This window comes from Pagrus major, chromosome 16 (assembly GCF_040436345.1).
Source record: "Pagrus major chromosome 16, Pma_NU_1.0".
NCBI classification, from domain to species: domain Eukaryota; kingdom Metazoa; phylum Chordata; class Actinopteri; order Spariformes; family Sparidae; genus Pagrus; species Pagrus major.
Window position 1 is genome coordinate 22427659 of NC_133230.1, and position 72089 is coordinate 22499747.

The following is a 72089-nucleotide window of genomic DNA, read 5'->3' on the forward strand; positions in this document are numbered from 1 at the left end:
GCCTGCTGCCAGCTGCTGCTCTGGCCCTCTGGAAAAGAGGCTGGCAATTAGACCTTGCACTTAAAACAAGGTGAGTCAGGACCTTTTAATGGTGCACTATTTCTACGTTCCCACACATGTGGCCGCTTAGATTTTTCGCTGTGCCAGAGAACTCTGGGTACTGAGGCGTGGAGGTTAGTACGTCCAAATAACTGAGGCAGTGGGTGGCTCGGCAATGGTGCAGAGTTGTTCTGCAGAAATTGCTTTTCTTGTGAAACTGTATTTGATTTACCCTCCACTGGAAGCCATTAGTTAATAGTTTTCTTTCAACATCTTTAAACCAACTGCAGATTGAACGCCTCCCAATTTCATAACAGAGGTCTACGTTAATCTAACACGTGTTTAAAATGAATACCATAAAGGGTGAGTTCTGCTGTAATATGCTAAAGCTAACATTATGAATAAGAGCTACAAGGCTACTGCTGCTGCATGCTCTCTCTGTTTTGGCTCCCCGGTGCTTTCTATCTGAAGGGGGTGAGGTTCACTTTCTAATATTATCCTGCCTCTCATCTCAGACCTTGATAAGATGGAGGGGGAAGGCTGCCTGTGTTTGGACTGCTGCACCTTGTTTCCTTGGACCTTACCCAGCTGACCTTGAGTCGATACGGTGATGAGCATAAACCAGTGAACGCACTGACATGCACGCTCTCCCGCTCTCCCGCTCTCCCGCTCTCCCTCTCTTACATGCGGAGAAACATACACAAACATACACACAGCATGAAGAGGTCGTATGAACACGAGCATGCAGAGAAATTATTTACTGCTGCACAAATAGAACAAGCGTAGGCTGAAATAAGAGGGCTAATATCCCTGCTATTTTCTGCTGTGTTTAAAGAAAATGATTTGCTGCACACACGCCTATTTTCATCCATCTTTAATTTTGCTTTCTGGTGTATAAATGAGACTCTTTTTATAACAGTGTGTGCTGAATATTTTTAAATACAGATGCCTTCAACCTCTCGGGAATAGGCTTCTAAGGAGTGGCATTGAGCGAGAGAAAGAAAGCTGATGTTGACTTCGTGAAATCTACATGTCTGCCAGATCCTTCCTCATGCTGTGAAATTTTATTCCCCCGGACCAGACTGGAGAGGATCACAGTCGTCCATACGCTGTGACAGACGTAAAGGCCGCTGGACTTAGACTCTGGTTGGCTGCAGCAGTCAGACTGCCATCTGAGGAGGGGCTATACGCTCATGATAAATGACAGCTTTCAACCTGGCCAATCTAAATAGATTATCTTGGCTGCATCCTCCCCCGACCAGGTGCCGATGCGTAGAACGGACCAACTTTGTAAAAAACATACAGTCACCTGCTGTATTCATGGCAGGGAGGGAGAGATGAAAATTGGATTCAGCTGTATGTGATTTAGTAATCTTGTGACTGAACCTCCTATAGGGGACGGTGACTATACATTACATTTTAAACAAAAAAAATATCAGGATTGTTTGTTTCTGCCAGGTCAAAAAAAATCCTCAATATGCAGGTGACGAACGTCTACTTGCATTAATGCGAGTGCTCATGGATGCATACCATGCACATGTGTGCGTCTGCAAAGAGCTCTCTGTCTTTTGTTCTCCGGGAGATAAAGAGCATCCACTGCTCAGTAACAAACACATAAATATGCATTAATCAGTTCTGGTTGGGCGAATCTGAAGAACTGTCAAGCGTCAAATGTAAAGGTCATGCTTTGCTTGCTGTAAGGGGGAAAATCCTGGAGACCATGGTTAGGGCACTATTTGAATAAACTATTCAAGGATTTACAAGAAGTAACCTTCAGGGGTAAGCACGCCCCCTTCCCTCACCAGGGAATAGCTACCATTATGAATGCATTCTATCACCAACTCCACCAAACTAGATCGGACTATAGATGTCACACAGATCATGATAGATAGTCAGCTGGTGGGCACCAGTATGGTTTTCAATGAGAGTAGATTTTCTGCCATTAGATTAATGTGTCAGGTTATAACTCAATTCAGCCCTCCTCTCTTCTCTAGCGCTTTTTACATCATTTGCACACTGTTTATTTATTAGATGTATTACTGCAGTGGATAATATTGTGTATGGAAAAAGTGTGCACAATGGAATACCCTTTGAATTTTGAACAAAGTGCCCCCACTCCACCCCCCCAACCCCTCTCCACATAGCATGACAGCCGAGCAGAACGTGGCAGGTGGAGGTCTTTCAGGCAGAGCGAGGGGTGACCTTGCCACTTCCTCTGTAGAATTGGTTTGGTTGGTAACACAGCGCCAGGCCCCCCGAAAAATGTGCTACAGCTCTATAGACAGGCCTGGTGAACAGAGGGCCAGTCCCAGCCCCAGACTCATGCCCAGCCCCATGGCAGCAGATGCCACATGGCGGCCCCAGAGCCTTCAGCCGGCGAGGAGACGTAGGCGAGCGCCAGCCGGGTCACCGGAGCCCATGTCCATGTCATGCACAGAGAAGGCCTTCTCAGCAGGCAGGCAGGCAGCCTGCCGTCCTCTCCTGTCCCCCTTTCTTGGAGGCAGAGTGTAACAGCTCGTTTGCACGTGCTTTGTGTAGATTAAAGCAAGAGGCTGTCAGGAATAATTAAAAGTAATAGAGCTTAGCGCTTTTTGGATTAGTGTCCTAGACAGTGATACTATTGTCTGGGTAAGTGTGTTTATTTATGTTTCCTCTGTGTGTGTGTGTGTGTGTGTGTGTCTGTGCATCCATACGTGTGTATGTATAGTATGTGTATGTGCTGCTTTTCACAAAACATATCAACATGATCCATAATGTTGTGAACTAATGATAATGTGCCTTGTCCTAACCTTGTGTATGTGTGTGTGTGTTTGTCGGAAAACAAGACAACAAAAGTCCTCTCATCCCATTAAGTCTGTTCCTCAATCACCCAAATGGTTGCTTGGGCAAAGTTAATTGCGACTGTGCAGTAACCCACGTAAAATGCATAACAAAGACGGAATAATTAATATACAGAGGACATGTAAAAAACATGATGCATAATTGACAAGGTTCTGCTCGGTCATTTCAACCATCAATCTCTCCTCCCACAACAACCTTATAAATAACTTTGCTTTTTGTTTACTCTCTCTGAGTTGGTGTGGTTGTTTTGTTGGTTTCTTGAGCATTACAAAAGAAGGATTCTAAGATTTATGATGTTTTTTTTGTTTTTTTTTAACGCATTCATGTTCTATGGCACCACATATGTTTCAATTGTCCATTTTATTCTTAGTAGTCGTCCATCCCTGTATTAAGCAACCTTTATGTAATTTGTCAGCTACCTTTAAACTGATTTTCAGAGATTTCTGATTTAGCTACTAACTATAGACAATGGGCTGTCAGTGCAGAAGGTTTAGATTAAGTTTCTGCTCATCAAAAGATGTTAAGATGAGGATTAATTTTAGTTGTTTCAACAAAATATGAACAAACTTAGGTAAAATTTGACACACAGGACAGAAAGGCAATGAGAAAGCACAGTATAAAAAATTGAATATGTCTTTCTATGTGTCTTACATCTATCATTATCACACTAGCCACTATATGTAGGGTTATGGACTAACTAGACAACAAACTGAAGAAAAATAAGTTTAAAGGTGCATAGTGTAAGAATTTGATATCTTTCAGATTCATCCTAAAAACAAATAGGTGGCAGCATTTCAGTTACCGCTAACTGTAGCTGCCGTTAGCTAGTTAGCTCAAATAGCCATGCAGCTAGCGGTCAGGACATGAAGCTCGAAGCCCCAAGGAAGTGTGAACGTTTACACCACTAGCAGGAGCTTTGGGCGAACAATCAAAGGTCGGTCCATTCTACTCTGGATTTATGTTGTACTTTTCTGGGCAGAACTAGTTGGAATTTCCAAAAAAGAAAAAAACAACATTTGTAATTTAAAACTAATTATTTTAAATAAACCAAATGGGGGGATATGAAGGAAATTGTGAGACCAAAAGGTCATTTAGCAGAAACACTCGGAATAATGTGCTCGTATGTGGAAACAAATACGCAGCACATTGTGAATCAGCTGATTTTTATCTCGAAAATGCACCTGTGACTGCTTCACTTAGCAAGAACAGTTATTAGGAGCTTCCACTGAACACAGTCAATTTAGACATTACTCAGAAAACTTCCCTCGTTGAGAGTCTTTTCTTGGATGTTTAAAATACCATTTTCCCATAATAGGATATTTAATGGCAACATATTTTTTGAACCAGAGAAAGGTGATGTATTCCAATCCAGACTGGAGCATGGCTGTTTTGCTTGAATATAAAATGTGCTCTCCCCCATTATAAAAGCATACAGGAGGATGAAAATGCTCACCATAATGAAATTAGAGGGGACGAAATTACTATTTGGATTTGGTACAGTAATAGCATGATGAATTATGGCACATTTTCTTCAGGGGACATTGCTTGAGGAAATGTTATAAGATGCCCATGGGAAGCAGCAGTCATCAATCACACATGGTGTGGTTGGGGGTGTTGTGGTGGCCCTGAGGACTTGGGTCTGCACAGCAGCCCGTAATCTAAATGGTGACACCGGGCTCCAAGGCCTCCGTGGGGCTGCCCGCTCTGTCGCCTGCAAAGAAAACAGATCAGGGGAGAGGGATCAAGGTTTGTTTTCTCCCTTTTCTAGGTCATTATTTATTATGTGAAATATCAACGTCCTTGGCTGCTGCATGGGATCTTCTTCCCCCCAATTGACAGATCTCATTATAAGATAAACGTGACAAAGATAGCTCATAATGCTTCAGAGAAATGTAACACCATTAGCGGGTCATTGTCATCGTTCTAATGTGTCCTTTTAAGCCGCTTAGTGAACTGGTGCTGAAGTGTGATACAGGGATTAACCTATCAGAGAGTTGCTGCGGAGGAGTTGAGCCGCCATTGATGGAAATTTTTGGACGTGTGGTGATATCTTCCCAGGCGCTACGCAGAGTCATGGTGGAGCCTGATTCCTAAACACACAGAGGTTTCTGGGATACGGGGGAGGATGTCTGGAGGGTATAGGCATGCACAGGGCTGGGGCTGGCGTCTGCTTGGTGCGTGAATTCCTTAATGTTGCAGTGGAGGAAATACTTGGATGCATTTTTTATTTTTTTTTCCTGTGAATTTATTTTTACACATTAACCCGCTGCAGGTTGCTTACAGTGATGCCGCAACAATTATCTTCATTACAGAAACACAGCAAGCACTGGTAGTCGCACTGCAAACAACATAAATCTTAATCTATTGGCAAACTACATCTCATTTCTAGGACAACCCTCGATTAAAGAATGTGCTTTTAATGAGTTGACAGAACTGATATACCGAGGTTGAACGTCTGCCTCGGCGGATTAATGAGTGAATTTCACATTTGAGTTGTGGAAATGACTTCGAAATGTGAATGACAGCAAATGCTTCCAGGGTTAAATGGTTATTTATGAGGCCATTGTTTAATTCCACCGTACAGTAGAACCATCTGCAGTCATGAGGACACATCGTTATCGTTCAGCCATTCATTGCACTTTTGGTGACTGTTAGCTGACACAATTTCACTGATCAGTTTCACGACCTCATCAATCATTCTATTAGGCTCTCAGCATCACATTAACATCGTATTAAAGCGAGCGAGCAACACAAAAGATGCGTTAATGATGATGCAACACACACTGGCTGGCGTATTGTCTGCGGCGCACACACGTGTACACACACTTGACAGAGATGCTCAGAAGTCTATTCCCGATCTGTTCTTCTAGATACATAGAAAAAAACGTCTAAACACTAAGGTGACAAAGTGATCAGAAATGAGAAAACTGAGTGGAATGATGTTTTCTGTGCGTGGCGTGACATCTTCCAGCCAAGTTTAATGGAGGTAAGACATTTCAGCCAAGCATCACTATTGAATTTTCTCATTTCATGGCTCAGCAGGAATTATCAAAGCTTTTTTGATTACATTTTCATATGACCTTGATCTCAAAGGGCAGAGCAATCAATACAATAGCCATTAGCATCCTGGTAATTGTTAGTGAAATAGTAATCATTTTCTCGGGCCCCAGAATCTCTTTTAGCTCCTTATTTATTTATTGGGCATATGGAGGGAGAACGGGGCTGCTAGCCGAGATGGATGTGATGAATAGAGCCCCGAGATGCAAATTAAAATGTTTGTAATTAAACCCACTGATCATAATGGCTTTCTTGCTGCAGTCCTGCTGGTTGTGGCTGCAACAGGGATTGAGTTTAGTGTTAGCGTTTTTAAAGTTTTAAGACACATATGCAGCTTTTCACCTCTCGAATCATGCCATTTTCTGTTTTTGTTTAACTCTGTGCCCTGTTAGCATTGCACGGTTGGCATCGCACGCTGCAGCCATCTTGTTTACATCCGACATCAGATGACATGTAAACCGACAATGCACCAAATCACAACGCAGTAGTCAGGAGTAGTCAGGGTAATGGGACTATTTATTCAGCTTTGTTAGGAGAAGAGGTCATGTGATCAGGGGATAGTAATTATAGCATACGCTTAATTACATTAGCAACCTCCTGTCTTTTCATATTATCTCTGACGCAAAAAAACACAGAGAGAGATTTGATTATGTTAATAAGCAGCGTTTTATACATGGTAATGGAGGCCTAGTTCAAAGCCATTAGTGCTATGAGGAATATCCATTTGAGTGTCGGAGCTCTCGAACGCAGCTCGGCTCAAAGTGCACATTGTTTAATGGTATTGATCAACGGTCTAGCGAGCTCCGGGGCTTTTGCTCATTACTGTGTCTTATTCATGCTTTCTTGGGTAATGATGCCCACACAGCAATTACTGCCACAACCATTTAGATGATCTAAGAGAGAAATCACAATCATAAAAAGATGGAGGAGTAACAAAAGAAAAAAGAATAGTGTGTCATTTATCCGAGGGGGAGGACAAAAGCTGCTTACTGAAAGGAAACGTTAAGATTTCAAGTACATGGACTTCAGAAAAATCTCCACTAAGTTCGATCAAACTGTCATACATGAATCCAGTGTAAAATCTTGATTTGAGAGGAACCTTCATGTAGGGTTAGATACGCTCATGTTTCCAATCCCAATACTAGCTAAAAGTAACTAAGATTAAGCAGATTTACAATGCTTGTAACTGCATGTCCAGCAAGCCACAAATGGATTAATAGAATTAAGAATGTTTGGTTGCCTTAAGCGAAAATTATGCTTTCGACAGCCGTGTAGCTGCAAGCGATCGTTTGACGTGCATTTTGTCATCTGCCCGTTTCTGTGTAGCCTATGCAGAAATCAAATGCAGCAGAAAACAGAAGGTGCTTCCTGTTTGTGCCTGCATCCTTTATATACTATGTGCGATCCTTTAGGCTTGTTTGTGCCTGATTACATGGACAAGGAGAAAAAACACCTTGCAAAACCTAATTAAAACTATTACTCTGTTTATCTGTAATGTCTGAATTAATTTGACAACACCGTCTATTCGGCTATTTTCCGGTCATTGGCGCTCTTTAAAACCAATCAAAGCAAATACAAAGCGAGGTCAGTTTCTGGAGTCAACCTTGCTCCTCTCACATAGTCTCTGCCTGTCTGTCTTGTTTTCCCTTTCCGTCTCTCTTTCTCTCCCTCTCCCCCCTCTCCCTCCCCGCCCTTTTCCCATCTCTCCCTATCAATGAGGCGGCAGACATCCCAGACCTGCTCAGTCAACTGCTTCAAGATTTATTCTTTGTAACAAATCTGCAACAGCTGGAGAGCCGGGGAATGCATGTAAACTTTGTGTGTGTAATTTGGTGACAAGTCAGGCTTAATCAAGCTCCCAGTGGCTGGATGAGAGGAGTGCAGGGGAGCGGCATATGGGGAGCTGAGTGGTGAACAGGCAGTGGGCAGGGAGGGAGACACAAAGCTCTGTTCATGTGCATTAACATGCAGTACAGTAGCAGTGGCAGGCACACAGACAGCCAGCAGTCAGCCTGCTCCATCCTTAGCCTACATAGACATGCAGACAGGTTCTGCACTGGCTGTGTTTATTTTCTTAAGAGCATATAGAGCTGAACATTTCTGTTACACTTTACAAGTATATGGACATGTTTATTCAGTGATGGGATTTATTTGTGTGGGAATTTAATGCGCATATTTAGAAGCTCAAAATCCCTGTCACTAGATAGATGGGCAGAGATTGAGCTGAACAAATTTGTCAAATAGTGATACAGAAAAGCCTTTCCACATTTTTCTGCTCATCAATACACAATCTTAATCATTTATAAAGGAGATAAACCACTGCTGTTGTGTTTAAAGGAACACAGTGGTAGTGTACAAAAGTAATCTGCTCAGCTCCCGGCTCACATCCTATTGTACTGAGCACAACCTGAGTTTACTGTGCACCATTTACTGTAATATTATCCTTGGATGTCACTGAAAGGTTGGTTGAGCATTGGAGGCAACAACGAGGCTCAGCAGCTTCTTTTATTTTCCTTTTCAGCAGTGGAAGTGTGCGGCATATTCACAGTGGTGATCAGCTCGGCCCAAACCGATAAAACAAAAAAATAAAAAACTAAAGAAACAATAAATTGGAAACTTTCAAATGAGGAAGAAAAGGCCTGTTCACCTGCATTAACTGACTCTTGTCAAGCCACTCCAACCTCCTGCTTATACAAGCAGAAACTCCTGCATGCTCCTCCTAATGCAGGAGATGCCAATTAGCCAATCAATTGACTAACAATTAGCTTATATCAGTGCTTTAACTATCATCTGATAGAAAACATCTATAAGTTGACAACTTAAAACATCAATACATTTCTTCCACCAGAAAACATTATTTTAAACTACTCAATATAGCCCTTTTCTTCTGAAACTCCCCAACCTCCCCTTCATCCATACCACACTTGGCACATTCCCCCAGGAACTTGACCATAAAAGGATTCTGAACAGGCAAGGACAGATTTGGCAGTTCCTGGGTCCAAATCAGAGGAAGGCCATGTGCAGCCTGGAGCAGAGGTGAGGAAACAAAGATGTAAAAAACACTTAATTTTGTCAGAGGTTTCTTTTCACTAAGATGTGATTTTGTGACTGTTTCACAGCTTCATGTTCTTCAATCACTAAACACCTCAGCCACCTGCCGGCTAGACGGTAGAATTAAAGTGACTGAGTGTTGTGTGACGTGTGTTTATACTTAGAAGTCCCGGGGCATCCCCGTGACAGTCAACTTTAATCACATGACCATACCATTGACCATAATCACACAGCGGCCACTTTCCTCTAACACCATGCTCAGGGCGGGAAGCAAGTCGTGTAAACATGGGGAGTCTGACCAACTGTTTTCATTTCACTGCTTCCAGGTTGATCAGCAGCTGAAAAGATAATGGAGAGTGAAAATCCAGACAGACATCGGGCCATGTTTCAAGGTAAATCAGCATACTTGATGACCCATGTTGGACAACAGTTAACGTTAGCATTCAGCCACTTCCTAGTTGGCATTCAAACTTGATGTCAGAGGGAAATGGTCACCATGTGAACAGGGTCAATTGTCATCTAAAAATTATGTTTATATGCAGTACAACTAATTTGCTTTAGCTTAAAGTAAACATACCAAGGAAGAGTTTATATAAAAACATATTTATTGCTGATACAAAATGTTCATAATCAAAGTAGTTTAAGCTTTAAGCTGAAGAAAAATCCATAGCCCCCATGCAGAAATGATGAGCCTGATTTTGTCTACCTCTGTCACAGGTCACAGACTCATTGTTTAACAAAATATTACAAATTAAATTAGTAGTATATCAACACATTTGATAGGAGATGTTGAACAGCACCATAATGTGACCATCGACATACATGAAAGCCATTGGAGACATCCTTGCTGCTGGTCTGTTATACGAGTGTCACATTAACACACACACACCCACACATACACTCTCCCTTTCACACTCACTCAAACACACACACACACACACACACACACACATGCGGGGCTTAATGTTAATGACAGGGTCTGTAGCTGGACTGAACTGTACAGCTTGTGCCAGCTGCCCTGCGCAGCTGCAACACATGACCGAGAAAAGAAAGGAGGAATTAGAAGAGATAGATAAATATGGGAAAGACAAGTGCAAGGATAAATTTAATGGATTAGAGAAAGTGCGAAAAGACAACAACAGCACAAGAATGAAAGCACAGAGAGAGTGGGCAACTGAAATGTTGTGATTAGAGGGAAGGTAATGGACAGGGTCGAGGGCCGTCAACATAATGTGGCAAGGTCAGAGAGGTATAGCAGAGAGAGAAAGAATAACAGGGAGTAAATAATGGTTCCTCCTATACTGCCGAGACCTTGGTCCTTAAACTTAAAGGTCCTTATTAAATCCACACACAGGATTTCTGCACTGCATCTCATCCGCCAACTTGTTTACTCCACATGTGTAGGTGAAAGGAGCAATTGTGCGGCTCCCATGGTTCAAGGCGTTTTGTTAGGCACTGCATTCGCTCTACCCTTGGAATAATTTTTTTCAATAGAAGAACCTTTGGCTGTTTTCCGTACAGTATGTACAAAATGGTGGTAGCCATGGTTACGCAATTAAATGAATTGAGACCTTTGGCAGAAGTTGATTGTTACAAAGGAAGACTGTGTATTACATTCTCCACTAACTTCAGAGCAGCCACCACAGAAGTGATGCAGAAAGTGTGAAACCTTGATACATATGTATGAGCTTTAATGTTTATTGAATTCAAACAAGGCTTAAATAGGAGAAGAGGGAGGATGGCACAAAGAGAGGTGGATTATGTGGATGTGGCGTGTGAGCTCGGGCGAATGTGCGCGTGTTTTTTGTCATGATGCATTATAGTTTCTCCTCAGGAACACATGGCAAGGTATTTACCAAGCCATCTGCTAAAATCGCCTGGCTGAATTGAGCTGACGTCCAGTTGCTAAGGAAATGGATGCTTTTCAAAGGGGCCAGCCAGTGTTGCACACCTGTCAGTGTAAAAGGACCCAGTCTCTCTCTCGCTGTCTGCTTCTTTCTTCATCTCTGTATGCTCGTGTGTCTGAAGCTCATCAGTCACATGTTAGGAGTGTTCTTGCCTCAAAGAAAATCTCTATTATTCAGTGTTCTGTGATTTGCTGCTCTTTTGTGTATTTTGGCCTGTATTGTATGTTTTAACCGTCAGTAGGGCTGACTTTATGTCGTTCACTTCTTCTTGAAAGCACAATAAAGCTGCTAATGATGATTAAAGCAGAGTCAGTGAGCTGATGTGGATCAGCCCTGTGAGAAGCATCACAAATACTGGCCAGAAGTAAACGTGAAAAAGGAGCACGGTGCACTTCAGCACAGTTGGGCACGTCAACGAGCAGGTGGTTATGATTGCTTTAGTGTCACAATCCTACGGCCCGCGGCTAGACACTTTTCCCAGAAGAAGTTAATGCAGTTGGAGAAGTGTGTCCAGGGCTCGTGATGGGTCTCAGAGAAAGAGGCTGCGGGGCAGGGCATGACCTTCGGAGAGAAGCTTTGTCATGTCGGCCTGAGCGCCACGTCCCCGTCTGGATGACACCTATAAAGGTCACTGCAGGGGCAGACTTCTGGTCATAAATCAACAAGGTAACTTGGGACGTGGTGTCCTTTTGGTCCCAATTCCACTGTCCTGCTTGGGCCTTGCCCTAGATTCAGGAGGAGAAATGATATCATGCGAGATGGAGCGTTCCAACATAAATGAAAGCTTGAAATATGTTTTCCCCTGAAAGCTTGGAGAGATGTGATTTTGTGCTAAGAGCTTTATGAGTTATAGGCACAACTGCTGTGAATGCTGCTGGAGTGGGGTAGTTGGACGTTTTCTTGGATTAACGTGCACATATTTTACAAAATGGTAGGACTGCTAAAAGGTATGAATCTCTTTTGTCCTTACCTTTTAAACTCACAGTATGTTATTTCTGCTGCTAGGGGTCTCTCAATCAAACCAAACAAAAGACGTAAGTAGCGTGGGATCATGGGAGTTGTTGTCATTGGAACAGCCAGCACTGCTGATGAAAAACTAGCTATATGACTCAGGCAGAAATGTTCATGGACGAGGTAATGTTTTAAAGTTTTATTCATGTTAAGTTCAGTCACGTTCGCCGACTTCCTTCCTCACTCTCTCTTAAGTCATGCCGACAGCCAACTTGAGTGAAATTACAGATGCGTCTAGGGTTTATACACTGTTGGAACGCTAACGTAAGCTCACAACTCAAAGAAATATACAACAAAGGCCTGGTTGTTTTTAGACATTTTAATGCAGCAATGTTACACACATCTTTAAATCAACCTCACGGATCAGAGAATTAGATAAAGGGAAGGAAGGACGATGAAAGAGGGAATTCATACGAATATATGGTGTATCTAATTAAACTTCACCTACTGTGCTCCAAAATTAAAATTTAAAGCTGCTACCTGTACTGACCGTTGTGTTCAAAGAAAAAAACAAAAACCCACAGTGATAAGCAAGTTCACGTCCTTGTAACCTAGCTACATAAGGTGAATATGTGAGTGCAAGATCAGAGCTTTTGCTTTGCCTTTGTACTTAACATCGGCCTTTGTATTCTACACTCTCTACACTATATTATTACTTTACCATAACAGCACCATCAGCCTTCCATTAGTGAAATATTAATATGCATCTCAGAAAGATAATTGCCCTCACTGCTCTCATCGCCCAGACACGATGTGAACTTAGAAACAATCCCTCCTGTCTGTTCGCTGCAGAACAAAAGGGCCTTGGATGGAGGAGGAACATCTTCATTTCCCTCACAGAATACATTAGGGCCTGTAAGTGGGCTCGGTTATTGCGATGCCTGCGTTTGCGTCGGGCACCTGGGATTCTCCAGACCTGTTTGATGTGGCCCTTTTCAAGCACTCTGATCATCCTGCTAAATTGCGGCTAATGGACAGGGCCTGCCACTCGGAGAGGCCCAGACAACAGGGGGACAATTTAGTGACACGCACACACCTGTCCTTTGTAGTTGAGCGAGACATTGTGTGCACAGGCGCATTAGTCTCTGCGGCGCACATACAGGCACTTTGTGAGCCGCAGTGTAGCCAGAGCTGCCATTTAGGCCTGAATAACCCCAGGTGCCATTACCTTGGGTACCTGAGTATCCCCCCTACACACACACAACTGCACTCTCTGACCAAACAATAGTCAGTGGGGGCGGAGGGTGCTTGTACATATGATTGTGTGTGTTATATATTGTGTGTACACAGTGGACTGTCTTTTTCACTATAGGATGTGCATAGCTGCACCTGTCCCTTCAATGGAATCCCATCAATGGAGAATAATAGGTGGGGGGAGGTGGCAGTAAGCCAAGGCGTTGCGGAGACAGACCGTGTTTTCCGCTGTGTAATAATTGGTTCATGCCAAAAATGTTGGTGATTTTGTTCCTTTGTAAAAAAACTGTTCAGTATTCCCCGGTTTTTACTATTTTCCCGCTTTTCTTTTGCTCTTTCTTTTTTAGTATCTGGAATTCTGGTTGAAGTGAAAACCCACTGTGTCACCCATTCGTTTGTAGACCACTGTTTTTAAGCCTTCCATTTGGCATTACGGATATTGCCATCTGGGTTTTTTGAAGCTGAAGTTTGTACGAGACGATGGCGCACGGGAGGATATCCTGATTGGATCTCTTGACACATTATTCATAAGGTAGCCATGCCCTAAAGCATACCCTGGTATGCTATTGTCTATTTTAATCTAAATAGGATCATCATTTACAAAACAAACATCATGCTGTATTTAATAAAACCTTAAAACTAGACCATGAACTCGTTAGGAAACTGTTTACTGAGGTAATAAAGCAAGTAAGAAATGGGTTCATTTTCTCATAAGCTTACATACAATCAGACTTCTTTTTGCAACCAGTCAAAGAAAGAATGCAGGTTTAAGGCACTTCCGCATTGGCTTCACTTTTCAGGCCTGGAGTCTCTGTCCATATTTCAGTGAACGGTTGAAACCTTAATGTATACAATTATTCAAATTGGTTTTTAATGCTTTTCTTTTTTGTTTCTTATTGAGATTGTTGTTCAACATGGTGCTTATCTTAATTAAAAGAACTACTTTCTAATTTAAGTGTTAGGTGGATACTGGGACATGTCAAATTGGCTTACTTTTGGCTTGTTTTTTTATTCGGTATGAAATGTTTACAGCGTGCTGCAGCCGTGACATTTCTGCTAATTAGTGAAACCTTTAACTGAGCAGAATCTCCACTTTGTTCCAATCTTTCTCAAATTAAGCAGAAGTAGTCATAATTATTATTCCTCACCAACTACCAAACAATAAAAACGGAAAAAAAATCCCAAGGCCTAAGGAAATCAACAGTGCTCATACAAACACACCGCAGGCTACTTTTCTGAAGTGTGCTGGAACAAATAACTGAGCAGGTAACTGAGCAGAACCTTTGAGAAATGTCCGAGGCTTGGCTCCAAACCAAGCCCATATTGAATGGCACCTAACAGTTTTAAATCAAGTCTGTGTGCCCAGCATCTGATGTGGGAGGGACTGGGAAAGGCTTTCTGTGAGCGCACCGGGAGATTTTTATATTTGAGCTTAGTATGTGCGTGTGTGTGCGTGTTTGTGTTTGTGTGGACAATGACAGTATCTGTTGTGCCAGAGGAACTGATGAGCAGGTGGTCTGAGTGGGATTCAGCATACTCTCTCTCCCTCCTATTCACACTAGCACTCATCCCTCTCTGCTTCTGTATTTGTGCGTGTGTATGTGTCTGTCTCTCGGGCGGTCTCACTCTCCTTTTCGCTGTTTTTCTTGTTTTATTTCATTTTTGTTTGTTACATGTGAATCATCGTTTAGTGCACTGCCTGCGCCGAGCAGAAACTAATGCGGCTTTACTTTTGAAAAAAAATGCTACCATTACAAAGCAGCGGGTCTCTTTTAGGATGGGGAATAAATGTTGAAAAACTGACCCTCTGTGGAAGTGACATGCAATATGGGAGTTTTGACACCTGTGCTTGAATGTATGTTTGATGTTGCGATGAATAAATCATTACAGGAACTCTCCTCTTCTATTACAGAGGCAGTGCAGTGTTACATGACTCAGAAGACTCTGGACAATGCCCTTCGCCTACACACACACCGACCCACACACACACGCATGCATACTTTACATACCATCACTAACCAGATGTCTGTCTATTGATTGCTCCAGTGACATGGTTCAGTGACGTCCCATTTAGCTGATGTGAATACAGGACACTTGCCGTCCGCGCACACACACGTCCACACGCATAGACACACGCACACTTGAGCAGCTCAGGATAACACGCTGCACGGTGTGCCTTCCACCATTCACAACAGGTCCGATATGACCCATATGTTCCTGTTTGGACAGTGACCCAGTGTTGAGTATCAGCTCCATTCAGAGGATCAGGTTATGAGATGAGGTGTCCCATGTCTTCCTTCCTTGCTTTCTGGTACTCTTTCTACAAATTCAGCAAATATTATTTTAAAAATGACCTTGTATTTCTAGTGGTGAAGTGGAAAATAGGGCCGTGTAACAGATTTGTAAGGACTGGAATGCAGTTGTCAACAGTAACTAAGTTCAATAATTCAAGTATTGTCCTGTGCCTCAATTTTTATTTACTTTATTTTTTATTGTTCATTTTTACAGGATCAGTGCACAATTGAAAGTAATTGCAGTTAGCTAGCAGCTAATATGCATCTGTTGTCGCTGGGCAAGCAACCAAGAAAACACTACCTGAAAAACACCTAACCACACATTACACTATATGGAACAACACAATACTTAAAAGTCCACTGGTACAAAAAAGTAGATTTAGTATGACTGACAACATATGCAAGGCAATCATTGTTGACGACTGATTGACTGACTGATTTTTGTGGCGATTTGAGGCAAAACTTGGGCCTGGTTTTAAACACTGCAACACTTCCTGAGTCTCTAATGTTTGTTGGTATGGCGTCCCACTTCCTCACAACTGTAGTCCAAAAAGCAGATTGACCACATGCAAGAGGAGGGGGGATGAGAATATGAATCATTTCAAAAAAGTTTTAAAAATTAAATTATATCTTTTAGAATATTACAGTGATGATGATCCCTTGGCTGTCGATTACTTTTAGGATTTGTTTACAGAGTGAGTACACAGGCTTCAGAAATTTTTAGCAACTTTGCACGTATACTCCACTCCATTTATTTGAAGTCTTTAGTCATATCATAATTTTACACAAAAAATATAGTTATTCAACTAATCCAGACAATATTCAATGGATGAATAGATAATGAAAACAACTGTTAAAAATAAATCAAAAGCTCAGTTTTACTCTTGTTTTCATATTCTATATCTCATGACCAGTTGTCAGTTTTCTTCATCTGTGTTAATAATCCTGGCCATAAACGCTTTGCAGAAATATGAATTCACCCGATACATATGTGACACATTCCAGCCATGCAGTGTCGGTGCTGATGACTGAGCAAAGACGTGAGCTGAGTAACATCGACAGTTGATGCCTGATGTGTCATGAATTATAAATAATGGAGGTGAGCTTTCTGCTGACCCGTGACAAACATTCCTACATTTCAAGTGTCGGGGTCTCATTGTGTCTTCAGCAGCACTATATGTGATGTCAGCGTCTTCACAGCAGCAAACCGCATTTCGTTTCTCTCTGTGTCGCTGCGACTTGCGTCAGCCTAAGGCAAGAAAAAAGCCAGCCAGTTTTGAATATGCAAATATTTTTTAGGAATTAGGGGCTTGATATGAATAATGATGTGAAATGATGAACTCGTTTTTACTGGAGAGGAAGAGACATGTTAACTGTGGTCCACTGTCCTTTCTCATTAGCCACAGTACATCAAGCCTGCAGTAGCTGTGTGTGTTATGTGTGTGTGTGTTTGGATGTGTAGTACAAACCTTCAGTCTTCTTTTGTGGCTCTTTAATTAAGGAGTATTTTTCTGCATTTGGTGTCAGCTCTTTATCAGTTATGGAACCACAACTGAAACCTCCAAACCAAGGGGAGAGACGGGTGTAGGGAGGAAGATAAACAGTGAGGCTGCAGACTGGACTCTGGATGTACAAATACATCTGAAACATAATAATTAATCTGACATGAAAATCTGCTGCAGCGGCGCCGTCTCATCTTTTATGCCTTTACGCTCTCAGCAGATATTTAATTGAAAGCTTCAGTCAGATGATCTTTGTAAATGATACTTTATAACGGGGCTAGAAAGTGTGGGAGAATTTACGATTCATGTTTTGATGCATGGCTGTAATCTGTTGATAATTTCCATCAGGGCTGGGGTGCTTGTTAATATTTATTGGCTGTTATGTTAAGTCGTAAACCATGGATCAATAAAGAGTGCACTTAAGGAAATTAGATAAAGGATTTATTTTTATTGGTATTGATTATGAAGCAGAGAGGAGGGAGAGAGAAAAGAAAGGGAGGCAGAAAAGCTGATAGAGGGATTGACTAATTTGTCCGATTATTTAGCTATTTAGTTTTTCTTTTATGGCCTTCGATCGGTTCCAGCAATCCAATTTAATGCAACCAAACAGAGGAAGTACAGAGAAGTTTTCCACTGCCACTGCCATTTAAAAAAAAAAAAACAACCTAATTTATTTAATGCAACAGCTCAGTGTTTCCTACACTGACTTATAATTTAATTTATACTGTGGCCCTTTACTTGTAATAAGAAGAGGATGTTCTTTTTTAACAATGTTTGCATTTCTTAATGTTGTGCACAATATATATCAGGCCAATATATGAATATATATTATTGGCTGTTAATGAATTTATAGCTGATTAATAGAGCCGATAAAACAAAGCCAAATATTACTACACACTCTACACACTCCGATACAGTAGGTGGTGCTACGCACAATTAAGGTTGATTTGTATTCTCCTGATAAATACAGAGAAGAGGAAGAACAAGCTCAGCACCATGGGTACTGAAACCCGGTATTAAACAGACCCTTGGGTTAAATTCCTAAATATCATAGTATTGATAAGCTCCACTGTTAACGTTACTTTTTAACATTTTGATATAAATCACATTGTTGGAGCCTCTACTTTATTGAGCTCCTCCACACACACACACACACACACACACACACACACACACACACACACACACACACACACACAGATGACAACAGTGCTCGTTACTGTAAGTACAATAAAACCTATGCGAGTAAAAAGCCCATACTCTGACGGTACACCTGTTCAACGAGCATGGACACGTAGAAAACAATATTTCATCCACCGCTGCTGTGTTCTATACAAGCACCGTGCACGAGCTTGGCCATAGGGAGATGTTACAGACAGGCTACCGCTATGCTCCCTCTATGAGTGGTGAATCACATCAGCATAGGGAGGAGGCCTGATAGTAACTGATGTCTGTGGTTCTAATTCTCTGAAAAATGTATATTTTCTATTGTTATTGTTTGTATTTTACATTTTAGATTAGTTTCCAGTGAGATATTATTGAGTTTATAGTGATTTTGCTGTTGTAAACATCACTGTTATGTATATTTAGAACATTCAATTCTATTTTTGATGAAGGTTCTCAGTCATCCAGGCCATGGTAATTCTAAGTGCTGTATGGTAGGCTACTGGACGTGTTTCAGTTTCTTGAAGACGTGGCACCTCTCATCCAAGAGGCTTCTTCAGTTCTAATTAACCGGAGGGGAGTTGCAGGCTTTTAAACTCTGTGTGGGAGTGTCCTTACGGAGTCGTTAAGGACATGTGTGAGCTCTGAGTTTCAGAGTCAGTTCTATCCTAATCTGAATTTATTCTTTTTTAAAATAATAGTCTTGACATCAAACTTGAGTTAGGGAACATTAAATCAACCATCTTTGCTCGCAACTTGTAAATATTTCTTACCATCAGGTGTGCACAGACTACATGTTACGGACTTCTTTTTTTAATACAAAAATATGAAATCCTGTCATCTTATCAGTGTCAAACATGAAAAACAGGTAATTATCAGTATTGGCTCGCTGAATTCATATTGTGCCTCCCTGGTCACGACTAGTATGTGTATGTGAATTTATGAAGCACCGCCACGACAATGCTAACTTAATGCTTTTTAGTGTTTGTTAGTGTGCTCATCCTTGTGCAGCTCATGCACATGTGCACATCCCAGTGTGTGTGTGTGTGTGTGTGTGTGTGTGTGTGTCTGTATTCGTGATTATTGTGTGAATTGAGCTGTGTGTGGGTGTTGTCCATTGACCAGTACATAGCAAGCCATGCCTTGGCAGGTGTGGGATGCTACGTGGGCTAACTGAAGTCCCTCCGCCAGCCTGTTAGCCAGCCAGTCATCCACTCACTCAGCCAGCCAGCCAGCAAGGCAGGCAGGCACAGAGAGAGGCAGTACACAGCTGTCTGAGCAGGCCTCCATTATCCAGCACTATCTATTGATCCACCCTGTGGGATTTTTCCTCTTTGGCATGGGATCATCTGTGAACACACACCAGCACGCTAACACGCAACATCTCGTACAGACGTTAACGGAAGCATGCACACCTTCACACATGTATACACAGATGCAACACATACAAAGAACGGAACACACACATTTGTACCAGGCTGAGATCGATAGCCAGGAGGGGGATCTGGAACCTTTTTTAAAATTGTTCTTATATATTTATTTTCTTTATTTTATTGTCTCCTCCTCTGACATTGGGGGACGACCCCCCTTCACTCTGTTGGGTGCTGCTGCTATGCTGTTGTGTTTTCTCTAATTATAGAGCATGGCAATGGGCAAGGACCCATAAAGAATATCTCTGACGCTATAATTACTTTGGCTGCTTGCAAAATGAATCAGATAGTGTCAATAGGATTAACAAATGGTTTGGATTTTAATTTTGCCTCCACCATAGGGCTGGTTGCCTCTGTTTGTGTGATATTTCATTATTTCTCGCTTTTTTAAATCGAGTTAATTTTGCTGAAAAAACACGAGGATGATGCATGAAACTAACTTTGATCTCTGCTCTTTGATCGTAGTTCTGTTGCTTCCTTGATGGAAATCAAAAAAATCCTCTTTTTTTTTTTTCAATTTGATATGATTCTAGTAGCACATTCAAAACACAAAGATTATGTTATTACACAAACAACAAAAAATGCAAACAATGTGTTTGCATTTTTATCCTCCCACGTGTGATCTCATGGACAGCCCCGGCAGTAATGATCAAACGAAGACGCATCTTAATCAGCGCGTGTACACAAACAAAGCAACAGTTACAGTACAAGCAAGTGTAAACTCCAGATGATCGTATGATTAATGTATTCGTCCTGTGTGCGCACTCTTCAGTATTATTGCCAATAAATAATGCATGAGCCCCAGCTTTTGTTGATGGTAAGATGCAATGCATGGTCCTGAGTATTCTGCTTTCATGCCAAGAAATGCCTCTCAATACAACTCCATCCTCTCCTCCCTTATATACTGTATCTTGTTGTCATTTCTCTACCACTCTGCTCTCAGTGCTGGCAGCCAGGCTAAACAAGGCTTTGAGATTGGCGGGGGGGGGGGAGTTAATGAATAATAACAGTCGTTAATCTCTGATGGAAAACATCTTTTCATATGAAAATCTCCAGGTTGATCTCCCAATCCCACCACATTGTCAATCTGGAATATGGAGGCCCTAGAGGGAAAGGCACTGTAATCTGCTCTTAATCTGTGTCCACCCCCCTCCCTCCCCTCACCTCGCACAATATCCTCAACAGCAGCTGTTAAGCGCGCTCCGCTTGTTTTCATCACTATGGATTGTCTTTGAATATCACTCTAATATTTAAAGTGTCTCTTTCCTGAGATTGTCTCTGGAGATGATAGGACAACCATTTAGGGCTATTGTACAGAAGGAATGTGTACTTGGCCAGCCTGTATCTAATTTGGAAATTATAGTGATTACGAGCTAAATATAAAAACCCAGGATTTTGAGGCTGTAAGAGGCCTGCAGCGAAGGCTTACTGTATTGTTTGCCAGATGCACACACGCACACACACACACTCATACACACGGACGCAGAGAATTGCACAAACACGAACACGTGCGCACAATGGAAGAAACAGCCGTCTGATGCGCTAAGTGCTGTTGTGTTCCGCTGAGTGCGTGTCAGCCTCCATCTTCGCTGCCCTCTCTCCTCGCTCTTGTTCTTTCTCGGCCTGTCTGTCTGTCCGTCTGTCTGTCTGCGCAGAGGAAAACATTTGGAGCAGCACCGCTAAAAGCCTGCGAGCGGGGATGCAGGGAGCCTCCTCGGGCTCTTAGTCCACTCTGGACTTTAAATGGAGCCACACACATGATGGCTAACAGATGTTTGCCAGATTACACGCAACGTGGGCCCAACCTCGCCTCAACTGCCACTGTCTGTTTGCCTCCACTCAAACGCTCCGGGTTCGAGTCCTCCCCCTTTCTCTTGCTGCTCCTCACTCGAATCCAGTGGTTAAAGGGTGACCTGCAGGGTCGTGGATGCTGTCTAGTGGAGACTTAGTTGCCTGCTCTCAGGGTAATGCATATATGTGTTTGTTGTATATGTGTGTGTGCGTGAGGGGTTGTATTGTTGGGAAAAGGGGAGCGTGACGAGAGTCTGCTGTGGATATAATTAATAGGCCACATGCGGCTGCACCAAATGTGTCACAGTGAGGGGAAATCAATCGATGGAGTCTGCCGGCATAAAGGGGGTGTGTGTGTGTGTGTGTGTGTGTGTGTGTGTGTGGTGGGGGGTAGTTGATGGAAGGGAGGAGGGGGAGGGGGGTGGAGACGAAGAAGGTGGAGTGGGGAAGAGGAGCAGGACCCAAGAGGGGAATGAAAGGGAAGAGAGATTGGGGGGAAAGACAAGGAAGAACCATGGGAAAAGGGAAGAAGGACTCTGGAGGAGAACAGAGGAGTAAGAAGATGCAGCAGAGGTAAAGGGAGGGGAGGGAAAGGGGGGAGTTGAATCTCCCATCTCAGCTGGATAGAAATCACAGCCTTTAGCAATTTCCTGCAGAGACATTTGACATGGAAATTCATGACCGTGTCAATATATGGACACAACGTAGATCCAACACATACATCACAGGAAACTCCCCAGCCGCATATTTAGCAGCTGCTCGTATCTAATCTGATTCAACTTGCTCCGAGTCTATACATTTAGCGTGGAAGTCACAAGCAAAATCAAACCTTTATTCATCTCTTCTGCTGCAGATATCGGCAACGCTACAGAACTAATCGCACCGAAATTAGGGTGGCTAAATGCAGTAGCGCTGGTACTTTGGACTCGCCACCCAAGTAGTGAGATATCCTTCCTTCTCAGGGCCCTAAACTCTGCAGTTGGCCTGTTTTTAAAGGGTGCATATCTAAGTTTGGAGGCAGGGGAGGAAATCAATGAAGATAAGAGTTGGATAGAGAGCTGTGTGTTGAACAGGCTGGCAGTAGACTGAGAGAAGCAGCCTGTCACCAGCTGCAGGGCCCTCTCTGTGTGATAGTGTGCATGTGTGTGTGTGTGTGTGGGGGATACAGGGACACATCTAGGCACACAGTCACTGATAGTGCTGCCAGGCGCCAGACACCCATAGATGAGACAGGGGGCGTTATCTCAGACTGCTGCTGCTGTTGCCCTTGGAAGTCATGTGGGTAGGTACACACAAAAACACATGTGCATGCACATCTACACTGACATGCATTTAATGCAGTTGTGTGTATATATATATATACACACACACACACACACACACACACACACACAGAGTTGAACTTTAGTTCCTCCTCTACCTGTAAACTGTCTGTCTGCCAGCTGGGGACAAATGTATCCGCCAGATTATTGACTGTAATATGCACTCCGGGACTAAAAAACCACCAGAGATGAATAGTGACTGCTTAGCTGCGTTGATTGTATTTCCAAAGGTTCACTGCAGCAGTCAAGACGGCAATTTAAATATGAATGTTAAGCTTAAATAAATCCGCATTGAGGAATTTCATTTATAACCTACTTTAAATAAATAGCATCCACTAAAATAAATTGTTCCTGCACTCTTATTTCTGCTCTACCTTTATAATACAAACCGTCAGAATGTATGCATAAATATTTCAGTCACATTTAACATATTATAATATATGTAATGTTAGATGTTTACTTTATATTATTTTTATATTATTTTTAAAGGTGCACTATGTAGTTTTGGGGAGGATTTTGATCAGAAGAGAAAGATCTTCATAGACTGATTTTCATGACTAAACAAACTAAATAAACAAACTCCATTTTCATGACTGAATAAACTGACTAAACAAACTGACCTTAAAGGACAACACCATTTCAAACTGCTTTACTTTGTTTATATTTGGCGGACCCTGCCACCTTTCTAGCTTCAAACAGTGTTCTGGGGACCTTATTTTCCTCTGAGAACAGCTTGTTTATTCAGTTATGGAAAAATACATATATCAGAGTTTGTATCATTACCTTATTAATATTGTAAATATTAAAAATCTTAGTTTGAGTGTTTTCTAGCAAACTACGTAGTGCCCCATTAATACATATATGTGTCATGATGAGTCCAAAACATGAGAAGCTTTGCCAGAAGATGCCTCACTGTCTGCAACATCTCCTCAACATCTCTGTGGCCTTGTCACATGTCACATAACTCTACCTATCAGGAGTTGTCCACTGATGGTTAAAGGGCCCTGGGTGTTTGTCATAAGGTGTCTGGATGCTTGGATGACATTTTCCGACCAACGCAGCACTTCAGACACTACATGCTGCACGCTGTGCGTCCTGCAGTAACCGAGGTTTTGCACAAATTCACAAGACTTGCCAAGACACCTAAGGATCTCCACAATCCCCCAGTAGATATCTCTGCAACACAATACATAGACCTTTTTGAAATTATGTCAAAACTGTTATTTCAACTGATGATTTCACTTTTTTTTACACTTGAAACCAAAATTCTGGCCATATTGTACCTGAGAGGACCTGAACCTTTGTGTCTTCCACTCCTCTACACAACCCTGCCAACCACTGTATACAACAGTCACAAATCTGCTGGAGATTTATTTTACCTCCGAGTAATCCAGTCATGTTTCTTTGCATTTCGGTCCTCCATCTGAACTCTTTATTGGTGACAGCCACTGTAGATCAGGTGGTTTGTTGGTTTTGGGGATATGGGGGGGTGGGGGGTGGCAAAGGAGCTGTCATTTGGTCTGAGGAACACACACCCCAGACCCAGTGCTGCCTGGTCTCTGTAACAGCCCTCGCTGCCTCCCCCTAGTAAACAGTCCATTAGCGTAGTGCTCCAAGGTAAACATATTTACTGGCTGGTGACGGCTTGCCAGTGTGGCTCCTCAGGCCCCGTGGCAGAGGGGATTTCATTAGGCAGAGGGCAGGGGGAGAACGGAGGAAATTAATGTGCCATTCAAGATGATTTCTTTGTTTCCCATCAACATGATCACAGACAGGCCGCAGGGAAGAGATGATTTACGCACACAAAGGAAAGAGACGGGGAGAGAGAGGGAGGGTAAGAGGGAGGGAGAGAAAATATCACAAAAGGCTCCCAGTGCGTGAAATGTCTTCCTTTTGGTGAAAACGCTCTTGTCATGATTTTTTGTTATGGCTTGAAGTGCTGGAATTGTTTTCAATCAGAAAAGCTTTCTTGTTTGTCATTAAGAATTGGAAATGGAAGTATTTCTGAGCAAAAGCACCAACAGGCACAACAATGTAATGCAATTTTTTTCCCACACTATCTACACACAGTAATCCAACCAATACGGTGATGTCCTGCAGCCTTGTTAAGAGCCTGTTTCACAATGGGAGCTTTTTCATACAGTTTGCTATGCAACCTAGAGGATATTATTCTGTGGCCTGCCTCGTTTATTAATAACTGCGCCTCACCAGTGAATTATCTGAAAAGTACATACAGCTGATGGCAGCATATTGGGTATGTTGGAAGATAGTTTGTAGTAAAACTGTACTTAAATCTTGACCTAGCAAACTTTCTTGTGTGTTATATTCTTGATATAAACAAAATTTTGCCATAATATACACTATAAAACATTTCATTTTATTTATAAGTAAAGTATGTTTAACAATACAAACTACAAAGGAATCTGTTTTTGAAGGGAATCTGTGCTACAGAGTAATTCAATTTAAAGTTTTGGCTAGATTTGAAGTGCCAAACAACCGCATTTAGTATGTCGACACCTAAGTGGTGGTCTGTTGCAGTAATTCAACATTTTTGAGTTGAAATGAGAAACATAATACATAATAACATAATAAGGGAAGGTTGTGGTCAAAAGTAGGCGTCTTGGAATATAACAAACACAGAAAGTGACTCAGAAAAAACTGGATCGTAGGCTGTCATTAGTTGGAGAGGAGTATTCTACAAAATGATTAAGCTCCAGGAACAGAGAATTAACCAATCGGGTGAAACACCCCAGAATGCATGCTGACATTTTTTATCAACATTGAAAGCTGTAAATGTCTTACTGGTCGGTAGGTGTACTGTACTGTACACCTACCTGCATATTAAATTGCAAATTCAAGAAAAACAGATTCAAAAAGTCAAATCGTTGTGAGGTTGCTGCACGACTTAAGTGTCTCAGGGCTGTCGTTGCAGTTAACCACACCTGTGTAATACGACTGCATTGTCTATGCAAATCAAAGTCTTTCTCTGTGAGTGTTGGACTCTGCCAAGGTTGTACTTTGTCACCTTTTATGACTTCGGCTTTTATGCATCCAGCGTGGTGGCCTCTGTTTTTTGCTGATGATGTAGTCCTCTTTCATTAGGACGTGGCCTCTGCTGTGAATTGGAGCGTTTCGTTCTTTAAAGAGGTTTGCAATTCGCATAGATGCAGATCAGCACGTTCAAATCTGAGGCCACGGTTCTCCTTTGTAAATGTATTGATGCATGAAGTGGAGCACAAACTTGACAGATGCATTGTACAATGACTGTACTCATGTAGGCACTGAAATACTTTTTTTCAAGGAGAGGCGATGAAAAGCGTAAATGTTAAAGTTTCTTTGCAGAGTTTCTCGGCTCACCGTCATGGATATGTGACAATCAAAGATATCTGGAATGGCCTTAGAGTAGGACCAATGCCCCCCTTCGTTTTGAGAGGAGCAAGGTGAGGAGGTGAGCTGGTTCAGGTATCTGATTACTGCAGGATACCACTGGACTATATACAGACTGTCTCAGGGTTGCCTCAGAATCCTTTAGGACGGCCTGGAACATGTAGGAAGTAGTACAATCACTAGATCACAATCATCAAACTAGAAAATAAAGTTGGTAAATATGAGTTACCAAAAAAGAAGGTTTGTTTTGTTGCACAAAAACTACTGTACGGATTTCCATGAAGGTTGGATGGAGGATGGGTCTCGGCCCAAAATAGACCCCATTAATTTCTTGATGAAAAATATCAGGCTTATTTAGGTGGCTGGTATCCATGGGTGAGCACAAATGGGGACTGTTGGGCCTTGGCGGAGGTGCTCTTCTGAGTGCAATACTAGTTCACTGTATTATCGTTCAGCAACAACTACTTCTTTCAAGGCATGGTTGGTTACCAGTTGGAGGCTTCACATCACCTGGATGCATTATGTATTTTATAAGCAGTTGCAGATATTTGAGCATGCAGCCGATGTATGATGTACATTTGGGGCTGTAACTAATGATTATTTTTGTTATAGATTCATCTGCATATTCATTTTCTTAATTTTCAAAATCAAAGCTGATGGTTTTAAATGTCTTGTTTTGTCCAAACAGTCCAAAACCCAAAAATACTCAGTTTAATACAATAGAATCCGGAACAAAGCCGTAAATCTCGCTATTTGAAATGCTAAAAACATTTTTTTTCTTTACTTTTTTATTATGATTATCAAAATATTCGGCGATTAGAAGTGAGAAGTCAACAAAACATTGGTTTTCTCTGTACCTCTCTGAATCACAACCGTCCATGTATTCCTCTGTCTCTCTCCTTGACCCACTACATTTCTCTCCATCCACCACTCCTTTCCTTTAGGTCATATTCAGGGTTGTATGACACCTGTGAGCGATGTGCTGGGTGACACGACCTGCATATAAATGACTGCAGAAGAAAAAACATGCCCCTTTGTATTTACACACACACACACCGGGTATTTTCAGATGCCTGTCTGGCTGTGCTAGGAGGCAGTTTTATGTAGTTGGTGACCTTAGACTGTGGAGCAGGTGTTTAGGGTCTGATAACATCATGACAGGGAGTACAGGTGTGACTACGACAGGGAGGACACACTCACGCACAAGCGGACACATACAGTATTGTGTGTCATATTGGATGGCATGGCTCTTTGTTCGCTGACCAAAAGGCGGTAACGTCATACCGCGGGGGATTATTCTCACATTTGGATACAATGTGCATACAGCTGTGAATTAATAAAATTTCAAATTAAAACCAGCAAAGGCATGAACGTGTTCTACCATGTACTGCCCACTCAATATAAGCCTTTATACAAACATGCATCTGTTCAATACAAACAATGCAAACATAATTAATTAACAGTAATTATTTGGATATTGTGTTTACTTCCTGTGAAATCCAAACCATTTACATACATGTCACTCTACATAGGCAAATTTTGTGTGTTTGTGGGTTTCACGTTGTAGGTCCTTTGTTGATGCAGCTGAAAGTGATCAGAAACCCATTTTCCCCCTCCGTCCACAGCAGCAGTATTTGAGCATGTGTGCTCCGTCTCTGTGTGCAGTGGACATGCATATCTAAGAACCTAAAGGTAAATGTCAGCTCTCATGCCGTCCGGGGGGAGACTTGTCCTCTGCACCATCATGTGGAGAGAAGCAGTACAGCAGTGACTTCATTGACATTCCTCTCATAAAGGCAGCGGCTAACCCGGCCTCAGAGAGTAATCCCTCTACACTGAGATGTGGGAAGGAAGAGGACACAGTGTAAAGCTGATCGATTTGATCCCCAACCAGGAAATTGTACATGCGGTTTTCGACAGCAAAGAAGTTTGTCCGCTATGCAGCCGTCCAATCCCTTCTACTTCTACCCTGGGGATGAATACATAATATGTTTCTGTATGGCATTAAACCGTGAAGAGATGTTTATAAATTCAAACTATAACATAAAGTGGAGGATTTTATTTTTCTCTTTGAGAAGTCCCAGCCTGCGGGGTGATGTTTTGTTGATATCCAAGCGCCCAAGGTACAGCCTTGATAAGAACTGATATACAGACAGAGAATGTTTTGTCTCTCCAGTTCTCATTGAGCATGACAGAGAGGATTTTCAGAGAGACTGCATTGCCAGATGGGAGATTGTTCCTTCATGGCTATTGTCTGCGAAACGCCTCGGAATATGTCAGCTTTATCTGTGTTAAAACATACCAAACATTTTTGCATGCGATACTGTGGTACAGAAGCTATAGCCTCTCCCATCTGTGCCGTTGCAAACTGTATCTCGGTCCTGCAGCATCCAGCACACGAGGCAGAAATAACTCCACTGATCTGAGGAGAAGGCTGCCACTGCCAAATTTGTGATACGTAAATGTGTGAAATATTGTGATATTGAGACATGGTTCGAGATAGATTATGTTGTATCAGTGAGCTGTGTTTTATCCCTCTCTCCGCTGCTCGCTCTTTCTGTCTCTCTATCTTGTTCACACACACATACACACTGACACACATAACGCTCTCATCGGCGCGAGAGGTGTGAAAGGCAAATATATGCTCTCCTTCACTGTGGACATAATACTGAGGTCATGAATGGAATGTTAATGAATGTTTTACCACATACCTCTATCAGTGGACGCACATACAGAACTGCTGCTGCACACCAGGATTCGCCGAGCGAGTACCAACCTCGCCAAAACCATAACAATACCCTATTTCAAATATGCATTCCTTTGCAAGCGAGTGGGTGTTTGGGTTTGTTTGTTTTTTTTTCAGCTTGCTTTCACTTGCATATAGGGCTGCAAGAATGTGGAAAAAGAATGAGGAAAACACACAATTTAACTGACCAGCAAGGTAAAAGGAGGCAAAAAATGTGGCCGCGCAGTCAAGCAGGTCTGGTCCCGAATGCGACCCGTGAACTCCAAATCCGTGTCATACTGGGAATCGCAATGGAGGAAACAAAGGGGAAAGAGGGTGTGGGAAGGAAAGGGCCGCGGCTCGCAGATCACTAGGCTGTGTTTGAGTATCTTATCGCGGCTGTCGCCAGCTCAACCTGGCTCCATTGACTTTGTGTGGGGATTAGAAAGGCCCACAGCTTCTGATTATTTGGGTGAGTGAGCGGTTCTGTGTAAACAAACATTGCGGCCAGGATTGTTCCAGTCACAACACGGCTGGTTGGCCCCTGACAAACGCCATACACACACACTCACAAGCATGTGGGAGAGAACACACACTGTGGTGTGCACGCTCCTCCTGGAGTTTCCTGATGGGTTTGGGTCAATGTTTAATTCACCTTTTATGGATGTCAGTCGTGATTTCTTATTGATAGTCAGAGAGTCCAGGAAAAAAAGATGGACGGCAGCTCCCTTTTTAAACCTGAAACATAAAGAATCATCACGATAATAAGATTTTTCCTATGAGATGCTGTATTGTTCCTTTTTTTTAAAAGTGCAACATGCTGAAAGATGGCAAACCAGACTGGAGCTACTGTAACCACAAACTGTTGGCATCTGTACACTTGTTAAAGCCAAGAGGAGTCAAGAGGAAGCATATTGGGGGTGAAGGGAGTTGAGCAGTTGTAAGAAGAAAAAAAAAAGTATTATTTTACCAACAGCACAATAAGCCAAGCAGATGGGATACGGTGCAAAGAGAACAACTTCGAGAAAAACATTTCCTCACAAGCACAAATCCTCAGTGAGACTCCTGTTTTATTTTTGCCGCAACCTTTCACTGTGCATTTTTTAAAACAAAGGTAGAGTGAGAAGCACCCGTGAAGGGGCTGTGAAGTCGGCTGCATCTCCAGATATCCATTCCAGATGCTGGCTAGACTTGGTGGAGCCGGGGCCCGCCGTACTGGGGGCTGGATTTAGTTGTCTTTTCCTCCAGGTGTGATGCCTCATGCTGATTCCCCCACATGTTCCACGGGTCTTATCCAAACACGCCGGGGCTGGTGACAGCGCCGGTAGGCCTGCCCTCCCTCCTGCCCTCCCTCCTGCCCGCCTTCCTCTCTCTCTGCCTCCTCTGGTGGCCCACCCACCCACACTGCAACAGCAGCAAGCAACCGGTCCTCTTCTCCTTACCTGTCATCAGAGTCGCTGCCCTTCCTCTACTCTTTTATTTCACCCTTTCCCCAGAATTCTGTCTCCTTCTTGGTTTGAACCCCCTTTGATGAGGGGTTATGTTCACACCGCTGCTCCACAGGCTCTGCCGCGAGACCGAGACAGGCCAGTTGTTGCTCCAGTAATTCAGTCGTGCTCAACGGTGATGTAGGACGTATTAAACTTGTCATATTTCAAGCCTGGTCAGTTTTAGGACGATACGCCATCAGGGAGTGTTAGCTGGTTTAAAAAAGCAAAGTGAAGTGGAAAATGAAAACAGAAGCTCTGCTGTTTCGTGTATTTGTTCCCCAGCTGAAAGTTAGGCGTCTGTTTCCATTAAAAGTGTGGGTGAGCAAAATTGAGCCTTCATCCCTGCTGTAAACTAGGCTAGCTTAGGGTCTTTCTTTTTCGCAGTCGTGTTTTCACTTTACACCATGAAAAAAAAAAAGAATGTTTCCCTTTTACTGTACATGAATTCCACCTACTCTTAAAATTTCTCTTTTTCCAGGGCAACCACAGAGAGATGCAGTTGGGGGCAAACATTATTAGCGAGCCCACACAAAATATGTTGTCTCATGGCTCGAGTTGGACGCCTTCCAGGTTTGGCATAACCGAGGATAACATATTTATGGGAACAAGAAACAAGCGTCCTCGTTGAAACATGTTGGCCTTCATTTCTTTTGAGAGGAATCTGCCTCGCTTTATTGGTGTTATAACAAATGCTGAGCTGATTGATTGTTTCTCTCCACTTGAAGTTTTTATCACTGAAAAAATTGTTTCAGAACTGATTATTTACAAGTCAATTATGGTACTACAGAATTAATTAGAAGGCAGGCATACATGCTGTTATTTTGAATGATGAAGTCAATAGATTAAAATGAAGCTATTGAATGTTTTTCTGCAGAAGCTCCAGAATGAAATTAGAAAGTTCTGTTTTCTAAACCCATTAATCTATTGAGTCCAAGCCTCCATTGTATTTAGAAACCACATTTTGAGGTGGATCACACAGACATTGTGTGTGTGTGTGTGTGTGTGTGTGTGTGTGTGCGCGCGCGCACTCTTGTGTTGTCGTAACTTCGCTGACATACTTTGAAACTCCCCACGAGCCAAAGCAATGTAAATGATTTCCCGATGTTTAAACCATCATTGCTGTGATTAGACTCACGGGATCAAGATTTCAGCGAATAAACTGCTTGGACTGTCCCCAGAGCTCATTACGAAACACACACAGAGACACACACACGATGGTAACACTTAACTCTTTGCAAATGTGCAGTGACAGAGTGGCTGCGATGTGACTTTATTGTTTTTACAGGACAAGTGATACAATTCTCTCGTCAGGCTGGATGGCGGAGGGCAAAACGCACTAAAAACGAGACATGCCTAATGTAAATAACACAGTCATCTGTGTCTTATCAAGTCATTTTCTCATCAGTAATTCATGATATTGTACTGTCCCATTGGGGGTGATTAATATGTTGTGTCAAACTGAATCAAATGTTTGGCAACTTGAGTTTAATGTGATCAGCGCAACAAATGTCAGGAAGCTGTGGTTTGGTTTGGAAGCTGTGGTTCAGCTTAAACTCTTCATCATTGTCAAACTTCTCCTCCCTTTCGTTAGGGCGGTTCGAGGATGTGTGGGTTGCTCTGCTGCGCAGTAATGTAATGGTGTTTAGAAAGGTTGCACCGATATCGATACCAGTATCAGAAATAAGGGCTCAGATGAAAATGTAGGTGGTTTTTAATTCTTGTGATTTTAGTCAATGAAATGTGGGGATCTGTATAAGGTAGAGTAGATAATTACCACGGGAAAAAAAACTACTTGCATGAAGGTGTATCAATGAGGCGCAGCCTGGACTACCACAGAACTGACAATATGAAAATATTCAGCATAAAACGCACAGCAAAGTTAATCTCACAAGTAACAGCCATCATACGTTTTCATACTCTTTTAACGTTGGAGAAACAAAGAGTTTGTCATGCTCAACCAATCTTGACTCATTCTAAGCATACGGTTTAGATATGTGAGAACATGATGAAGCTGGAGCAGGGACTGTAGTTTTTCTGTTTATTTAGCACTTTACTGTTAGTCACTATCTTATGGACTGCAAAATCTGGCAAATAAGATGCGCCTTAATTTGCCGATCTCTATATGTTTGCAGACATTAAGCTATTCTAGCTAGCTAATCCGATTTCCTGCACATGTTGTCGGCTGTAGCTTAGCCTTCCTGTACATGTCGGGTCCTGGGTTATGATTTTGTCAACATTTTACAGCGGAATCTGGAGCAGCCAGTTTCAATAGCAGATGCTGCTGGAGAGGAAAGCGATCTCATTTTGTGCAAGCTGTTTTTCAGAACATGTCTAACAAATGATATTTTTTAAACCTAACTGGGACATGGATTGCTACTTTGTATCGGCAGGTATTAGAATCGAGATTGGTACATCTCTAGTGTCTACTCTTAATCCAGTGATGTAACTAAGTACATTTACTCAAGTACTGTACTTAAGCACAATTTTAAGGTACTTGTACTTCCATTTTCTGCTACTTTATACTTCAACTCCACTACATTTGCAGACAACTTTAGTTACTTTGCAGAAGTAGTTTAATAATACAAAATATAATCAACAAATAAATAAGGAGGTAATAGAGTAAATTAAGATACAACTTTATTAATACCTAACTGTAAATGAGTCCAGCCTCAGTATTCAAGGGATAAACACATTAATGCATCAATAATTATGATACATGATTATCTCAGAATATTTTGATGCTAATACTTCTTTGCTTTTACTCAAGAAAACGTATAAATGCATGACTTTTACTTGTAACGGAGTATTTCTACACTGTGGTGTTACAACAGTACAAGATCTGAGTACTACTTTCACCTCTGATGAAATCTGATCAGCTGGAGAGAGCGCCAATTGAACATATTTTGAAATTCAAATCTCTCAGCGAATCAAAGTTACGCCCCCGTCTGTGCTCCCGTCTTGCTCATCAGTGAGAGCCAGTGATTTCCCGCCGTTAGTTCCAGGTAGGGCATCGCGAGCCGTGTCGCTAGACCCTCGGGCCACCTTGTCTCGTGACATCATTGCCAGTCATCCATTTCATCTCCCCTGCTCCAGCTGGAGCTGGATGTTGGACCTTGGTGAGGCCCCAGTGCTGGTATTAATTTCTTGGGCCTGTTGGCGTCTGTCCCTTGGCAGCCCAGCGCCAGCTCCAGCCCCAGTCTCAGCCTCAGCCCCAGCTCTGGTTCCATCTCCATGTAGGAGTGTTACTGGAAAGCTGGCCAGTGGTATCTGGCTCTGATAATCATTTCAGGCGAGACCTGCCAGCATCTGTAGCAAAGCTTGCAGGAGATGAGCCATTAGTATTCAGAGAAGACAGACGTGAAGAAGAAAAAAAATCAATAATAAAAAAACGAGCAGAAGTACAAGAGTCATACATCATTTAAAGAAAAAAAAAAAACTTTCTCTGTGGTCCATTTCTCTACACTATGGCTTTATAGCTTATTACCGATATGGTGCATGCTTTTGCGGAATTCCAGTGTGGTTTCCAAGATTTTGAGCAATTTCTATTTGTAAAGGGCTGTTTCCAATTGCAAATGGAGGGAATGGTTGAATAACGAAGTGGAACCTTTTTAGGGCTTTCTACAGGAGATAAGACACTAAAGTTCACAACTCGTTTCATGTTTAATGCATTCACCACAATAAGCATCGTAAACTTATCGACTGAATAACACTTTTGGATAAATAAAAACACATTTGATGACCCATAGGCAGTGTTTCAAAGTTGGAACGAAGCCTATGTGCTGCAGCCACTTTGGATTATGTTACCAGAAGACATGGATTCCTGGCAGAACTCTGTGTGGAGGTTTATTCCTTTCAAACAAGCCACGCTAATGAAAAACAAACTCGAGCATTTGCGTCTCCATGTGGTCAGCAACCTTCAGTTTTTCATTTTTCACTTAAGGGGATATTTTTCTAGTTGCTGATCTTTTCATGAACCAGTTTAAGGTTCATCTTTGTCTTATTCTCTCTATTCTCTCTCCTGCTACTGAATGTCCTACCTCACAAGCCTCTTGTACTTGCTGCATCTGCTAATGATTGGCGCGTGTGTGTTTGCGATTATAAGTGTACATTTCTTCTGACTGTGTGTCTGTGTGTGTAGAGGTGGGCAGGAATCCCCAACTGGGTCTTGTTCAACCAGCCCCGGGATTCCAGTGGCTTCATGGGATGCCGCACAGTTTCGGAGGCTGTTAGTGAATGTTTAACGTTGAGTCAACATGCAGGAAATACTGTACCTTCCCTCTCTTTATGAGACCAAGACGCAGAATGATTAAACCTCATCTCGATCATTATAACTAGGCGTACTTGGACTGGAAAATCTTTTTTTCTTTCTCTTCGTCTCCTTTTTCTTTTAAATGAACGTTTCACGGGTGGCTGATTTACACTATTTTTTCAGCTAGATGTGTTGGCTCCACTAAATATCGATGTCCGTTGGGTTTTGGTCTTGGATAGATCGGCATCTACCCCTTTAACCCTTACAAGTATTTTATTCTGAAGGGCACCGGGGGATTACAAGTGGGAAATTAATTCTGAAAACTTGAGTCACTCATGAATGAAAAACTCACTTGCAGTAATATTTAGCTTCAGATATAAAAATTCACATTTATTCTTTTTTTAATTGAAGCTGTTTGTGCACAAAACGCGTCACCACGTGACTTGCTGACCTCCACCACGAAGCCCATGAATCTCCTTCTTCCGGGACTCCGGAGAGGTTTCTCCAACAAGCTGTTGTCCCTTCTGTAAACACAAGTACTGTAGAATACCGTGTGTGTGTGCGCCTGTGTGTGTGTGTGTGTGTGTGTGTGTGTGTGTGCGCGGATGGGGTTATTGAAAAGCTGTTCCACTTGCATGGCAACGCCTCATTACCCATACTGCCTCCTTCTTTGCCCCGAAGTGGGCTGCGGCTCCCCTCGCTGGGCCCAGTCGTCAAGGTGACCCAACATGCCCCAGGATGGCAGGCAGGCAGACAGGCTGGGAGAGAATAGGGGGCTGTTCGCTCTGTCTTTATTGTACTGGGGCCGCCGTATGCTAGCTGGTGCATCGGGCCCTGGGTAGTTCCAGACTGCCGCGTGCGTCCCGGTGAGCAAGCAGCTGATCTCATTTTTCAGCACACAGCTGCCCCAACATCAGGCCCAGGTGAAGGTGACCTCCCTTGCCTGTTGGAGTGCCTCTTAAATTGGTGAGGTGCAGACGTCGCTGTGCCAAATCAGAAATAGGCAAACTCCTGGTGATGTAGCATTTGTTTTTGTTTTTTAAATTTTATTCTAGGTCCATTTTTTCAGAGCAGAGGTATTAAAATCGTCATTTAAGTGTTGCTTTAACATCTTCAGTATACAGTGCTTACACTGACACAAATGACAGTTGTCGTTGAGTTATTGCAGCAGGCTGTTCAGTGACTGAGCCTCTGTACTTTGTAACAACAGACTGTAGCTGCATATCTCATCCTTTCATCTCTCCAGACATCCATCTCCATCTCTCGTTCATTCTCACTCTATCCATCCATCCATCTATCCATTCCATTCCTCTCATTTGTCTCTCTCCCTCCCTCCTTGTCTTCCTCCTGTCACCCCCCCCAACCCACCCCCCCTCGAACACAGGACAGATTGGGAAGCCGTGATGGCGGCACAGAAGTTGAGGGAGAAGCTATTTATCCCAGACGGATCAGGAGGTGTGTGACGGAGGTGTGGACGGTTGCTGCAGGTCAGTGACGTTGGCAGGCGCCAGGCAGGCCGGCCCACATGGCTCGGGGACTGTGGGACTACAGACAGATGGCACCTGGTGGGTGACAAACAATTAACAAACCAACAAGAATAGCTGGATCGGCAGTATACCCACAAGCACAGGAGATAGCAAGAGGAGCGGGTGCATCTGTGCTCTGAACACTTTCACTCTTTACTTTTCCTCTTCCCGAGTCTTGTTTTGTATAACAGTTGCAATTTACCCATGTGTCTTTTTCACAAAAACACTCTTGTTGTCGTGTCGCTATAGAACAGTCTAAATAAAGCGGTGTCGAGCATATGCAGCAAGCATATGTTTCTGTTTATTTCGGTGCAGTTTTGAGAGACGCAGTGGGTAATTTAAATGAACAATACAATGAAACAACACATTTGATATCTACTTTAAATGTTAAGCAAAAGTTATAAACAGTCGTATAAAGTTTCTTACAGGAAGAGCTTCACCTGGCACTGTCACACACACAACAACTGTCGCGTTGTTGTGTGTGTGCATGCATGTTTTTCTGTAAAATTCATGCTGGAAAATTGATTCAGTGTGTTTGTTCGTAAGTGAGCATGGTGGCCGATGGTATTTCATCGCCTAACTACATCCAAATGTCATCGTGATAGGGTGTTTCTGCACTCCACTCCCACTTACTGTACAGTGAAGATGTCCTCTGTTGGTCATAAACAAGAAAATCTGCAATTTTTGTAAGTAGTATCTCTTTCAAGAGTGGGGAGTGAAAGATTATTATACATACCTAAGTGCGTGTAAGTAAACTGCTGTCATCTGGTAGAATTATTGCTTTGGACTGGCATTGGTCCTAGTATGTGTGTGTGTGTGTGAACACATCTGGAGTCTAGACTCTGTGGCTCTGTGGGCAGGGTCCTATCTACGAGCAGCATCGGGTCCGGAGACCGGCCATGTTGACATAGGTGGCACACACATACCGGCATCTGTTTCAACAGTCAGTACTCTTACTAAATACCCGCCTTCCAAACACACACACACACACACTGCTGGACACTTTTATCCTCCACTGAGGGATGGATGAGGGGGAGGAGGGGATGGAGGAAGAAGACAAAGTGGAGTAAGGGAGCAGGATGGGGGAGCTGCAGAGGTCCCTGGTAACCAAAAGCAAATGCAACTTCTCCGAATCAGCACTGTAAATCCTCCAATCCCCCTTTTTTTCGTTGCTGCGTCAGGATATTAAGACACGGAGGGGAGGACAGTGTTTATGTGTGTGTTTTTGTCTTTTTCCTCCCGTGTTGGTCTTGTGTGTATTTTCGTTCACATGAGTGTGTGTGCATGAGGGTAACAGACAACATGTAATGAATTTACTCTTGAGGAGTTATGGTTAATCATGAAAATGGCCCCACAGTAGTCTGGGGGGGTGAGTGTGTGTGTGTGTGTGTGTGTGAGAGAGAGAAAGAGAGAGACTGCCAGTGGGCTGCATTTCAGGGTGTATGCTGAAGGAGCCTTTAGCACTTCCAGATCAGGGAGTTTTATTAGCCCATATCAGAGCGCTGCCACTTATGATTTACGTCTTTGCGATGTCAAAACACACACACACACACACACACACATTAATGCACGCACACCTATCCATGTACACTTCTTAATGTGCACACTTGCACAAATAACATAAGTGAGTTGGACAGAAACACTGCGGTGGGTCAAAGTAAGAACGCCAGGGAAGACAAATGCACAGAGACAAAAGCGTAAAAGGATTTATTAAACAAACTGAAGTGATGGAGAACCAGTCAAAATGATCACTGCAGTCCTCTGCAGCCAGTTTACATAATGGCTTGACGTATTAATGGGATAAACACAACGATAAATCTTGGTCAGAGAAGGACATGCAAAGAATGCGGGAGCAATAGGCTTTTCACAGTTGGAAAATAAACACTGATAAGACTGTGGGAATATTGGTGAAGAGGTACGACACTGGTACACACACACACACACTGATTAAACAGAGAGGTAACCGCAGCACCTACAGTGCAGCTGCATTGATTTAATTTGATACAAACTGCTCAGGAGAGGACGCTGAATAGTACACATTGAAAGTATGAGTCTATTTCAGTAGATGGTAGCAATATCAGTGTCCATTTTCATGCTAACCTTTTCTATTCTTCAACCATCCAACAAATGGAATACCTAATGGCAAATGGAGTCGGTGCAGCTTTCAAATCAATGAAAATGAATGAGCTTCTAGGAAGAGAGAAAAAAAAATCAATTTTCGTATACAGAGCAGGGCTGAATGTGCTCTGCTCCAGTGTTTATGCTAAGTCAAAAACGAAAACAAGGGGCCTCTCTTCGATGCATGTACCAAATAGAGATCTGCTAATAGAATCTGGGATATAAATTTTCCTGTCACCTTCTCTACCTCCGAGGAGCCTCTTGGTCGATAAGGGAGAAAGATTGGGTTGAAAATTGATTTTCCAGAATAATTGCTATTCTCTTCGTCACGGAGACTCAAGTGTCTCCGAGGCTTTTTCCTATTACAGCTGCTGGCTCTCCAATTTACCTGCCCTGAGAAAATACACGAAAGGGCACAGCCTTTGGCCTCTGCAATCATCAAGGTTGCGAGGCTTCCAGCAGACAAGATTTATGGCAAGTTCGGCGTGATTGGCCAACGGTACTCTTCAGATTGAAAAGGTTTGACCTTTGCGACGCAAAACCTGAAACATAAATGACACGTTAACTTTTTATTGTCCTGTAGAAACCACACCGAACATATTTACGCTGCAGGTTGAGGTTGCAGTGCCATGCAGGTTAAACGGACCGTCTTTGCAAACAAGAACTCTTTGTGGTAATGTGACAGGTACTGACACAAACCCACTTCTGTTGCTGTTGACAGCAGCCCGTCATTATGTGTCATCACCGCTTTGATCTCTTGTGTTACTCCACGCTGCAGCAAACAGACTATTTGTAAGGCTGGTGATTAGAAGATGGATCTTTACTGAGCCAGGTCTAATTCCCCGTAGCTTAGTCGGTACCTGGTCCGGCCCTCCTGTGGCTAATCCCGCTCCCTTTGTACCATCCTAACAATAACAACTGCCATTTATCCGAAATAATAGCGACACTGGAGTCAGTGACGTGCATAGCCTGAACCAGACATGGTGGGCAAAAAGATATTTGGAAGCATTTAATAGTCAGGTTGAAGACTGCCATTATCAGAGTGAAAAACATTGCCTTTAAAATACCTCAAGTTTAAACAGTAAAAGCATTGTGTATGTAATATATGCCAGGTGAACATTATTCGTTATGAGAAATGTGCCGTATCATTGTGCCGAACAGAGGGAGTGATCCTCTAGCCCTCTGTCCTCCTGCGTATCATACTCGGCTGCCATCTGAAGCCTCCTCGCTGTGCTCCACTGTACAAAACCCTATTGTGGTTTCCCTGAGATAAGCAAGAGAGGGTGAGAGAGAAAGGGAGAGGAGGGGTGAGAGGCCTCTCTGGAGGCGCCAGGCCTATCTCCTCTATCTCCTTCGGGGGAACATGCCGGCATTCCCAAAGACACTGGTGCTAAGAGCCTCGTCGCCCTGCTGCCCACCTCCTGCACACACAGGAGAAGGGAGACGTGGAGATTTATGTCATGGTAACCCAATCTCTTCCCCTACTGAACTCCCCGTCTCCCCTGACTGCCTGTGAGTGCGAGGGAGAGTTCGGGAGTGGAGGGCTGCTGATGTTTTTGCAGAACAGAGGTGGAGTGAAACAGACACAATGTTCTCTTTCTTTTGTTTTAATCTGATACGTGAGGGCTGCAGTGATTTGTACGTGTCCTCATAGTGCCTGTGTGTCTGTGCGTGCATGTGGTGTTTGATATCTGATACCAGCGGCCCTTCTTTATTTGGGACTGAGTGGGATTGACTCCCACGGATGGCTATGAGAAGAGATGTGACACTTAGAGATAGCAAAAAAAAAAAAAAGGAGGAGGTCGCGTAAACACATTCACACATAAACACACACGCTCGCTCACGTGTTAACACATTCGGAGCCAATATTCACACAGTTGCATTTTTAGGATGCCTTCCGAGTGCTCTTTTAACATTTTAACATTCGCCAGATTTTCATTTTCGTCCAGAAGACGACTGAAAGAAGCTGCGAAAAAGTTGAGACTTCATAAAACAAAACAGATGCTGGGAAAGAAGTTGTAAAGCCAACACGAAGATTGCACTACTTCTTCCTATGCGCACCTATTAGAATTCAAAGAGTCAACAATGTAGTGTAGGTGTGCATAATGAATGAAACACAGAATGTGACATCTCCTTGAGTTCATAGGTTTAATATTTCATGGTTCGGAGGCACACCTGAGAGCTGAACATATGACTGAATCAAAACTTAATGTGGAACACGCAATATGCTGAAATGATGAAGTCAGGGGGAGGAGGAGACTGAATTACTGCATCAAGGATGACAGGGTTGGATAATCAAACACTGAACTGCAGTCAGTTTTTATTTGAAACTTTCTAAAAGATTTAATCCCTCAAATTAACATCCTATGTTTGTTCTGAATCCACCATAACTCGATAACAATACAAGACAAATGCACTCAGTATCATCAGTCTCGAGCAATTCTTGGAACCGCGGATTCTCAAGTCTCCATCTGTGACTTTTCTCACAAACTGCAAGAGATACTCTAAATTAGGCTCCACACATTCACCTCTGCAGCATCTTCCAAACATGTGTCGAACCCACCAGGAGTCGGCCGTATGGAGATGGGTGTGTGTGTGTGTGTGTGTGTGCGTGCAAGTAGACCCTTCCTGCATGTGTGTGTTCGGCATGACGTGGCAACCCCCTGCCCTGTTCAAACACGGCGTTGGCTGTGCAGGCAGCCTCGTCGTCAGGCTTGGCTTGCCACTGGTACACGCTGTGCCTGGCACCCTGCGGAGGGGGAAGGAAGGAGCGCAGCGGGGCCAGGCCGCCTCCAACACCTCTCCCACCGAGCCAAAGGCCCCTCTGGTGGGGCTCTGAACACCAGAACAGGCCCAGGGAGAAATGATAATGAGGACCGAGTCTGTGTTACACAGGATAACACGTAGGGACGCCATCACAGGTTTCAAACCACACACGCACACATACACACCACGATGTAAACATGCAAATATGGAAACATATGTGCACAAGCACGCCTGCTCATAATCAGGCTGGCAGGGACGCAAACAATTGAACACACACGCACTAACTCGCAATCTAGTTTAGGAGAAGACATTAAGCTTCGGTAAAAATGTGTCAGTTTTAGGTTGTGTTGTCATGTGTCTTTGTTAGTGGTAATGTGAGATTCATGTTTTCGTTGCACTGCCGGAGATCACTCAGCTTTCAGTCAGCATGCCCGGTACTGTGGCATCTTTTTGGATTTTGTGTCGATGCAGATTTAGTTTCAGTTTCAGTAGGTAACAGTCCCGTACCTGTCAGTGATAACGCTGCAACCAAGGATAGCAATTTGATTCCAAACTAATCACTGCTGCTGCCATGATTCTCCTCCATGTGAAGGACCTAACCACTACTGGGCAACATCTACCAACATGGTTTTAATACACATCTAATCTGTGCTGCCTGTGCAATTTGTTGACACACATAAATTTTAAACCAAAATAAAGCATCAAGTTTGGCTTCAGTTGTGACAGTGTGTGCAGGGTTGCAGCCTTGTTCAGTGCCCCAAGGCTGCACCACCTGCAACTGGTCAACATAATCATGTTTATGCATGTTGTTTTGGCCACATGTTTCCAGTTAAATAATTCTCTGTCATCAGTGCACATCTGTCAAATAGATGTAGATTTCCACAGATCCCTGCTTCAGGGGGTAAAACCTTTGAGAACTCGTGTGCGGGAATTAGCTTACGCTAACTTTGAATTAGTAATCTGTTTGCAAAATTTTCAATTTGTTCCACCAAATGTGCTCATTGCAAGCACACAACAAACCCAGCACAGCACCATGGAGATTCAGGAGGGAGGATCATAACTCACCCCTCAAAGTCATATTAGCATAAGTTTCCAGTCTCCCTTATATGCTCATTCTTTGTAGATCTGTGGGTGGCTGGAGTCAATCCCAGCACCCACTGAGCGAGAGGCACTCTGGGGTGATTGTCTTTGAACAGCTTTGAACAGTATCTACAACCTAAAGGTAATTTACAGTCACCACTTCACTAACCTGGACGTCTATCAGTCAGAAAACCCGCAAGAGAACATGCTGACAACAAAACCAAAGCACCCTGGCCATTTCTTTCATACCCCTATGAATGCTAACTGTGCTAACTGCTACATGAGCCCCACGAGTTGAGTTTAAATTGAGTTTATAATTTAGGGGTTTAAATCTAGTAATTTTATGCCATTAATTTATTTTTTGATGGAACAAATGTACATTTGTAGTATTTGAATTGTTAATAACCAGAATTTGCAGTCACAGTTTAATGATTTGAAGGTACATAGCAATTAGTTTTACTTGTTGCGTAGGTACACTAACTGCAGATTGCTAGCTGCATTTCACTAGTTGGGCTAACCATAGAGGTGTTGCTCCTATTAGAGCACGGTGCCAGGAGCCAGGCCTGGCAAGAAAACCATCTTTGTATGATTATTCCCTGTCGTCAAGCTAGCCGCTGTGAGAGGGAAGCTATGTTTGGTCCCGGTGTCATTACCGACAGTGTTCACTTGAAGCTAGCAGAGTGTGTTTCACTACCGGATCCATACTGGCTGCCCGATCTCTTCTACACATCCGCAAAACTGGTCCTGTAAGTCAACAGTTACCACTAATATCTCTTCTGCAAACATTATGGCAAAAACTTGAGGTGAAGAGACTGAGCGTGACTGTCTTGATAACCAGCACTGTGCTGCATCTGAAACAAAGATCATGTTTAGAAAAATGCAAGCGACCTGACAACAAAACACCGCCAAAAATGGCATGTGTCAACTCATGTGTTGATGGGAATATGCAAATCCAACATGTGATTACAGCACCGGGATTGTAGATATAAACCATAGCATGCATGTGTGACTGCTTTGCGAGATGTTAAAGATGAGAGGGGATGAAAATTGGATTAAATTGTGTGTGGCAGCTCACTGTAGGGAGGTAATTAGGGACAAACATTGAGACGCAGAGTCTGATCTCTCCTGCTGGAGGTTAAGTGAAATAGGAGCTGTGAGTCCCAGCGTCCCGGTGGCACAGTGATTAGAATTTCCTAATGTGGGGCTAATGGGATGTCAGCCGGGAGCAGAACCCCTACACAGAACCACTCATAACAACAAGTGGTCAAAGATCAAGCCTGATTAAAGAGATAGAGAAGAGAAACAGGAACACAATGCCAGTGTTGATGTAGAACTAAACACTTCTGGGAGTTATGAATCGTATCAGCTATATTATCACGCACAACATTCAGGAATGGGAAGAGGAGAAGTGGGACATTAGGGTTTTGAAATGAGATACATGATTGGGATGTGATGAACAATGCTAGCATTTTATTTCAATATCCCACAGCTTGGAAATGCTTTGATTTGTTTCCACAAATATGTTATTTTACTACCAGCTCTGTTTATGCACAACTCAAACATCAGCGAGTTGCGAATCAGCAGATTTATACATCATTAAGATAAAAAGCAATCGCAGACAGATGTCGGAGTTATATTTTCAACTGATTTGAACGCTGTGTTGCTGCTTTTACTGTTGATCTCCTTCCATTACCTTCTTCTAGTTCCCTACAGCTCAAGTACCTGCTCTTTCTCCACGTCTGTGTCTCTTAATCAGCTTGTTTGTTTTCTGTGTTCACCCACTCTGGCCCCAACTTGCGTTTGCATATTTGATCAAACTCTGCTGAGGATTTGATAGCGCCGCTAGTTGCCAGTTGCAGTGGGGCCTGTGGTTGAAATAACAACAATAGCACCACAACTTGACTGCCAGCCCCTGATGATGAAACGTCAGGGGGAAACAAAAGCAGCCCCCAGAGCTGCAGATGTTGACGCTGGAAGCTGTTTGTTGTGTGGAGGTGTTTGTGAGGTAGAGGTGGTGTGCTTTTGTGCGAGTATGAGTTTGATTGTGTGTGGGTGTATGAACACATGTACTTGCACGTTTCTGTGTGTGTGTGTGTGTGTGTGTGTGTGTGTGTGTGTGTGTGTGTGTGTGTACTGTATATCTGTCTTTCTGCATGTGTGTCAGTGCTGTGGCCCTGTGGCTATGAGGAACCCAGCTGGGAGGAAGAGTGAGTGCATTCATCCTGGCTCTCAGGGGCCGGGGGCCACACAGGTACCCAACGAGGGGATGAAAGGCTGCTCTGCAGATGTCACCCGCTGGGGTTCAGTGGCCTAGCCAGCAAATGTCATGTTTGGCAGCTGGCACGCTGCTGCTCTCCCACCAGTTGTTGGCAGAGGCGTCTTCTAAAGGATGCTAGAGTGGGATGCAAGCACCGGGAGCGCCCTAATGGGAGCAACATTAAAGAGAGTTGCTGGCTTCTGTCTGTCATAGAACATTAACCTTGTCCTGTTTCCTGCTTCTCTCGGGCAGCTGACGCATATACTCGCTCTCTCTCGCTCCCTCTCCTCCCAATAACTTGCACACATGTGCACATGCATTTCTGCACCCAGTAGAACTCACCACTTAGCACTATCTACCTGCTTATCTGGTTAAAGGGTCAGGGTTACATAGAAATCCCATGAGTTCTGGTTTAATTTGTCTAGGCCTCCACCTTAATACCATGTAGGTGAAACCAGTTATGTTTAAGGTGGTTACAGTATTGAAAAAAGAACATTTGAAAAAACCTTTTCTTAAGTAGAAAATGTTTTCATTAAATATAATCGAGTGAGTTTTTTTTTTAAATGTTGTAATTTGTGTGAACTAACCCTTTAAAGAACAGGTTAAACTACAACAGGGTCACTTTTATCTCGACTCTTCTACTGCTCAAACATTGTCTTTTCACAGTATCTGCCTTTACACAACATATGGTTGTTCGGTGTCAAAGGTCACATGACCGGCCAGTGGTTTGTGGACCCTCCTGCTGTCCCACAGCTGAGCTACCCGAGGTTACTTACACAGAAACATCACCCGCAAAGAACAAAAGCTGCACGTGGCTACACGTCCACGCGTGCAAATACACACACATCGACGTTTTTTACGTGACACACGCTCTATAAGACAACATTTTGTCTGTGTGTTCTCAGAATAAGATAGAATTAGTTTGTAAAATATGAATATACAGCACTTAAAATAGGCCCACATGTCAAGATCTACAGATGCCGCCAGTTTCTGGAAGTGATTTCTTACCAGTGTGTATAATAGAACAAAGTGGTGTGTATATTTTCCTGCTAGTCACGCAGTTATTCCATTGGCATTGACACTACTGTTCCAGTTGTTGGCCTTTGTGTTAATGCTCACCAGGGCCTGTGCATGAGAATCCCATTTGTGCAAATGCTAAAAGAAGGCATTAAAGAAAGGTCAGTTTCTCACTGTCGGATTGCTATTTAACGACACATCAATCCCACCATAAAAAGCAGAAAACACATGGGGGAGAAAGCTGATGCTTTTGTGTACGCTTGTGTGTGCGACGGTGAGATCATTTTTCTGATCGTTTCCTGTCAAGTTACTAATAAGAAACATACCGTATTATATAGTGTATTTGGAAAGAAGGATGAGTCAGTGGGTTCACTTACTCATCAAAATGTAAGAATTGCCTGACATTTCCATTGACGCTCCACTGCCTTTATTTTCTTTACCCTGCCAGTCTAAAATAATGGCTATGTCTAACTAAAGGTTTGTGTTTTGCAACATCTGTGAATTATTACTCTGAATCGGACTTCCCCAAATATAGACAACTGGCAAAGAATGTCTCCAATTTTATGTCCATTTATTATATACTATTTGAAAAGGTTTATGTTACAATACAACTAAATATTCCTGTGTGTTTGTGCCATGGTTAGAGGAAAAGGAAAATTAGACTTTAACTAATTATAAATGTCAGAGCCGTGTTTACATATTGAGTCAGAGGAATCTCTGTGTATCTGCACTCTTGTTAGACTTTAAAGGCACATTTCAATTCACCACTACAGGACTGGAATTTAATATTAGTTTAAGTCATCATAATTTTCCGAGTCTGTTATTTTGGGAAATTTGCTCATTTGCTTTCTGGGCAAGGGTTAGTGGAGGAAATGAATAGCACTGTCATGTTCGTACTGTAAATACGAAGCTTAAGCCAGCAGCCAGTTAGCTTAGCTTAGCATAAAAAATGGAAAGAGGGGGAAACTAGCTAGCCTGGTTCTGTCTACCAGCACCTCTAGGGTTAACTGATTAGCACATTAGAGCTTGTTTCTTGTGTAAAACGACTTGGACAGGCTACTATATCTGGCTAGCTTTTTTCCCTGCTCCCAAAAAGTCTTTGTCTTAAGCTAAGCTAACCAGCTGCTAGTAATAGCTACATATTTACTGCAAGGTAAGAGTGATCTCATCTAACTTCTAGCAACAAAGCGAAGGAGCCAATTTGATAAGTTGCCAAAATTTTCCTTCAAAAAGTTTTTTTTTTTAACAGAATTTTTGGAAAATCATAGGTTCATATTTTCATTAAGGATCAGGTGAGAAGCACAGAACTGTAAAACTTGTATTTATTTATATTTATACTTAATCATTATGTCATTATGTCATTATTTCTATAGTTCATATCATTAAAAAATGAGACATCTGTGCTACATTGAGAACTGTTCCACTACACAAACACAAACTCTTCTGCTCTTTGTCTGAAGGTGTCCTGTATTTAAAGCCGTGTGCTGACTTTACATACACGTACAAGCGCACATATGTAGCGTGCATAAACACACACATGCATACACACACATGCTCACACACACACACACACACACACACACTCACACACACACACGTGCCAAGTGGACAAATCACACCCAGGGGATTTGGATGCATGCAATTAAGATTATGATCAATGACAAGTCAATCATGTGAGCCTGTTCTCCTCTCCCTTCCCCAACTCAGCAATTATTCTCCAGCTGGTGGGGTCTGCCCCGAACCATTGGAGGAGACATTATACTCCTCTTTTTCCATCATTTCTTTTTCCTACCGCCTCCATCCCTGCTCTACCTCCTCCTCCTCCTCCCTGTCTTTCCCACCCTCCCTACCCGGACTTCCCATACAGAGCAGTTTGCTTTGTCCTCCCCTGCTCCTCCTCCTCCTCCTCCTCCTCCTCTGTGGAGCATTTAGCTCTGTCAGTCACATCTGACAGCTCAGGGCTCTTCACCATTAGCCCCTGGCCTACCAGCCTTCAGACTCCATGTTAGGTCAGATACCCCCCCCAACACCAAACAGACAGATGAGGGACGGGTTTAATGTTCCCCTCAGTTGAACATTGAAACTTCAAACCGCCAGTGTTGAAAGGGTGATGTATGGTTCATTATCACATATTTGCGCTGGATAACTGCCAAATTAACACAAACTTATTTCAGCTTCTATTGTTTTCAGTGTTGTCACTTGAAAAAGCTGCTCATTTTGTTGACCAGTCAGAGCTGTATGGAACATACACAGACAGCAGCAGGAGAGGAGCTGCACCTGTCCTCTTCCCTGTTTTGTTCTTTTTTTTATTGGCAGGCCCAACACGCTGGATTTCACAGTTTCTCAGGTACATTTGCTACTGCGTTACCAACTGCACTGCATAATGGTGTTCTGTGTGGTGTGTACGTTGACGAGAGAGGCATGCGCTCGGGTCTGCCCATTATTCATAATAGAAAGGCTGGCGATCCTGCCAGCAGACCCATCGCTCCTGTGCTATCTGAGAGCAGATAAAGGAGGCAGGTGTGAGGAGGAAATTAATGTAAATCCATCAGTCTTCAATTAGAGCGCTGCTCACACCCAAAATAAAGACTCCATCTCGGACCAATAGGACCCCAGCTTTATTCACATCCCAACCCCACCTGCACAACCACAACGGCAGCAGCAGCCCCTACTGTGTAAACACTCAGGAGCTATATAATGCAATGTTTAATGATGAGAGGGCATGGGATGTGTGATATGTGCAGGTGCAGGGTGTTATCAAGCTCGCAAGAGGCAGCCATGGCGTACACGGTTGTCCATTAGGCTCCCAGTGTGTGGCCAGGCTAATTCTGTGTGCCTGGAGGTGCAGGGTCAGAGGCTCTCCGTGGACTGTGGGCTGGGGGAAGAACTGCAGTTTAACCTAATTTGGTTCTAATTACAAAGACAGGAAGTCCACCTGCCACACATACGGCTGTGTTCTCCTCCCCTCCAAGGGTTGGAGAGAGTCTGGAGAGAGGGGGGAGGGGTGAGAAGGGAGCGAGACATGATTTTTTTCCCCCCTCTTTTATCTCGCATCCTTCTATGTTGTACAAAAAGGTGCGTCATCACACAGAATATACAGTTCCCTCACAGCTGATACCAAACTGAATATTTTAATTAACTGCCTCAATGATAAATATTCGAAAAGCAAATAGCCCATTAGATAAGAATTTTAAGGAGCTCTGGGAGTCTTGCGAATGTCAAAATGAATGTTATCTGACAAGAACATAACAGTATTATCTCTGCAGTGCCAATGCCAAACACTGAATCAGCCTTGATGTGTATCTCTTGGTTGGCGACTTGGGGAGATTTACATCTCACTGTTATTAGTCTCGGGAGTTTGGTTTGTTTCTTGATCGCTGGGACCGGTGTAAGCCATAACAGCTTGCCACAAAGAATTTGTAATGTTTAAACACGACGCAGGAGTTCCCGTTCAATACATGACATCATCGCGGGGAGTTTTTGGTAAACCAAGGACGAAACTGGTGAACTCATGTTTTTATTTTCACAGCTTTCCCTCATAATAACTCACATCTGAAGAGCTGACTAGCTTTCTGCTTTCACTTTGACTGTGGCTGATATTATTGTGCAGGATTAAGGATGAGAGACAAAATAAAATTAGCAGGTCATTCCAGTGGTTTGCATTTGTAGATTTTACTTTACTGCCGACCATTTTACTATTAAGGAAGGAATCTCTCTCCGTCTGTCTCTTTGTCGTTCAGTATTCAGTTATCCAATTGACTTCACGCTTGGCGGGTGTGTTGCTGAGGACCCAAGAAAGTGCCCCGTCGAATGTAAAGTGCAGGGCTGGCGATACTCTGTCGCATATTTTGAAAAGATCAAAATCAGCAATGCGCTAATCCCTAGCCCCCCTGTGGCTCTGAGCCCCAAACCCATTCATTCTTTGTGAAATGTAAATCCTTGAAGATGTGCTGTAAATATATATATATATATACTTTATTGAAAAAAAGAAAAAAATCCATTCCTTACTGAAATAAGAGAAAATAGTGCATTTTGGAAGATCATTTTCAGTCGTGGATTTGATGTACTGGTGAGTATTTATGGCAGGAGAAAGGTGTATGTTGGATTGAATTAAAAGACACTAGAGTCCCCAATGAAACAGTTTATAGATGATGATAGAGGTCTATGACACTAAGAAATAAGCTATTAAAGACAATACTTAATTCATTGTTGTTCTTGGTGTGTTATTGGGAAGGAAAACATACAATATTGCCAGATTTGTTACTTAAAATCAGCATGCAGAGATTTCAAACATGCTGAGCCACATTAGTAGTTTGTGGTTTTGCAGTTTCAAGCAGGGACTATATTGAAAACTCTCCTTAATAGAGCTCTCATAGATACGCTGACATATCACATTTAAGTGTTGGCCGCTGGACAGCAACCTTTTCATTCAAGATACTGATTCCTCTTGGCATATTCGATCAAGCGAAAGCAGCCGCCTGTTTGAGCCTATATGTAGCTTTGCAAGGCCAACTGTGGCTCTCCGATCTCAGGTCTTATCAGCCGACCAGATCCCCCCGTGGTGTTAATGGCAGGCCCTGGCGGTGTAAAGCTCCCTAACAAGGAACGTGATTGTTCTGTTAATGTGTTACTTCCTGTTGGAGTCACTGCTCTGGAATGGAGCTGAGTGGCTTGTGCCGGAAGAAATCCCCACATCAGAGCGATTACAGGCCGGCCAGGGTTTCACTTAGCCAGCCAGCTAGCCAGACAGTCGGCCAGTCGGCTTCCACGGCCCATGATGGAGGAGATGGATTTCACTTAAGCAGTCTGTGTAACCTGATGTCCAGTCTAAGGAACTTGGTGGTCTATATTGGGCAAAATTACACAGAGGGTTTGATACCAATGTGGGATATACTATAAAATTTAGCATCAATTTTATATTTGAACATTTTTTAAGTGTATGCAAATGTGCGCCTCATATAATACGCTACCCTTTGCCTCATTTTGTGAAGCAGCATTGGCCTGCAAATGTCTTCTAAGTGTTATTGCTATGTGGCATCTGAGTGTTGGCAGTGGGGACTGTTGCCATCATGGATTCCTCCAGCTTATTCCTCCACTCTCGGATTTACACTCTGTGCACAACTTTGATCTTGTGGTATTAAAGTCAATAGCAACCAAACAGGGTGTGGAGTAGAGCAGGGGCTTATGGGGCTTTACAGCCTACTCTACATGCAGAGAGCTATCAGAGACCAAACAGAGGCAGCATGGATGGAGGTGAGGACACGATGGGGCAGAGACAGTGATGGGAAGAAAGAGAGAGCGAGAGAGGGAGCGAGACAAAACAGAGACACGGACTATCTGGCTGATCATGTGAGCAGCGGGTCATCTCCTTGGCAGAGATAGTGCTGTGTTGATATGGCAATATGCCTTTTTACCCACCCAGGAGTCATGGGCCAGGGCATCATCAGCTGTGTGAGCGTTGTTCAAGAAGCAGTGGAGATCAGGGCCTTAATCAGTCAGCACTGATACAAGGGTGAAGAGTGGGAATAGAGCCTGGGGCTATTTGGAACAGGAACACCAGTACACACACACACACACACACCCACGCACACACATACACACCCGCCCACACATCCTCGCAAACACAACATCTGATGCACGGACAAATAAGATAAAACAAAGCAGAATTAGCAATTCGTATCTTTTGAAATTCAGCGTTACTCTCAGCTACTTAAGGACGAGAATTTAAAGAGTAGCGCGATTATAGCTCAATGCATTAACATTTAAGCCTCATTTCCCCAGTGAAGAGGATCAGTATGTTGCTCATATGGTTCAATATGTGCAACTCCTGTTGGCACCCTGTGTAGCTGCAAGAAGTAAATAAGGAGAGACTTGTGTAGTGTGCCCAATTTGAGTCTTTTTCCCTCCAAGGCTCTGAAAGTCTGAAGAGGAAATCTATCCTGAAGTTACGAAACTTAATAACTGACCGACCATCTGATTCACACCCTATCTGTCCAAGACGTGGCACATATTTATTTCCAGCAAGTGATTGCATCAAATTTGTCCTGTTTTTAACTTTGTTAGAAAAAAACATGCTTGGCGGATGCACGGCACACACTGGTGGCTGCAGGGAGCCAAAAGCACTTTATTTATGTTTGGATGGCAGCGGGTGCTCAGTTCTGCTTGGCACAGACAGTGTGCTGTGGTCTTTGGCACCTCTTTGCATCCCTCCTGTCCCCCTGACATACACTCTCCCCATCTCTATTGGGCCTCTGTAGCGTCTTGTGTATCAGTGTGTATGTATGCATTTGCACGTGTTTGGAACTATGCATGTATGCTGTGTGTTTCTGTTTATGTGTTCTTTGAACTGCAGTTAAGATATTTTTTTTTACCCTGAATATCACATAAAAGTGGCAGGCAGCGGCGATGCTTTATATGAATTTTTCATAGACTCTTTTATCTCTACTTTTTTTCAGAAAGGACTAGCTCCTCTAATTAAACATGAGAAGTTTTTCAGAAAGTGGTTTTGAAATTGAAACTAATCTCCAGTGCACCTAAGGTCATGGGACTGCAAAGCTCGAAGTTCCAAGAAGAAAAATACTACATGAATTAAGATGAATACATATGCCAGTGGCTAATCTTCTACTTTGAGACTTTGCTACTTGAAACTTACTTAAGACGTCACATGCAGGGCATGAGTGACTCATGTAGTAATGCCAGCCAAGTGCAAATTCTAATCTTCCCTCAGCTCTGCTTATGCAGGAGAGAGCACTCTGCCAGGGCGTCCACTGAGCACAGCCATTCCACAAATTCAAAGTTACAAGGTCGGTGTACATCTGCTGCCGGCAGAACCTAAAGTAAGCAAATATCCCCAGGTCTATACCCCAACAATCTCATTTATTATTTTTCCTCCACCTTCCCAGCGCTTTTCATTTTACCTCAGGGAACCGACTGACCCTCACTCGGTATATAAATATATAATTTATATCTCATATATTTATAAACCAAAGAAAGGCCAGCCGCCTTAAAAGGAAGCGAGGCCTTTTTCCTTGTGCCGGAGCTCTGCGGAGTCTGTTGAGGCTCAAACCTAGGATCCGTAGCCTGGGTTTCTTCAGTCCGGAGCAGCCAGGGTAGCAGAGGGGCTGGGAAGAGAGTGAATCTGGTCAGGCAGGCAGGCCATCCGCGGCCAGATAACGGCTGATACTGGGACTAATTTGGTCATGTGCAGGGCTGCCGGATGACGAGGGGCTGATAAAGAAAACATGGCAGATAGACAGCTGGGCTGCTGAAAGAGGATGTGAACTGTCTCCAGATCCTAGCTGGAAGATTTTAAGTGTCCTGAGCATGCCTGTCCGCCTGTCTGTCCATTCATCTGTCCACTGGAATCACTCATAGATTATATGGCAAAAACTGTTTTATCTTTATCTTCGTGCTGATTGATTGATGTTTTGGCAACGTGCATACTCAACTTGGATGCATACATTTTTCAGATTAATTCATCCACATGTAGCTGATTGACATCCCAGCGGCACAAGGTCAAGCATATAGAACCCCTACAAGCTGGCGGATGAATAACAATCCCTAGCGGAGGAACTGCTGTGCTGGAAAACATACTGTGAACGTGACCAGTCTTGGCCGGCAGAGTATGATTGCAGTGCAGCAGCGCAGTTTGAGAAGCCATGCCGGGGTCATATGGTTCTGACAGTGCCGGTCTGCTTAGGCTAACACAGAGCCTGATGCCTGGGCCTAGAGAGGGGAAAGACAGGGAGATAGTGTATGGTGGTGGTGTGTGCGTGTGTGTGTCTAGATTGGCCCCCGGAAGAGCAGCAGTGGCTCAGGACTGCGAGGAGGCTGCTGGGAAATGTCTGTGTCACTGGTGTCACCCAGGCAAGGCAGATACACAGAGCAGCAGTCACGGACACATTCTTGGCCCAGGCCGATCTCCAAACACACTCCGCTACCACGAACCCCCTCCTCGCACTTTCGAGCTCTCACTCCGCTTCCTCTCTTCTCTCGCTCACAGATGCTCTCTGCCTCTTTCTCTCTGGCACCCACAGCCCTCTTTGCTCTTTCTGCCTCTGTCAACAAACACACACACTTTCACGTGGCTTTTTTTCTTTTTTCTTTTTTTTTTCTGAAAAACTCAACAAAGAAGGACGTTTTTTAAAATACACCGGGAAGAATTGGGCTTGAGGGCTCAGATGTTTCAAAATCATCCCGAAAAATGTGTCTCTTGGAAAGATTGGGGATTATTTGTTAATTTTTATTTTTTTTATAAAAACACTACAAAATCATTATCTTAAGAGGATTAGCTTTGAATCATATGCGTAATCTATTCTCTATTGTCGTACTCTCTTCTCTATAATTCAGTCTAACAAGGCTTGTAACCCATTCAGTGTAGTGCAGGCAGAGGAGCCAAATGAAGATAACTAGCACCCCCTTTTGAAAGTGCACACTTGACCAGAAAAACCACTCTTCTGTCATTCCCTTTTTCATCATGTTTGAGGCTCAGGAAGCACACGAGCTCTCTGTCACCCGTGCAAATCTAGACCGGACTGTCTCGTTTAAAATGAACGGATAGAGTGATGAGCTGAATTAGCGATTAATTGGGATTAAAATGTTTACCACGGGAGGCTGTTTTGGATGACCTTTCATGTACAGTGTGTGCATGCCTGTGTGTTTATGCGTGTGTGCAAAGGATGCGGGCTAGAGAAAACAACAGCTCAGCTTTGATTAATATGGATTAGGAGTCTTACAACTCATAATTCACACACTGAACAAAAAACATGTTTGGTAAAACCATAATTCCTCTCAAATATGAAAAAAAAATTGTATGGAAAAATAATTACTGTCTAAATGTGTTCAGCCTTTTTTGTTTTGTCGGAGCTGAAATGTGGCGTAACTTTCACAACTAAAAAAACACATGAAAATGAGGTTACTCGTGTATTATTGAACTATAAATCAGCTTCCTGAGAAGTTAGTTAATCCTCACTGTGCAGGGGAGTCGGTATTAAAGCTGACTACTGTAATAGTTGCCATGAGCGATAGTATGTGATTAAAACAGCAGATTTTGGAAAGTAAGTGAAACTCATTAAGAGGTTTAATGCAGCCATTTTTCTCCTAAATCTCCACTCACGCCTTCTGAAATTATCTGTCTTTATGATGTGATTTTATTTGATTTTGAAACTTTTTTTATCATCAGTTTGTCCACTTATTTTTCCATGTCTTTAGCCCTGTTTTCGAATATACTTTAGTGTCAGACATCGAATGCCTGTGTCCGTCTTGATAAAAGTTGATGCACTGTGTAAACCACCAGGGACAACGGCCGAAATAACCCCAGGACTTTATTGTTCCATCTATTATTGTTCTATTGTCAGTTAACCGAACCAAGAATAGCTGCTGATCAGTCTGGTCTGAATGTACTGGACCCCAATCTCCCAGCCGCACACACACTCTATCTAACATGCCAATCATTGTTTCCGCCACCACAATACACATATACATCCATCTAGTCATTCATCTCCGTCCATCCATAGATACATACTGTACGTCCAGCCAGACACATTTCCCGGCAGCTAGTCAGAGCCCAGGGAGTTTGAGCTCCTACACCAGAGAGCGGTGTGGGAGAGACCCGATAAGCAGCTCAGACTGGATCAGTGGTAGCAGGAGGGAAGCATGGGAGCTCCTTACAACCCCCCGTCCTCACTATCCTTCATTCCTTCGCCCTTTACATGTGTTTATACCCTTACTGCTTGATCTATTTCTTTTATGAAGTACTGCATAGTATTTCTCATGTTTTTTTTTGCCTCGATTACTCATTTTTTTCCTGCTTGCAACGTGCATCACTCTCTCTGCCAATTTTGTCCTCCCCATCACTTCCATCTTATTCTTTCCCTGCTTCCTCTATGCTTTTGCGAACACAACTAGTTTCTACTCAGAGTTAGGGAGGCGTTGGAGGTCAAAGAGGAGACTGAGGGCCGGGGAGTGGAGTAAGGGGAAGGCGGGGGGAGCTGAGTGAGTGCAGAGCTGGTCGGTCGGTCAGGTGCAGCGCCACCAGTGATCATTAGGGTTACAGCTGCCCGGGCCAGATTGTGTGCTGCCTGCACCAGGCGAGATGTTTTGCCCAGGGAGAAGAGCGAGCATCTGTCTGTCCCTCCCCGTAGACAGCAACCTCCTACCAGCCTGTCCAACTCAACCCAACTGGTAACAAGGTCACCCAACTCTTACTTTCTCTCACTCACTCACGCACACCCACTCTGAACTGCTCTGCACTTCTTTTCCTGTTTTCACTCGCTCCCTCCTTTGCAGACAGCTCCTCTCGCTCGCTCTCTCTTCAGGACAGGTTGTGAAAGCAGCAGGCCCTTAGTGCAGTGCAGATTGCAAAAAAAAAAAAAAAAAAATGAGTGCATGTGATATTTGGACGGAAATGAATTTTATGTGAGTGCAGAGCCAATACGCATAGCACCACAGAGCAGCTTTTTTTTTCTTTTTAAACTGTAGCGATGGTTTGTTCGTTATCTGCGCCCAATGTTAATTGCATAGTTTGATCCGTGTTGATAGAGGGACACTTTCATCAGAAGAAAAGAAATGGCTCCAGCAACTTGAGAACTCATTTTTTTTTAAACATTTCTTACAACCATTGTTCCTCCTTATCTTATCAAACTGGTGCAAAATTCTAATTATGCTCAAAGCCCAAAGGGGAACTTGTAGCTGTATGTGTACTCACTACAGAACTGACATCCTCTAACTTCTATTTAAGGACGCAGGCCTGATGAGAGAGCTTGAGAAGACTCCATGTTGAACTGGAAATGGATTTAGATCATATTTTGCATATTTTTTTTAAACGTGGGGATTAAAATAAACCGCATTGTAAGATATCATGAAAGCTATAAATCCCTGTACCAAATTTCCTTAGAAATAACAAAAAAAGGTTATTAAAGGAAGATTGAAATCACTCTTATGTCTGTTGTTATTGAAGCTGCAGTGAGCGACCTGTTGGCTGATCATAATGTTTGGTAGCAGCGAGCATGGCACTTACAAAAAAAGACACTGACAAAAGAGGGCAGAGTTCCTGTTTCAAGTTCACAAACACTCATCGATACAAGAAATGCATCTGTAGCAAGTAACTGACCAGTGGCGGCTGATCAATATGGGGCTCATACTTAATAAAGGATCAGTAATCTAAAGTATTTCAGATTGTGGATTAGAATATTCTTTCAAAAAAATATTCAAAATGAAATGTAAGCTTGCCGAGTTTGTCAACAGCACGTCAGGATATTTTGTATTTGGAAGTGTGTCGCTAATGTGACATTCAGAACACAGTGGGTCTGCTGTTTATGCTCAAATCACCAGCTTCCCACCAGATTATGTGGGGAAATCCTCAGAGGGGTGATTTCTTCTTTGATTGGATGCCAGACGTCAGTACTGTTTGATAGGGTTTGAGGTAATTTGCTGATTGAATGTATTAGGTGATGGGTGCTAATCTCTCTGATCTAGCTTTGTCCATAGACTAACAACAGGATTGTGTGAGGAGAGAAAATCTTAGCAGGGAACAAATAACATATGGCCTCTGTTGTTAATCTATCAAACACAGTGCCCCCTTGACAACAATAGAATATTTAACAAGTATGTATTTAACAGCACCTGGCTTCACACGCTTATCACAGCAAATATGTAGGCATAACACTAACTTCTAACAGGCAACAAATTTGCTATCAGTCAGTGGAGTGGAGGGGTGAGAAAGCAGTGAAACCTTTTAATTCGTTTTGACAGCATCCTCTGTACTCAATTGTCAGCCAGACTGAATGAGCCGGGCCAGGAGCTGACAGAAAAGGGACCGAAACAGGTGTGACACCAACTTTCTGCCTCACAGGAGACGATAAAGCCCTTGGTCAAGGGCACAGCACCTGGGCCATTGTTTTATCGCACAAAATAGCTTTAAAGTGCAAATTTCCACTTGGTCCTAAAGGAGACCTGGCCTCTGCACTTGCTTTACTCGTCTGAACCAATATGTGATCCGGCCTCATTTGCATAATGGGCAGAATGGAAATGAGGGGCCAGCTTTGTCAGCCCAAGACAAAAAGAAGAAAGAAAAAAGGGAAGGCAGACTGATGCCATTCTGTTGAACTGCATCTGTAAACACAAAGGTGTGATATCTTGAGTTCTCATTTGACCACTTTTGATTATGATCAGAGGTTATATTGAGCACTGCCACTCTCATGGTTTGACAAAGGCCTTATAAGAGGCTGCTGAATGGTGAATAATCAAGCAACACGCGGACAGATGACGTGAGCGCACGCGCCCGTCTATACGTGCTCCTCTTTTGTTAGCTGCTAATAGGATTTAGAAGGTTTTTTAATTACAAAAGCATTTTTTTCACTTTTCAGTCTACTGTTTGACACGGAGTACGACTTAATGAGATGCCGACAGCTTTCGGTCTCGTAGAGGGCTGGATACTTCTGGTTATTTTATGCTGACTGCGTTGCGCTCATGTTGCATCATATGTTTTCAAGTTTCATTTCTCAGTCTGCCTAACAAGAGATCAGTGAGTGAGGAGTTGGCAGTTGGGCTGGAATAAATCCCCACGATGAAACTGATTCTTCTGCAGCGCTCTAACTATCAAAACTTTCTCTGCTGAGTTTCTGCAACCGACCAAACTGTATATGCAGGAATCACCGCAACTGGTGTGGCTATGTTTACATCTTGCATAATTGCATCATGCATTTATGTAAACGAGATGTGTCTATTCAATTAGCCTTCCTTCCATAGAGAGGTGAAGCTGGGTTCTGCATCTAATTACACAAGGCAATTTTAGGACCAAGGTAAAGAAGAAAAGTGTTTTTAATGCTGGATCACTAAATACTGATGTGTTTAATTGTACATTTGGCAATGATAGCAGCTCTGTTAGACTTTAAATGTAGTGTATATGCAGTGTTGGGCAGTAGCGTCGCTACAAGTAGCGGCGTTACTAGTTTAACTACATTTCTCAGTAGCGTGGTGGTAGCGTCGCTGTTTTCTGAATCAAATAGCTTTTCAGTAGCTTAGCTCTTTTATTAACCAAGTAGTGCGGTAGCGTCCACACAAGCTACATTTTTACAAACATCTCTGAAGCTCAGCGTAGCGGAGCTTTCTGCTGCGGTCTGAAATAAAAGGATCAGTCAGTGACGCCACCGCCATACACGGCCGTGTATGTGGAGCCGACAGAAGCACTTCCGTATGACGGTGACATCACGGACCAATCCTTGGGCTGGCTACAACGTCTCTGCTGCAGGGGAATACAGACAAGTTAGCTTGCTTGAGTGAGTTACGTTACTTGATGGAAAGATGGCAGAGGGTGAGGAGGACGGAGACGAATTGATCCCGAGGGAGTCGCCGTGGCCGTACCTCGAGAAATACATGAGTTTGAATGAAACAACAGAGAAAAATTATGTGTTCAGGTGCTTGCTGTGCAACCCCAAGAAGAAGCTGCTCTCAACGTCCAAGACTTGCAAAAGACAAACTTAAATAATAAACAAATACAGTAACGTTACATATAGGAGGTAAGAGGTGGGGAAATGAGGGAACAGAGAAACACAAAATCAAAGTATGGTGGTTAGTCAAAATTATCAGCTTAAAATGTATGTAGATATAGCTACTAGTACAGAGTGGGCCTAATAAAAATACCACTTTTGAAACTGCCAGTTATATGGGATACTGGTAGATGGATAGAGTACTTTATTAATCCCAAAGGGAAATTAAAGTGTTACAGCCACTTGACATGATTCAAAATACAAAAACAATGAGAAACAAATACAATTAAAAGGCTGAATTATATAAATAACTAAATAGACTAACTCAAATATAAAATATAAATATAAAAGCTGAAACTAGAATACAGCCTAGAGAACCCTAACGAAAACTATAACTATAATATACTATTTGCTGAGTATACACTGTTTAATTATGTTAATGTGCTACAGTGTAGGACACTGTACATTAGTGCAAGTCAGGTGGATATTGCTATGGTAGTAAGGTGCATGATTGTCCATGGATGTTAGAATTAAGTGTGCATTGATAGTTGAATAATACAATATACAAAATTGTAGAATTTTATTTCTTTTGTAGCTGGTCCACCCAACTAAAATGGCCTCCATGGAAATGGAACGTGAGCTGATTGACAGTTTTATTGATCACTGAGATAGCTTTGCCTTGGAATGAAGTTGTTCCAATATAAAAAAAAAAATAGCTTCGATGTAGTTAAACTACTTTTGCCATGTTGCTGTAGCTTAGCTTGCTACATTTCTCTGGGGGGTAGCTTCGGTGTAGTGAAGCTTAATTTAATGTAGAGTAACTGGTAGCTTAGCTCACTACACTTTCCAAGTAGCTTGCCCAACACTGTGTATATGGTTTGGCAAGGGCATTTTTTGAATTCTATTATTGGACTTATTTATTTGCTGTTGGGCGGTTTTGTCACACAGACCTGGCAACCCTGGTACTCAAGGCAACCTTAGTCTCCCAGAAGTTCTGCAGACAGCAGTAAGTGTTTATATAATATATATATATATATATGTATATATATATATATATATATATATATATATATACAATTATAATTAGCATATCATCAGAGTAGCTGCTCACTGCTGCTGACTGTAGCTGCTGTTTGCTAGTAAACTCAGCTAACCATGCAGGTAGCGGCCGTATAAGCTGACTACCTGGACTGGGAGCACCTGCGAAGTGTTGGTGTTGTTTACTGTCGGACTATCACTCTACAAAGTACTTAAATCATCATCACTTCATATTCTGTTGATAATTTTAGCTAATTTTGAATGATTTAAACAAAAATTCTTCCATAGTTCACCTTTTAAATCACATTTAACTACTGCTTTATTCAGGGGGTAAAGTAAACTCAAAGATATTGGGGCAAAAAATGTTTTGACTTAATACTGTATGTACTGTGTTTTGTTTCTGTAGCACAGTTCTGTCTCCCTACTGTCGCCCACCAAGCTGCCTTTCACATTTTCTACTCCTGCACTGAAATCAATAACCAAAACCACAGCAGAGTCAGGTTTTCATTGCTCTGCAGCAGCCTGGCCTTCTCACCACCTGCACAGTGGGCTCTGTGGCTGAGACTCCAAACTGTCAGCAGTGGTGCACTGCAAATAGCAAGGCTGCCCGCATCAACTTAAAGGCATCCTCACTATGACTCACTTCTCTTCTTCAGTTAACCACTGCCAGTTTTTATTGTCATGTGGGCTTCTGTGACCTGCAAACAGCATTGTGGTGAGACAGCACACCCTAGATTATAGAGCAGCAGGAATGATACTGAAACACACACATCTCAGTGCATAAAAAGACATATGGGTAATAAAATGTTACTGTTCGAGTATGACATGCAATTATAGCCATCACCTGTAATCAGAGAATGTGGATTTTAAGCACTCCCATTTGAGATATGAGAGCCAACTACAGCTGCATTTCATTTATTTTTAAATAACACTATATATCTCAATATAATTTTGGGTTTCATAGTATATTAGAGGATTATGCAAAACACCTTTTTTTCTGTCTCTCACTCAATTATACACACTCAACTCCACACACATGCAAAATATAAGTGTTTCTTACTGAGCAACAAATGGACCAAAGCTCATCTTAGACGTCTGAATATAATTCCTCTGCTGTTTTCTGTTGGGAAACATCGTTATAACATACGCACGCCAAAGTGATATTTCCAATAAGCCACTACTTGCTTTCTCTGTCTTTTTCCCTTGCCTTGCTGGCACTTCGGCACAAAGGTATTTACTTTAGTTTAATCTTCTTGAGCTTTCTACAACCAGGCAACACGTCCACGTAAATTCTAACACGGACAAATACACAAAGAAGCAAAACCCTGTCGCCTTGTTCTCTGCGAAGGTAGATTATCTGTGAATGCACGGAGAAATTTCTCGGGGGATGCTTTGGCGCCGAGTAATAAAACTCGGAGAGTGTTGCCTTTGCCAAGCTGAGACATCTGGTCACCTTATCACAGATAAGTGGGGGTTAGTCCTGGCATCTGCTAGAATTAATCCATTTTGCAAACACAGTTATCCTAATCTCCTAAATATGTCATTCCACAACTGTACAAAGCAGTAGGTATCATTTTCACCTTTCCTTCTTCAATGTGCACAAGATTGATCAAGGCACACACCACTGCGCCGCGTCACAAAGAGTGAGCGGCGACACAGTAAAGAAGTGGAAGACGAAAAGAGGTTGGAAATCGGTGTCACAACCTGCACCTGGCCAACTATTTGCTGGTGCCCGGTCTGGTCTACAGCTAGCCACCTAACATCCCTGCATGAATATTCATGTGGGCGGATTTCTCTTTTGTTGCCTGCCTAGTCAGCAGTCACAGAACACATGGTGAGTGTTGGCAGCGCCCGGCCTAGGTAGAGGGGCCGCGGACGGAGGCAGTGGCAGGAACCAGGACCTGTGAGGCTGACTGACATTTCCATCTGTGGCGAGGCCTGGTAATTATCGGGGAGAGGAGCGCCCGCAGCAGCGCGCCATCTGCTAGGGGAGATGGCTCAATGAGGTATGAGCACGAGCGGCACTCCGTCGGGCCACTGCCTGCCTCTGACATGAGGGCTCGCATCTGCTACCGAGGAGCCGGGCTGCCCAACACAGCCTGCCTGCCTGGCCGAGAGAGGGGGCTGACAGGAGGGAGGAGAGCAGCCAAGAGCCCCCCTGACCCCCCTCCACCCCCACCACCACCCACCGCCATCACTACCACCACTGCCCTGCCAAAGGCACACTTGAAAAACAGCAGAGCCCACTCACAAGTTTCCATACAGATCTCATCAAGTTGTTGGTCGGTTGTAAAGGATGCCTCTTAGTTCCAGTCCTTGCTGAGGAATCCATCATGGTTATGTCAGTGTCAATGAGTGTTGGAACAGGCAGACTGCACGAGGTGAGACTGAGCGAACAAATGTATTATACAATATGAAACTGACGGCTGGGCTCAGCTGAAATATTCTCCACCGGTCTGCTTGTTACCAAGATTCGCGTCTGACTCATTTGTGTAGCACAGCTATGAGACTGGTCTGTGGTGGGAGCCCGGCACCATATCACACAGCCTCCTCACACACCTGGCAGGTGCGTGTGTGTGAGTGTGTGTGTGCATTCGCCTGTGTGTATGCTATCCTCATCTCGCCATTGTGGCTCTCATTTTGCGCTCAGCATGGTTAGTCCAACTGTGGTTGTGTTATTACACTCTGCCCACAGACATAGGCACACACTTTCCCGAGCCACACACTAACATCCCATTAACAATGAGCACAGAGCGCGGGCCCACTGCTCGCTGAGCAGTCAAGATGGCTTACCATTGAAAAAGACAGCTGTGTGCATTATTTGTTTGTGAGGTGTGAAAGCGAGAGAGTTTCTGTTGTTTGTGCTATTCTTGTTCTGCCTAAATGTGAGCGTATTTTAAAGAGATTCGGTAGATACAGATTTATAATGATAGTTTAAGTTGGGGTGCAGTCACACCAGCATTTATTCCAAATGCATTTTGACCGAAATCAGCTATTTTAAAGGAATCACAAGATCAGTGGCGCTTTTGCGAGAGTCCAAAATGGAGGAAGCTATCTTACAGCATTAGCTGTGCCACCACATCAATCCTGATCTGCAGACTGAGAACAAAACACATACAGCTTTCCTTTTCATGTTCGTTTTGCCACAAATATATCTGAATTCCGCTCTACTTTCTGGTGTTACCGGTCACCAACTCTCTTCAGACAAAGAAAAACATCGGTGATAAACTCGCTCCTGACGTAAAGACCAAAGGAGGCAATGCAGAGTAAATCAGTGTGTCTGTGGCAGTTTCTGTAACTGATTTTAATTTTACCTGCTCCCGTTTTAGTTTTTTTTTAACATCTGTCAAGTCCCTGACAAGTTGTTGTGGAAGTTGTTTTTACCTTTGTGGATCTGTGTTTTTTCGTACTGTCCTCGTGCCTCTTGCATCACTTATTACCACTCGAGATTTTACTCTAAAGGAGAGAAAGCAAAGGAGGGAGCAGAGAGGTAGGGAGTGAGAGAGCATAAGAGAGAGAGCGAGAAGGGAGGGGGTGGGGGGGGGGAGCGCATCTCTTCATCGCAGGATTTTATCTGACTGTTTGGACAGATTGGTAGAATTCAAAATGCAGCAGGGGCCTGTGATGTGGCAATAAAGCGTTTGCCTTTGATCCCGCCTCACAATTTTTTTCTCCCCTGCACATGTGCACGTCAAAATCAATTAGATCAACTCTGAAGAGGCGAGGCAGCTGCGCATCCGCACAACAAACCTTTGCATCACCTTAGTTTACCAACAATCTGGTTATTACTCTCATTGTCAACTCATTGATACAAACTCTAGCACCGGCGTCACCTGCACGCACAACAAACTTCAAGGTGTGTGAAAGATGAAATGGTACACAAATAGAATATCCATCTTAGCAGACAGAAACACATGCTTACATCCTAGCCGCAGCTGTCAATTACCTACAAAAAACCCCTCTTTGATAAGGAAAATTTGAATTTCCCCCCTCCCCGCACTTGGAGTGGCTTTTTCAGATGTCGTAGCACTTATGAGAAATTTGTGACAGCATCAACAGCGCCTATTCCCTATTCAGCAGCATTAACTCTGTGCCATGTGTCTAACAAACGGAGGCCATTCTGGAGCCCTTAATGACAAGGCTGCTCCGCTCCTCTCCTCTCCCCCTCGCTCTTTTCAAATTGCTCTCTAAATGAAGTACAGCTGTGTGGACCAGGTGCTGCCATCCCCCTTTCAGAAAGAACAGGAAATTATGAAATCCCCAAATCCTTCACAAATGGCGGGCAGGAGGGAAGGTTGGAGAACGTCAGCTCGGCTTGCCTGGTCTGTAGCTACATGTCTCTTGTCGGTGGATGATCTTTCATTCGCGCTCGTCGTCAAGCTCTCTCCATCCACCGCTCCGACCCACAACCTGTCACTTACGAGTGCCGGGGCATACAACGGATGTGTTGATAGGTTCATTCAGTTACAGCCTCATTTTGGCATAATTTTTAGAAACGCGTATTGATACTAGTGAGTGCATCTTATCCATGACGACTTAAGGAAGCAGCAGTAAATATGTGCATAATGCCTGATGTTAGGTGGGTTGCAATTATTGAAAATATTTCTTTCACTCGTGTAGGGTTTGGGTGCTTCTCCCGACTGCAGATTTAACCTATTTATCAATCCAATAAACTAGTTAAAATGCTTCCGACAGGGCTGAATAAATTAAAAAAAACACCATGTCATCCCTGATCCTTCTTTCAACTAAAGGTTTAGCTTAAAAACCTACACTAGCTAACAAAGAAGCCCGAGCTCTGTGTTTGTTCTCTGTGTTCTAGACAACAGAGAGCACAACTGCTGAAGTAGGCCTCCTGCTCAGGAGACTGTCAATGTGCAGCTGTCAATGTCTCCATAAAGCCCCATATCCATAATAGACAAAGCACTCATCAAGCCTCAGCTTCATCTGGCCTCCCAGATGCCCCATCACCAGGGGCAAATCCCATCCAGGACTGAGCGCCGCACCATGCAGCCAGATGTGAGCTGGCAACATGGCCGTGGGGTCAACACATGGCAAAGGTAGACCCAATAAATGAATTATACTCTGATTATCATAAATGTGGCATCTGAGCACGGTGCTTGTGTTAGTGGTGTTTGGAAGGGAAATGCTGGGACATTCGGTATCAGCTGCCTCTGAAACACACACATACACGCAGGTTTATGTTTAATCACGTTAATGTAAAAATGCGACATATAGCTCCAGTGTTTAAGCATGTTATTAATTTACATATCACTCAAACTTTGTGCTGAAATAAAAAAAAAAATACAGGGGGTTACATGATGGAGCCAAAACATATTTAGGATTCTCAGAATGATTCCATGCCATATGCCCTGTATTTGTACATAATTCCACAATGTTCTAGGTCGCTCCCCCAAACATATTCTGTTTCGTCACATGCCAAAAAGACCTTTTTCCCCCCATCCCTCCCTTCTTCGGTTTCGACACGTTTGCATGCGGTATCTGGCTGCCCTGGCTCCCTGTCTTCCCCTTTAAAATGCCATGCCAACTTCAGAGGACCCAGGTGTATGGGTCCGTTATCAATTCCACTAACAAGCGTGCTTACTGGGATCACAGGACGCGTTGTGGCTTGCTTTAAAGTCCCCGTCTGTAGCCAAGGCTGACCTGAATTGGAGACATGCGGCCCCCTGCTGATAGCAGCCAACCTCTGATGGGCAGTCCCTCTCCCAGACTTGGCCAGCACTCCGCCCGGGAAGGAGGAGGGGAGAGAAGAAGAACTCTTTGAAATGCTGGAGTTCCATGAAGAATTGAGAAGCAGGACAGAATCAAAGGCTTCTGATATAGGAAAAGGAAGAAAAAATATAGAATCAAGACTCGGTGATGAGGGAAAAAAGGAAGATTGTGGAGGGAAAAAAAGGCCCCCACCCACACATACACACACAAGATCACATATACTCTGCGAACAAAGGACATATCTGAGGTTGCAAAGAAAACTTCTCTATCTTTTTGCCACAGAGGCCTTCACATGAAACCTGCAGTTTAAAGAGAAATGATGCTTCTGCATCTCCGTTAAAGCACAGTAACATCTAACCCTGCAGTACACACAGCGTTAACATCAGACAGCTAACCTTTACCGCAGATATTAGACAGCTCGTATAAGAGAAGTGTGTTCCACATTGAATTCTGTGGTCACGATGCAAATATTCATATGTTGCCAGAATTTCTATCTTTGCATTCATTGTCTGTTTTGCTATTCACACTGCCATATGAACAACAGTATAAGTCTGTGCACGATAGAAAGAAAATTGGTACATGTGTGTCTAACTCAGTTCTGCTGCTGCTTGTATTGGTGGCGATGGTGGCAGCTGAAGGCCATTATGTCCAGGTGGCCTAGAGGATGCAGGGGCTTTACTGGGAGCTATACACACACACTCACACACACACACCCAGACACACGCATGCACAGAAAGCTTCACAGCTGCTAGGGCCCGCTGCATGTCAATTAGGACGGCAGAGGATGTACAGGGACACATGGACATTCACGCAGCACATGTATAATGCATGACAGGTTGGATGGACTGTATTGAGGTCTAGCAGTAGATTGGATCCAGCAGTGGTGGTGTATAAAAAATATATATTTCAGACAGGATCACGCACCTGAGGTTCTCACTGGCAGGTGGATTTGATGTCGGTGTACGTGTGTGCTGGAGTGTGTGCTTTGTAGGTACAACTCCAGCTTTTTGTGTTGCTCACATGTCCACGAAATAAAATAGGGAAAGGAGTGCATTGTTTAGGGACAAAAAAGAGGAAGCGAAATTGTTGACAGCCATTAATTCCCCAGAATCTAGCCTCATTTCCATTCTCACCTGAACCAAAACAATTTCCATGGTTTAGTGTTGAGTCTGCAGCAGAACACTGGGTATCACTCAGCAGAGAAATCATTTTCATCCTTGTTAATTTTTTGCCAGAGAGGAAAGGCAAATTACCCGGCAATATCCAAGATTCCAAACAAAAAACGTTTCTTTTATTCATACATTTTCAAGTCTCCGTTGCTGATTGCATACCTAAACTGTCTACCAGTATTTCTGTTCAAATGCAGTGTGAAGTTTTGCCCCCTCACAAAAAAAAAAAAAAATCTTTTTAAGGTCAAAGCAACTCAGAAGTTCTGTGCAGAAGCGAGCACATTATGCTGATTACTCTTATGAAAATTGCATGTAGTGGGGTGAGGGGTCACCGGAGCTTAATTCCGTTTTCATGTTTTGTTTCACACTAGCCAAGCTGTGGGTGTCTGAGTGTGAGGCACTGTTTGCTATTGGCCTTGACAGCGCGCAGTGTAATTGGCTCACTAAGGTGATTCAGTAATCGGCTGAGTGACACCTTCCCTGGCAAATTTTGACACTGGAGGTGGATGAGGATGCGGTGGGCTTCAAGTGCCAAGGAAGCTAACCTTGTAGGACAACCAAATTTACAGGAGGGGAATGTGGAGGGGACCCACTTCATTCAGTGTTACCTGCATCATATAAAGAAATGGTCCAATGAATAGAGACACTTTTATTTCGTCCTCTTGACCTTACTGACTTCAACCATTGAAATGTCCTTGGTCTCTTGACTGGGTTTAAAATACAATCCTTCCTTCCTTCCTTCCTTAATGTGTATTTTTATCTGTTCAACCAACTAAATAATCTGTTTGTATCTGTACTGACGATGGGTGGGGCTTAAACCAGACATGGGTGGGGCTAATTGGAAGTCCTAACTTTCAGCCTGAACTTTAATATGGGTCAATCACAACTTGCTATATTTATTATTTGTTGAAAAACTATTTTCAGAAATGGTTCCAAATTGGTCAAGATAAGAGAACTATTTATAGAACTTTTTTGTTTTTATCAAGCTGAACGTTTCTTCATCGCGAGCAGACATTGACACATTTTATTCACACTTTACTCGCTTCATCATCTGTACCGGATACTTGTTTCAGCCAAGCACTCACTCAACTCTCCTTCCTTCCTTGTTTCCTTCTCCACCTCCTCCTCACCTACTTTCTGCTCCCTTTTCTGATTTTTTTTCTTCCTCTCTCCTCAGTCTTCACTTACTTTTCTCCATCATCACAACTGCTGCCCTTCTCCCCTTCTTTCCATCATCATCCCCCCACTTCACATCTTCATCCTTCTCCTCCCTCTCCCGCTCATCCATCTCCTTAACGTCGCTTCTCCCTCTCTTCCGCCTCCTCCGCTTCCTTCTCCTCCCTTTTGCTCCTGGCGTCGCTCATGGAGAGGAGGAGCAGCCAGCGCTGTTCTGTTCCTCAGGACTGTCCTCCTCGTGCAGAACACAGATGGTTATTATGGAGCTGCACATAAATTGATTATGTTGGAAATTAACTGTTGCTGTCAAAGGCAGCCGCCAACCTGTCCCAGTGTGTCCCTGTGCCCGCTGATGCATAGGATCCAGCTGATGGACCAGATGTTTGCACAGTGCGCCGCTCCTTTTAAGGTCAGCACAAAAGTGGTATGGGGGCTCTCTCATCTCCGTCTCTTTGTACTTTCAGCCCATGCCCTCTTGCCTCTCGATGTTTTGAGGAAGTAACGGGGACAGAGTTTTCAAACGTGGATTTGATGATTGTGATGTGATGTGGTTTATTTTGCACCAATATACATCTCATTTAATTAAATATAACTTGTAATATGTTTATGGATTTTTAAAAAAATCTTTTTCACAGGAGAACCACTTTTTAGTCCGACGATGTGCCCTCAGAATCTGCATGAGTTCTATCAATAATGAAGACTTCCACTAAGTCACATTTAATCTATGGGAGGCTGATGTAGGCCTTACGTTTGTGCCAAAAGACCATGTAGTCTCTTCAACAAAACCAGCATGCCAAGAGTCTCCAAGTGTGCGTCCCTAAGTAGGACCGTCTTCCAGCGCCTCATTACAGGTTGGTCTGGATAAGCATGATGGGTGACTCCTGGCGGTGGCCTAGGGGGACAGGTAGCACAATGCCAAACTCAGCAGAAAGTCAGGTCTTAGGAGTGTTCCTACATTGTTTTCCAGGCCTGACCTTGATTCCAGGCCCACTCCTGCATGTTTCCGTATGCATGGCAGAGTACGGAGGGCTGCCAAAATCGGAGCCAAACGGGGAAGAGACACACACACACAAGTAAACACACACAGAGACGTGGGCCAAATCCCATCACGAAGGTTAACTCGCATGGAAATGGAAGCTGAATAAGTTGCCTCAAAGATTAAAATTGATGAAAAAAAATAGGTGCAAAAATAAATAGGTTTAAGTGCATAATGTATCACATGGTATCATAAGGTATTTTCCATGTTGCTTTCCTTCCTGTGATCTCTGCATTGCAAACATTTGTTCTCGTTTCATGTAAAATTCTGGTTTGTTTTTATATTCATGAAAAGAAACCTCTTCTCTGATGCACTTCCACCCTGATGTTAGATATGTTAATACCGCCGCGGTGCAAAAGTCTCTTGAAGCATTTTGATTAGCACAGCTCAGAAGATCGCTGTAAGAACCCCTCCAGTGAAAGCTGTTGGTCGCTTTTAGGTAGAATAAAGCCCTCGCTGGTCAGTGAACTAACTGAATCCTGTCTCAGGCCAGAGAGGCATAGTGACATGAATATGAATGTCAGCAGGTGATAAACAGAGTGGATTTCTGGGACGTGTGACTGTTTGCGACACATACCCCTCACACCCCAGATGTAAGCGAGCTGGGGAGGCTGCCACTCAATTTGACGACATCTGAGCAGCTAGCAGCAGTAATTGGCTACAGACTGTATGGCAACGAGTCTCATAGGAAACTTTAAAAATACAGCGCTCAGATATACCGTACAGACAATTACTGTATATCACTTCTGCACATGCAAGCAAGTGTTGTTTACCTGAATAGAATCTTACTGCAGATATACACACTCTGCAACACAAGTGTGAAACTGCTCACATTGAATAAATATCACTTCAGTTCAGTTTAACCACATGAAAGATACTTGAATTTAAATCTTATGCATAGCTTTTGGATCTGAAGAGGAGAGCACACTTTTTAGATGCACAAAACTCTTTAGAAATCGAGACTTTTATCAGGCACTGATGGGGCGGAAAACATCTTGGCTAACTATAACCAACACCTACTTGAGTAAAGGCCAATCCAGGACCATGAACTCTCAGGAAAATAGCTTTTCGTAAATGGCCTATAATGCAAATCCCACAATCTACATTTAAGACATAATTTATATAAACCGCAATATCCTTTTCAGGGTCACAGGGACTGGAGCCGATCCCAGCTGACATTGAGCGACGGCGGGGTACACCCTGGATAAGTCGCCCGTTCATCACAGGGCTGACATATAGGGACAAACAACCATTCACGCTCACATTCACACCTACGGACAATTTAGAGTAATCGATTAACCTTACTTTTTTTTGCATGTCTTTGGATTGTGGGATGAAGCCGTGCAGGGAGATCATGCAAACTCTCCACAGAAAGGCTCTGCCCCAGCCAGGTCTCAAACCCCATGTCCTCCTTGCTGTGGGGCAATAGCACTAACCAGTGCACTGCTGTGATGACAACAGCAAAAACAAATCATTACAAAAAAATTGGGGTCAGTGGTCATAGAATGGGAATTAGCAGTGATCATGTGGCTCAGAGACAAATACATTTTTGAAGGCAGCACAGGGACGCATGTCGATGGTGATGTGAAACAGGTTTTTTGGCCAGGTGAGATCAGTCGGTCGGTGAGTGACTGTGGGAAACAGAAGTGACGGCAGTGGTGAGCTAATTCCTGGCTGACGACAGCTCTGAGGGGACACACTACCTCAAATTCAGAAACACACAGTAACGAAGGTCAAAGTGTGGTCCATATGCCTTTGATAACAGGTCATGGTTACCACATCTACATAGCAGCTCTACCCCATGTGTGTCCCCATTATATATGAAGAAAGTGTCAAGGACTAAATTGCAGTGCGCAGTATCATAATTTCCTGCAGACATGTCAGCTTGAATGCGACTGACAAGCCTTTCTGTTTGAAGAATTTCAAAATGACATCTGGCCTAAAAGGTTGCCATGTAGTGGTAGAAATGTGATCTGAACAGTGTATTAATAAACAGTTGGATTTTATCTTACTATATCAATTGTCATTTTTTAAATGTATTTTAAATGAAATACCACACAGTTTCTCCACATCACGAGTCATACTGCATCTCTGAGTGGTACTGTTTATTCTCGCTGGTCTCGCACATGAAGCAAAGCAGAGGATGTGCTACATTTCCTCGGCAGAGGACCCGTTGCATATTAATTTTGGTTTTGAAATGTTTGAAGAACTTTATCTTCTTTTACAACATATTTGTGTATAATATCTTTCAACGACCAGACAGAGCAAGAAAACAAATTCAGGATTTCAGAGAAATGTGCGTTCATTGTTCCACAACTTAGATTATAAGAGAGAAAAGGCTGGAGGATTTCTGGTGATTTACACTCCTCTGTGTGTAAAAAAGGTAGGAATCTCCTTTTCTTCTCATCTCTATCAGGCTGAAACACCTTGGGCTGATAGGAGCTCAGAGGTAGCTACAAGCTTAAATGAAATTTTCCATGTTAAGGTGTGTGTGTGCACGCATGCGTGTGCACGGTCTTGTACACATCTGTGTGAGTGTACATATGTGCGTATGTCCACGTATGTCTGCGTTGGTGTGAGTGTGGTAGTGGTGGGAGATATTTTCCAATCACTGCTCTGCCGGTTTCTCATTGTTCTGGGAAGCTGTTTGCCACTCTGCACGATTAACAGTATTATCTGTACGTAGCCCAGTCAGCCAGCCAGTCCTTGGGCCATTGTGTTCCCGTCAGGGGTGAGTGCTCTCGACGCTGCGTGTCACGCCTGCCCCCCGACAGTAGGGACAGGCTTGGCTAGGCCCAGGTGGGACGTGCTGGCATTTGGGCACTGTCCGCTGCAGGAGGGAAGGGGTGGACGGGAGGGGGGAGAGTGGCCTCCACAGCAGGCAAGAGGCGGAGAACTGGTCCCTTCGCCCAGCCAGATCTCCAGTTCAGGGGTGAGGAGGGGTGAGGGGGTGAGGACGGGAGGCCCCCGGGGGCCACCTTTGTGTGCCCTGAGCATCAAGCTCCATCTGGTCACTCTACAGAGAGGACAGTGTTTGTGACAAGCAGAGTCGACTTGTAGTTTTTGGTTGTCTCTGCTCACCTCTCCCTCATATTCCCACTCTGAAATAACTTCAGTACATTAACTTAAGTACAGTCTTGAGGTACTTGAACTTTAACTGAGTATTCCCATTTTATGCTTCTTTATACTTTACATTTCAAAGAGAAATTGTTTGGCAGTTATAGTTAATAGTTAC

General features: G+C 43.3%; 1 long non-coding RNA gene across 1 annotated transcript; it reads left to right on the forward strand.

Moving 5' to 3' along the window:
* Nucleotides 1-8925: 8925 nt before the first annotated feature.
* On the forward strand, nucleotides 8926-36377 carry LOC141009983 (uncharacterized). Its single transcript, XR_012180166.1, has 3 exons — nucleotides 8926-8973; nucleotides 9315-9380; nucleotides 35839-36377. It is a non-coding gene; the product is annotated as an uncharacterized lncRNA (long non-coding RNA).
* Nucleotides 36378-72089: the final 35712 nt, after the last annotated feature.